Genomic DNA, 72,089 nt, shown 5'->3' on the forward strand with positions numbered 1-72,089 from the left:
TGTGCTCCTCCCAGGTGAGGCAGTGGGTCGCCAGTGGTCGGTCAACCGCTCACGACAGCTCAGGACAGCTCACCGCAGCCTTCTGGCTGCTCACTGCAGCCCAGCTCCAGGGAGACCTGTTGTTCACAATCTTAGCTATAGAGGGTGCAGTTCACTGGCCCATGTGGGAATCGAACCAGCGACCTCAGCGTTAGGAGCATGGCATTCCAACCACCTGAGCCACAGGGCAGGCCCCAGAGATCTTTATTATAATTATCTTTTCTTATTTATGAATATGGTTTATTTCTCCATTAATATAATTTCATCTATAGAGGTCTTGCACATCTTTTGTTAGTTTTATTCTTAGGTACTTAGTAGTTTTCTTTCTAATTGTTAATGGATGCTTCTTTAAAAGTACATACTTGTGCATTTCTTGAAATTTTTTTATAATTTGCTATTAAACCATTTTGTAATTCAAAAATTTTAAAATTCTTAAAATGTCAACTGTTTACATACAATGTATACAAAAATACAAGAGATATTATCTGAAATGTTAAAGTATTAGCATAGTATTTCTCCCCAGCTTGGAAGGAACCCGTAATCTAGTATTTCTTGTAGTACACAATTTAAACAAAATATATGCCTGAGTCTGGAAAAGGCTGAATCAACTTCCTTGCTGTATTATAAAACTTTATTTTCTTTTTCTTCTTTTCTGTCCCATTTACTGTTACCCATAGTGAGCTATTTATTTTGTGATTTAGAAAGATAAGTAGTTTCTTTCTGAGCAATCAGAATGTAAAGTCATGCTAATGAGGTAATTAAACATTTTGAATGTTAATTAAGCTGAATCCAGTCAGTGATTTAATTTACTACTAACCTCTATTCACCATGTACTAAGTGCTACAGGGAAGACAGATTGAGGTCAAATCTCAGCTTATTTTCCTCAATCATAAGGAAAATTAGGAGCTACCAATAAATTATTTAGGTTTTAGCTCCAGTATTTTTAGTCCACTGAGGGATACCTTGAAACAGGCATCCAACCAGTCTAGTGTTGAATCTGGAAACTGTTTTCCTTCCATTCCATGGTCATCCCAGACTATGTTTTCTTTTGTTCGTTTGTTTGTTGTTTTTATATTGCTTATTATAGCAAGTTTTTTCCTGCTCTGAATAATTCTCAGTATGGTCAAACACTTGACCTTAAAAATAAATCTGGAAGTGCTGTCCTTGTCTTAACGGATTATCTTAACTGTTTGTTCCATATACCATGATCTCAGTATACATCTCATAAGAACTTAGTTGTCAATCCAACTGTGGGGTCCCCAGTACACAGCAGCTCCCAGATCAAAGCGACCCAATTAATCTTGTCCAGCCTCAGGCCAAATTCAGAGGCTGATCTGTTGGTTATTTCAGGATGCGTCCCAGCTTCCCAGAAAAACTCATCCCTACCTCAAACCCAGACCCCAAGACCCTCATGATCAGGTGAGCTAAAGCTTCAATGCCTTTCGGGTGTTGGCAGGGCTCGGGTTCATTCCGGAGGGGGGAGGTCTGCGTTTTTCAGACCAGCAGCACGCAGGGTAGACTGATAATGGCAGGGGAATCTAGCTCCAGACAGCTGGCCCATTGTGCTAACGGCTGGAAAGTCCGCCTCCGCTCTGACGCCAGGAGAGGCTCCGCCCCGCGCGTGACGCCATCGTCAGGCCAGTCCCGGCATGCTCCGCGGTCACCGGCGGTCGAACGCAGATGAGAGGAATTTTTCGCGTGAACAACCACTGCTCAGTTCAGCCGGTGTCCAGACTTGGGTCGGCAGGAGTGCCGCCTCCAATCGTTCTCCTACCGCTCGCCCGTCAGTCTGAGCGCCCCCAGCCCTCACGCGAGGGCGCCCCGGGACGGAAGGATCCACCAGCCTGTCGGCGCCCGCCGCTCTCGTGGTCGCCGTCGCGGTCGTCGTCGTGGTAGTCTCTGCCGTCGCCTGGGCCATGGCCAATTACATACACGTCCCTCCCGGCTCCCCGGAGGTCCCCAAGCTGGACGTCACGGTTCAGGATCAGGAGGAGCAGCGCTGCCGGGAGGGGGCCCTGAGACTCCTGCAACACCTGCGGCCGCACTGGGACCCTCAGGAGGTGACCCTGCAGGTAACGCCCACACCTCAGCCCTGGGTCTTTCACGACCCTAACGAAGCCCTGGGTGGTCTCACAGTCCCTTCTGTTCCCGGATAACCGGAGAGAGCTGACGGGAATGTCTTCTCCCTCAGTCCTTTGATATGTGACCGTGTATTTCCTCGTCACGCCGAGGAAGGTCACTCCCCCTTCTTTCACAGTTGCTTGATTAAGGTAGTTCTGGGGGCATATTTTCTCGGTAAAAGCGGCTACGTAAGTGACGCACCCATTCCACGCCGGGAGGATTCTTGTTGATAGTTGCCCCTCCTCCCACTCCCCTGTCCATTTTAAATGCAAAATGAACATTTTCCGCCCCTCCCCCCTTGCAAGGGGTCCTCGCCAATCGGCCCGAGCAACCTTTTCCACTCTTTTCGCAAATGATGCAGTAATTAATCCTCTCTGATCTTTTCCTTTCCCTTCTCTCCCCTCCCCCAACGGTTTACTCCCATTTATGCCTGACCCTGCGTTTTACCTTTTCAAGTCCTCGAATTGGCGAAAGTATTCGATTCAAAATAACCATGTCCGTGCATTACTAGATTGTGTTCTTAGGGAGCACTACACACATTGTTTTATTGGGATCCATATTAATGAATTTTTTCAGTCGTAGTAGTGAAAGTAACTATCTTATGTTAGAATGATCAGTGGCTTGTGAATATTTCTTTCTCTTGCCCACTGTATTCATAGACAAAAATTAGGAGAACAAATTCTTAAGAATCTAGGCGCTTTGTAATAACTTCTAATAAGTTATGATTTAGTATACTTGAAATTTATTTTGAATACTCATTTTTAAGTTTTGGAGTTTCAGGAACTATATGAAAATGAACCTTCTTTTCCGTTGCACACAAAACAAAATCATTTTAAAGGGTAGGATATTTGTGGTTTGTTTCAAATCTAAGCAATAATGTAAGACTATCACTTGAAGTAGCCAATTAATCTGCCTTGTTTTGTTGACTAAATTATTCTGCAGTGTTATGAACAGTATCTCAGATTCTTTGCTAAAGTAGCCACCTATATACAAAGATGAATAAAATATGAACAGTGTCCTAGGGCCCAGAACAGTTCCTGACACTCAAGCTTTCTTTCGTGTTAGTTTCAGTTCTTAATTCCTAGAAGAGTTTTGAGCATACGTTTTGAAAAAAATGTTAGACAAAATTCTTGAAATTTTAGGGGAGTGTTTATTAGCTAACTACATAGTACATAGTGAATACAAAATGATTTTCATTTGTAATTAAAAAATATATATCTAATGAAGGAAAATTAAATTAATCGAAACACCAGGCTTTTGTTCTTTATTCATTAACTAGTTTGCTATAGAAGATTTTTATGTTTATCAAAATGATTTGTATTCTGTCAGTCGGTTATTAATTAAACATACTAATTAAAGGCATGCTACTAACTGGTGCTTGCAAAGCAGTTACTTTTTAAGCAAAGATTTTAAAGTTTGAAGCTTTGACCATTGGAGTTTCTGTTGATGTATTTGTCTGTAGAACAGGAATAGCTACCATGAGGTACTATGTGCTAGGTTTGGATTAGGTGATCTATATTTTTTATCATTTAAGCTCCCAAACAATCGTTTAGGTAGGTACTTTCCCTTTTTTTTGTTTCCTTTCCTATGAAAGGGAAGTAAAGCCAGGATATAGGTTAAAAAAAGGGGGGGGGGGGGACAAAACTGTGGTAAACATCAAACTGTTTTTGATTGTTGGCAAGTACTTGAGATTGAATCTTCTGTCTATGTAGCATCTTCTGACTTTTAGACCTTTCAACTCATAAGCCAAACTTCTAATATACTTATTTGTAAGTGAAGGTAAATTCTAGCACTTAATTTTGCCTAAAGGATGATTATTAGTTAGAAATACAATCCCTCCATGTGTTAGCAAAGCTTTTGATTCAGAAGCTGGGACAACTACTAAGCTGAATAGGTGGTTATTCATCTCTCAACTTAGATTTGACTCCCACATTCTAGGTCCCTACAAACTCGGCTTTTATGATGCTTCAGGATTTACTTAATCTCAATGGGATTTTTTTTTTTTTATATTTGGTTTTAGTTTTTGAAGTGTAAAGATAAAAATCACACATTTCAGGAGTGGAAGTATGTATCATATAATCAACAGATTAAAACAGTTGGATCAGTAACACATATAACCCGTTTCTTTTCAAAAACATTTTTTCTAAAATTTTTATGTGATTTAAAATATGCCTTAAACATACCTTAGAAGCTTATTATGTTTCTTACCTGGCAATTACTCCTGCCAGCTGAACTATTCAGAGCATAACAATTTCCAAAAGCAAGCACAAAAGACTTTAATGCAGTCAAAATGGTAGAAGGCCCAGTCTACCTGAAGACTTAGACACGTGGAATAGAGAACCTCATTTTAGATAAGGTTTTAATAAATTTAATTACTTCGTTTTTCTATCTGTACAAGATTAAAAGAATAAGTATAAAAGGGGTGGTGAGCTTTTTGGTGTATAGTATCTTAGAATAGGCGGAGTAGGTATAAACAATACCATTTTGATTGCTTTGTATTTAATAATATTTTACTGTTTATGAAGCCCAACAACAGTGTTGTGAGGTAGATATAGACTTTTAACATGTATTTTATAGTTACTGAAACTGAACTTCCACTTTGTAAATGGCAGATCTGGAATGAGAACCCATCTTATGAATGGATCTTGATCAAGAAAAGTTTAAACTTAAATCAGGGAAGCCATGTTTGTGATAAATTAATTTCTTAAAAATAAAAGCTTTGGCTCATAAAAAGATTTTAAGTTCCCCTGAACATAAGTTTATATTACTTTTTACACATTTGACGTTATTTTAGAAAAGGGATTCACTTCAGCTTTCCTTTAAGATAGTTACTCCTTTTGTTACATAACAATTCCCTATCTCATTTGAAGATGTGGAATTTTAATTTGTCTCTATTTGGCTAGTGCTTGTATAAAGGAATAAAGAATCAGGTGAGATCTCTTAGGCCCAAAGAATAATTCTCAGGAGACTCTTAAAATTGTTTTTCCTTCTAAAAAAGTTGATGAATCAGTGTTTGGAATGTTCCAGTATGTTGTCTCTGGATCTTTCTCTCTGCAATGCTGGACAATGCTTTTTTCATTAACTTGTTATTATGTGAATTTTTTTTTTTTTTTAATGTGGGGCCTGTAGTAGATGTTGGAAAAGGTAGGATAGAAAGACCTTAATTATGATTTGTCGTTTTAAAACATTTATTCTTGTTACAGGATCTCAATGAGATCATTTGTATATGTTACCTTATAGTAACTTAGTTTTTCAATAAACAGTATACTATAGTGGTTAAGAGCATGGGGTTTGAACATAGTGCTGGTTTTGAGTCCCGGCTATGTACTTGTGACTAGATTTGTTATCCTGGTAAAGTTACTTAATGTTTCTAAGCTATAAAATGGATCCAAATACTTCTACCGCAAAAGGTTTATGTGAGAATGAAATAAACCCTATCTCTCATAATTATTATTGCTACTGAGCATCTACTATATATTGGATACCTGAATCAAAAAACGAACAACACATCTCTTCTTTGAAATTTCCAATTAATGTGCAATACAAATAAGAAAATAATTATAGTGTAGTGTTTTTGGAACGAGCGTTCAAATTTTATTCACAGGTAAAGATTACACAAGAACATTTAAAAAGCATACTGTTCTGCTGTTCCACAAGTTTTTGTATGTTTTTGAATGCATAGTTTTGAAACCTTAATATTATTTTTTTAAGTATACATACACTATCTTGGAAACCAATACTTGTGTTAGGTTGTGTAGCTATGTAGCAGTTTTTATATCCCCTTGAAGTAGTTACTGAAATATTCTATTAAAAATCTGTAACACCTTTTATTTTACTAGTGATATTTAATAGTGAATATTTTTTATTTTAAATGAATCAAAAGCCAAATATGTACAGTTGCTCTATTAAATTGCATTTCTTTTAGTGTTCTAATTTAATAATTAATTTTCCTTCCCATTTTTAAAAAGATGAGTTTGTTCCTTACTTTATATGATATAAGTTTCAGAAGAGTCTTAGATAAATTTAATATATTAAGGGTGCCAGAAGGGTACAATATTCATAGGAACCTTGAGTCCTATAGATACATATAAGGGGTCATAGTTTTTATTCGGCATAACTTTTAATATCAGTGGTTAGGTCCAGTTTTCTATTTCCTGTATCTTCTCTTTTTTTTCAGTGTTTTATAATAATGCATTTAAGTGGGTGGTAGGACCTAAGACTATATTGACTATGGCTAAGAGATGTATAATGTTTGATAGGCTCCTATCAAAGATATACAATGTTTGATAGGTTACCTTGTGTTTTAGTAAGACATGACTAAAAAGACAGGAGCCTAACCTTCTAGTTCATTTTCAGGTATTAACAGCTGTGTGACTTGGACTAAGCAAATCACTTTACCTCTCCTTGGGGCCTTAGCATATGTGGTGGAAAGGATGATTTTTGAATCCTGACGCCAGCCATTTGTAACCTTTGGCATGTTTTTAAATCTCTATAAAATGGGATTGCTGTCTGCCTTGGAAAATAGTAGAAAAGTAGAAAATAGTAGATTTTGCTACTGTACTACTACTTTACTATTATACTACTAATAGTAATTTTACCACGGATACGGATTTTATTACCTTACTACTAATAGTAGAATATCCTGAGAATTAAATGAAATATATAAAATGATGCATAGCACATTTTAGTGTTACATGCCTCCAGTCTGTCATCTCTCTTCCTTCCCAAACCCCTCCCCGTATTTATAAGTGGAAAACTTGATCTGAAAGAATTGTAAGCCCCTAAAATTTAATAATTCTGATGTATATTTTTTGTCCTAGATACGCTATTTCCAGCAGCATTTCTTTGTACAACTAACTGTACCAGAAGGTAGGCATAGGAGAATGTAGGAGGGAAGACTTCATAGAGGAGGGTACCTAGGCTGAGCTTTGAAGGAAAGTTATGATCAGATGGAATGGAGAAACATTTCTGGGCAAAGAAAACTACTTTCACAAAGCAAGACTGAGTATTTTGGGCAGAATGGAGTGTGACCAAAAACGAAGGGACTGATTTTTGAGAAAGGGAGTGGTGAGATATGAAGGTTTCGTACCTCAATTAGGAGGTTGTATTTTATTATCTAGGACATAATAGGAAACCATTGAATGTTTTTAAGTAGGTGAGGTATATATCATGTATGTTTTAGAGAAGTGGCAGGCTACGATGTAGGCAGTGGCATTGTTGGTTGAAGGAAATGTTTTGATTTGAGGAGTAAGTGGTCACTTAGGATATTTGTTTTGAAACTGGTGGTTACCACACACTAATAGGATGATAAATCAATATAGTGGGTTGAAACCACTACAATTTAAATAGATTAGTTAAAATGGCATGTGATAGGATAGATCATAGAGCCTTGCAAGTATTAAGGTGAGTATTGTTTTGTGAAGCTTGTTTTAGTTGTATATAAAAGTATCTGTCTAGTATGTACTGAAATTAGATGATAAATACTATATTTCTTGCTTTGTATTGTATTAAAAATGTTTGAGAAAGAATTAATCTAGGAGAGAGTGTTGTTAGTCCAGACAAGAGGTGCTGGGACCCAAATTACGACAGTAGCCTTGGAGAAGGGAATAAGGGACAGATTTGACATTTCAGAAAATAAATGTGCAGGACTTGTTAATTGCTTGTAGGTGAGGGAAGAGGGAATCTTACGGATTTTTGTTTTGTTTTTTGTTAGTGACAGAGATGAGGTAATAGAAGATGTGTAAGGAATCAGAGGTATTTCTAATGATTTTGTCTTATAAGGAGTTATTTTACTCTTTGATATAACAGATGGGCTATAAATAGATACTTTTCTGTCACTCTTTAAAAAATTGTGAGATACAACAAACATACAGAAAAATGTATGAAACATAAATTGTTGTAGAAAAAATAGCTGTGTAAGCCAAATACAGGGAAAGAGAAAATGTTACCAGCAACCCAGAATATCTTTTTCCTTCCCTTGTCCTAACCTCTCAGTCTTTCTAGTGGTATCACAATAACATTTAAAAAAAAAAATTAACAATAATTTGAATTACTCATGTTTTGCAAGTTAGTACTCTGAGAAAATAATATACTGATTAAGTACATGAATTTCCTTTACTACATGAACATGAAATAATTTGGTTTTACTAAAAAGATGTATTACAATGTTAAACTTTGAATAGAAAACAAATGTCCTACCCATATTTTATTTAAAAATTACCGGTGTTTTATTATCTTCTATTATACTTCTTCCGTTTTTATTTTACATAGTTGTAATCATACGATATGTACAGTTTTGTATTCTTTTTTAAATATAACCTTTCATAACCCCATGTTTGTATGGTATCGACTGTAATTTCTGATAGCTACAAACAGTATTTGGTCATGTTAAATATGTGACCTAATTTTTTAAATAAGGATTTTAAGTTCTGAAGAGTACAAAGAAGAAAATTAAAAAGGCTCATATTCTATCTAAACCTGTTGATTTTGTTTCAAATTAGTATAGGTAATACATTCCCTTAATAAAATATTTAAAACATATATAAGACTGTATATGAGATGTGAAAAGTCAAACTTCCTCTACTCCAAGTCATTCTCCCAACAGGTAATTTTGTGAACAGTTTCTTTTGAAATTATAAAAAATGAGCAGATTATGGAATTACCAGTGTGCATATCAACCTGTGTTTATAAATATCAGTAAATGTAATTATATTCATGTTGTATACGTAACTAAGTTATTCTGTATCTTGCTTTTTAAAATAACATATTTTAGACATCCTCCCTTGTCAGAATATGTAATCTGCCCTATATTTTTAAAGCAACATTGAATTGTTTTCTATTTTTTGGATATTAAAAACAGTATTGCAATAAACTGCTTTTATACATATATTTCGGAAGACTTCTAAGTAAATTCTTATTAATGGAATTAAAAGGTTAAAAATTGCATGTGTCAGAGTTGTCCAGAGAAACAATCTCATATATATAATTTACTTCAAGGAATTGTCTTACACAACTGTGGAGGCTGGTAAGTATGAAATTTATAGGGCAGGCTGGTGAGCTACAAACTCTAAGGCTGGAGTTGATGCTGTCTGTAGTCTTGAGGCAGAATTTCTTCAGGAAAACCTGTTTCGCTTTTAGATGTCCTTCAACTGATTGGATTAGGCTCTTTATGATTTTGGAGAAGAATCTTTACTTAAAGTCAACTGATTGTAGGTGTTAACTACATCTACAAGATACCATCACAGTTGCATCTAGATTAGTGTTTGATTGAATAAGTGGATACCATAGCCAAGCCAAGTCTGCATATAAAACTATCATGCTGTTTCACACCTTGATATTGCCAAATTCTTACAAAAGTTGTATCTATACTTCTCAAAACAGTGTTAGAGAGTATCTTTCTTTTATACCTTGTCCAATGCCTGATACCAAATTTAAAATATTTTGCCATGGATATGATATGATATGAATATGATATGATATTTTGTTAATTTTGTTATTTTGGAAGATGGTGGAATCCAATAGTTTATTCCACAAAACAGTTAATTGATGTGTATTAATTTCCATCTTTTAGGCTTGTTTATTAGGCATTATCTTAATAATCGAAACTTGTCTTTACTGTTTTATTGGCCTGAGGAAGCTCATTCATTTGAATTTGGTAGTTAATTGGTTGTTCTAGACCACGGGTGTCTAAACTGCAGCCCGTGGGCCAACTGCTGCTCGAGATCCATTGTTAATTGGCCCGCAGCAAATTCCAAAAATACATTTAGTTTACTTAAATAAACCAGGTGAGGCAATACGTACTTCACCTTGAGTGAGTGGCCTGGCTGTTGGTGTATTTTACCGCATGTGGCCCTTGGTGAAAACCGTTGAAAAAGTTTGGACACCCCTACGCTGGACCATAAATAAATACATATCTGCTTCCCTGTTTGGGATTTGTTTGGGGCCCTTGAATGCTGGGAGACCAGTAGTAGCTCCCATCAGTCCACCCAATCTCTGATAATGCTCTATTAAAAACTTTTGCCTCAACCCCATCAATGTCTGCTTTATTCATCCAGTTTTTCAGTAACCACTAAAAGCTTCCACTCTGTTGGGACAGATAGATTTGCCATCTCCCTTATCCTTTCTGCTTTTTTTTTTTGAACAATTCTAATTTTCTTAGTATCATCCCAAAGACCCATAAAAGGAAGCTTGAGATAGCAAATTGAATACAGCATTCTGAACAGTTTTTTGTGTGATGCTAACATTAAAGTTACACGGGGACCCATTTAGAAGGACCTTATCACAGTATTTACCAGGACCTGGGGGCAGGCGTATTAACTGGTTGGATATCCTGGTCCTTACATATAAAGCCAGTCTGGTATGGCCTGCATCTGCTGCATAGCAGTCAACTTTATCTGGAGTATTCATTCCACTTTGCATGTGGAGGGACAGGACATTTCTCCTTTTCAGGGTAAACAAACTTTCTAGCTCTTTTTTATCTATTGTGTAAGCTAGTAGTCTTGTTGGGATTAGGTTGCTCTATGTTTGGGTTTGTCACAGCCATTCAGGCCTGCTTAGCAGTGAGCTGTGGGTCTTTCATTAGGCCATATCATGCTGTGGTTTTCCAAACCATAGACTGCTCCTAACTTAACCATTTTACGAGCCATGTTAATAAAGGTTCTTTAGGGAGCTGGCTATATTGATCCAAAAGTGAGACGACGACTTTATACTATATCCCCTGGTTTTAGTAGTTGCCTGATTTTTGTCCCCTTGCCACCTGAATCATCTTGGTAAACAGAGGTGCTTATGCAGTTATCTGCTGCGCAGCATGATTCTCTCTTTTAAGATGGTTCTGAGGTTAGCAGCCTGATGTTGGATTAGACCGGCTGAAATCCGGGTCAGTGCAACAGTTTCCACCCTGAAACTGTTCTTACTTTTTTTTTTTTCGGGGGGGGGGGGCAGTTTGGCTAACAACAGTCAGGGAATTGTGCATTTAGACAATTTCACATTATTTTGAACTTTATTGTGGTGGAGTGACTCAACTTGTCTATGGTTAGAGCTCTCATTTCTAGTCATTTACTTTTACTTCTGTGACAGATGGCAACATGCCTGCTGTTTCATATTATGAGTGATTGGACAAACAGTGAGGCATCAGGGGTTTTATCATCCTATGCCTCTTATTCTTTCCCCAAATAATGTGTTAGCAATTAGTCTAGGGTCATGCTAGGGAACCCATAAAGTTGAGGGTGGTCTTGATCTCCCTGAAACAGGTTTTTAACCTGTCCTGTCACTGTAACTTTGAATAAATATTGAAACTTATTTAGGCCATAGTTTTCTTGTCCAACAACTTGATCATTTTCAAGTTACTTTATAATCTGTCTACATAAGCAAACGTTTATTGAATATCTCTATGTTGTATGTAAGCCAGTTTCTTTTTATAATTACTCTCTGAAAAGAAAGCTAAAAGTAGATTAATTAAAATTAAATTATGTTAATTTCTACATAACAGGAGAAATGGAATACTAAAGAATAGGATTTTGTTAAGTAGGGTTGAGCTTTGGATAGCCACAAACCTTGTAATATCTAAGTTTTTTTTTTCTCCCTCAAGAACCAATTTTTGACCCTTTGGTGATGATACCATCTCTGTTGAGAATGCATATAATAGACTTAAGAGATTTTATTTAATTTTCTGTAGTCATACTTTGTTTTATTATTCTTTGCTTTATTGAACTTCCCAGATAACTGCATTTTTTACAAATTGAAGGTTTGTGGCAACCCTGCATTGAGCAAATCTATTGGCACTATTTTCCAACAGCCTTTGCTTACTTCATGACTCTATCACTTTTAATAATTCTCACAGTATTTCACACTTTTTTATATATTTGTTTTGGCAATCTGTTATCAGTGATCTTTGATGTTACTATTGTAATTGTTTTGGGGAATCACAAACCATGCCCATATAAAGACGGTGAATTTAATAATGTTGTGTATGTTCTGACTGTTTCACTGACACGCCATTCCCATCTCTCTCCCTCTCCTTGGGCCTCCCTATTCCCTGAGACAGCAATATTGAAATTAGACCAATTAATACAATGACATCTAAGTGTTCAAGTGAAAGAGTCACACATCTCTCACTTTAAATCGAAAGCTAGAAATGATTAAGCTTAGTGAGGAAAGTATGTTGAAAGCTGAGATGGGCCAAAAGCTAGGCCTCTTGCGCCAGTTAGCCAAGCTGTGAATGCAAAGGAAAAGTTCTTGAAGAAAATTAAAAGTACTACTTCAGTGAACACACAAATGTTAAGAAAGCAAAACAGCCTTATTGCTGATAATAGAGAAAATTTTGGTGGTCTAGATAGATCAAACATTCCCTTAAAGCCAAAGCTTAATCCAGAGCAAGGCCCTGTCTTCAGTTCTGTGAAGGCTGAGAGACGTGAGGAAGCTACAGAAGAAAAGTTTGAAGTTAGGAGAGGTTGGTGCATGAGGTTTAAGGTAAGAAGCTATAACATAAAAGTGTAAGTTGTAGCAGTAGGTGCTGATACAGAAGCTGCAGCAAATTATCCAGAAGATCCAGCTAAGATAATTAATGAAAGTGGCTACACTAAACAGATTTTCAATGTAGATGAGACAATGTTCTATTGGAAGAGGATGCCATCTAGTATTTTCATAGCTAGAGAGGAGATGTCAATACCTGGCTTCAGAGCTTCAAAGGATAGGTTCACTCTCTTGTTAGATGCTAATGCAGCTGATGACATTAAGTTGAAGCCAGTGCTCGTCTACCATTTTGAAAATCCTTGGACCCTTAAGAATTATGCCAAATCTACTCTGCCTGTGTTCTATAAATGGAAACACAAAACCTGGATGACACAGCACATATGTTTATAACATGATCTACTGAATATTTTAAGCCCACTGTTGAGAACTGCTGTTCAACAAAAAAAGATTTCTTTCAAAATATTACTGCTTACCTCCATCAGAGCTCGGGTGACCAATTTTTCAATAATTTTCATTATGGGCAGCACGTTTAGTGTCTTGAGATCTATGCTGAAGTCATGAAGATATTCCTCAGTGTTTTCTTGAAGTTTTATTGTTTTGATACTTTACATTTTGATCTGGAGTCATTTATGGTGTGAGGTGGAGGGGATCATGATTCATTTTTTTACATATGGCTATCAGTTATTCATTTATTGAAAAGACCATCTTTCTCCATTATAGTGTCACCTTAGTGATAAATCAGGTTTCATTGTATGTGGATTTGATTGCAAATTCTGTTTTGTTCCTTTGGTCTGCTTTGTCTGTTGCACCATTACCACATTGTCTTGATTACTGTCAAATTTGCTATAGGTCTTATTACCTGGTATAGTTTCTATAGTCCTTGGTATAGAACTTTAGCTTTGTTCTTCTTTAAGATTGTCTTGACTATTCTTGACTTTTTAAATTGCCATGTAAATTAAAGACTCAGCTTTTTAATTTATACCAGATAAACAGATGGGATTTTGATTGATATTTTGTGGAATTTATAGATCTTCAAGAACTAAATTAACAATATTCAGTCTTGCAATCTATAAACATGGTATGTCCCATTTATTTAAATCCTTAATTTCTCTCAAACTTGAAGTTTTTAATATAGAGATTTTTCGTTTCATTTGATTTTTTTTCCCTCTAGGAATTGGATGCTTTTTGATATTAATGTAAAGGGTATCATTTAAAAATGGTTTGTTGGTATGCAGATATTCATTTGATTGTTATATGAGGTGTGATGAAACAATGCGGTAAATCTTTAAATAAATAAGAAAATTATTACAGTGAGAGACACATTGCCATTAATTCCCCTCAGAATACTCCCCTTCTCTTCAAACACACTTATGCCATCTTTCTTGCCACTTTCTGAATCAGTTCTGAAAGTCCTCTTTTGTGAGTGTCTTTAGTTGTGTTGTCCTGGCTGCCTTGATGTCCTGAATCGATTCAAAACGCTTATCTTTCATGGTCATTTTGACTTTGGGGAAGAGCCAGAAGTCGCACAGTGCCAGATCTGGTGAATAAGGTGGATGAGGGCACACAGTAATGTTTTTATTTGACAGAAATTGCTGTACAGAAGCGATGTGGGACACAATGTTGTCATGATGGGGGATGAATTGCTCATTTCTCAGGCTGTTTTTGATGTTGAAGGACATCCAGATCTCTCCTTATCTTCAATCAATTCACAATCATTACAAAATTGCTAGTACCACTTGTAAACCATCTTCATGGTCACTGCAGCATCACCATAAACAAATTTTACCATTTCGTGTGTTTCTTTAGCTCTTTTTTGCAGTTTGAAACAAAATTTCATGTTAATGTGTTGTTCGTGATCCATGATTTACGGCACACTTCAACACACACTTTCTCTCAACTGTAGCTCACACCCGACTGCACCAAACAAGTTGAAACTTGTCACACACAGTTACTAAGGTTCGACGTGCCACTTGCTGTATTGAAGATCCCTGCCTTTCCATTGGATGGCACTCAGCAGCAGCATTCACCATATTTTTTGATCACAACGGAAATGCTCCACGTCACACATCCCCGATAAAGCCTCATGCAGTATACAAGTTGGGTGAGGCAGGGTCTCAGGAAATCACTAGAGTGGAAGAGTTGTGTTTACCACGTTAATGTAGATTGTGGCTTGGTGCCAGTCCTGGGCCTGGAACTACTCGGCAAAAGTCTCAGCACATGGAGTCACGCGGACCCAGTAGTTTTCCAAGAAAGTGCAATGTGGACGGGGCTGGCTGCTCCCTGAGAAAATACTTCCGAGCTGGGGGAGTTGCGTAGGTTTGGGCCCCCAGGAGTTAGCGCGGTGGAGCAGTGGAACCCACCAGACCACTTCAGATTCAGATTTGGCCATGTTGGGGGGAAGGGCTCAACACAGGAAAGATAGCGCCTGTCTGTTGGCTGCGCGGCAGGATGACCCCCTATACAGGGAAAATGGATAGTCCCTCCAGTCCTTTCCCCGAAACCACACAACTCGGTCTCTCCCGGTATGTCTCTGACCCCTTTGAGTCACTGTACCTCCACCAGATCCCAGGGTGAGTATCTGTGTGCAAGTGAGGCTGTGCGTGTGTCCTTTAAGATGATGTCTGGGTTTCCCCCAGCCTTCCATCCCACTTGGTTGGATGGAATTCCCACTGTTTTCTATAGGCAGATGTTGTTGGGTCTCCTCTTCCTGGCACCAGTACTCTGGGCAGGAGAATCCATTGCGAGGCTGAGGTCCCTCGTTTCTCTAGGGGGACCTTTGCTGCCAGGATATCCCTCCTGATTGTCATCTATCACATGGAGGTTTGGGGCTTGCCCTTCTGCATCTCTGCCTCTCCTACTTATCTCAACATGACTTCTTTATATCCTTAGTTATAAAACTGTTCAGCTAGACTTCAGATGGTTTTCCAGGTTGATGGTTGTATAATTTAGTTGTGATTATAATGTATTCACAGAAGTAGGGAGGCACAGTATTTATCTACTCCACCATCTGGGATGTCTTACCTGCTTTTTAAATTTTTAATATTTGTACTTACATGTTCCTATAAGCACCCACAGATTTTGATATGTCTTTTTTATCATTCAGTTCAGAATGTTTTCTAATTACCATTGTAGTTATTTTCTTTATCCTGTGGATTTTCATGTTCATTGCTTCATTTCAAATAAGTGGGAGAATTTTTTTTTCTTTATTTTGGCAAAAAGCAAATACAAAATTTACTATCTTAACCATTTTTATTTGATGTGTGTGTGTGGTGTGTTACTGATGTCTAGCTCACATCCATTGTAGTTTGAGAAAATATCTGAATGATTTTAATCATTTGGTATTTATTGACGCTTGCTTTATAAACAAGCCTATAGTTAATTTTGGTAATATTTCATGTAGACTTGAAAAGGATGCATATTCGGTTCTTGGGTACAGTGTTGTATGTCATTTATGTAGGATTTTAAATTGTGTTCAGATCTTTTGTACACGTAGTGATTTTTTCCTGTTTTAAAAAAATCAGCTATTTAAAGATGTGCTCAAGTTTTGAACAATTACTGTGGAATGTATTTAGTATGTCAGTTTTTGCCATGTATATTTTGAAGTTGTGTTATTGGATGCATACACATTTAAAACAGTTATCTCTTGTTGGATCAATCCTTTTATCATTATACAATGTCCCTATTTATCCTCAGGACTATATCCTTAAGCTCTATTTTGTTTGATATGATGTAACTACATCAGCTTTCTTTTGCATGTCTCTTGTGAAAGCCGCATTTATAGTTGTTTTTTTCCATAATTAGCCTTTAATTGGATTATTTAGTTCTTTTACATTTAATGTAACTATTTAGGTAGTTCAGATTTTCTTTCTACTATCTTAACTATTACCTTCTGTTCAATTCATCTGTTTTGCATTCCTATTTTATCGCCTTTACTTTTTTTTCCTTCTTTCGATATGTTCCAAGCCTCAGAAGAATTCACAGTATAATATGGAGTGACAAATATAATTAAGCAATTACAGTGCATTTTAGTAAATGCTATGTGTAGGGTACTAGCAAACACTGAGAAGTATTTATGCCTTACTTGAGTTTAGGGACTGTCTTCTAGAAGAGATAACTCCTGTATTGGAATTTTAAAGGAAGTTGGAAGTTAAGTGAAGGAATAGAAGGGTGAGTTTGTTAAGTAGATTACTAGATAACTTGAAGAGATATCAAGGAACTTGCATACCATAAGGATCTTGAACTTTATTTTCTGAGCAGTGTGGGACCATTTGAAGATTGCCAATCATCATATTCTTAAATGTTGTTTAGATATCTTATGCAGGTGGCAGTGAAGAAAGAGAATATTTTTAGAGGGCAGGAAGGTGGTTAAACTGGCCTAAGAGAGACCAGTGAGGCTATTGAAATCCTGCAGATAAGAAATTGACAAGATTTGACTGTTGGAAATAGGGATGGAGAAACAGAAGAAAGAATTACCTAGGAAGAAAACTTTATGTGGGGGATGAAGAGGGAGGGTTCAAGTGGTTACCATCAGCGTAATTTTACCATCACCGTGAATAGTTACATTATTCATATATTTATATTTTTACCCTTGGAATTTATTATGACTATCACTTCATTGCACGTGTGTCTGTTGTACAATAGAAAATATTGGGGTTAGTATCGTTGGAGTTGAGATTCTGTCATACTTACACATATCTATAATAGTGTTCAGTAATCTGTATTCAGTAATCTTATTACCTATCCCTATCCCTTTAAGTGCATATGTCTTACATGTATGGTTCTGTATGTACACATAAATATGTATACATTGTTTTGGCACCCTCTGTATGTAGTTATCCACATACTTGTTGTTAAGAGCTTAGTGTGTGCCAGGTACTCTAAGTGCTTTTATGTATATTAACTCATTGATCCACATAACAATGCTATAAAGTAGATTCTAATATGCTGATGTTATACATGAGGAAAATGAAGCACAAAGAGGTTTAGTGACTTGCCTAAGATTATTCAACTTGTAGAAAACTCAGCTAGAATTCAAGCTCAAACAGTCTTGCTTCGTAGCTCCTCATCCTCTGAAATAGTTCTATCCTAAGTACTTGACCAACAATGCAGGATAAACCCTGTGAAAAGGAACTTCATGAAATTTGTACTAGTCTGGTACCCCATCCATTGATGGGTAATTTTACATTTCTAGTATACATGTAGTGTTGTGTACTTAGTATATGGTGTAGTGTATTTTAATTGTATATTTGGAAAGGTCCAGCATATTGAATCACTTGCAAGTTTATATATGAGGTGGGAACTATCCAAGAGCAAAGAGCATTATCCATACATCCTTAAAGTCAGTGTTTTCCATGAGAAACCATCAAGAACACATCTATAGCCGAACAGCTTTGGACTGTTACTCACTGTAATAGGGAGAATTTCTACCATGGGGAATGGTGGTGATCTCAGGAACTGGCTGTGAGAAAGAAGTTATATAGGATTTGAGTTTGGTGATTTGGGGAAGTGTTCAAGGAAACAAACTTTCCTCAGTTGGGTGCTGTAAGGAAGGAAGTGGGGCAAGTCTATGACTGTGTGGGTATCTTTTTTTTTTTTTTTTTTAAATCAATTCATTTTTTTTTTTTTTTTCCAAGTCAAGTTGTTGTCCTTTCAGTCTTAGTTGTGGAGGGCGCAGCTCAGCTCCCGGTCCAGTTGCCGTTGCTAGTTGCAGGGGGCGCAGCCCACCATCCCTTGCGGGATTTGAGGAATTGAACCCACTGGCCTATGTGGGAATCAAACCAGCAGCCTTCGGAGTTAGGAGCACGGAGCTCCAACCGCCTGAGCCACTGGCTGTGCCAGCCCCCTGTGTGGATATCTTAATCTTACCTAGAGGCCTGGAGGAATGAAGCCTGCCAAAGCTGTGACTGGAAAAGGAACAGCAGTCACTCAAATTAGCCAGAATAGAGGGATGTTTGGTCATTTTTGTGGTTTAGGAAAATTTCATAATTTTATCTACGTTCAGACATGATTACAGTGATTTTGTTTTTGTCTTGATCCTTTATGGCCCCAGAGAGGCCTCATCTGACGTTGGTGTTCTGTGAAATTGTTTATGTTCAACAGAACCTCAAGGCCTTGCTGTGTGTGCCAAGTTGGTTCCTAGTTGTTGGGCTCCTTTTCATCTCACTAATTTTATTGTTTCACTTGTGAACTAGTTTCCTTGCAGAAAAAGAGTGAGAAAACATACATAAGCCAAAAGAAAAAATTTAAACTACTTGGAAACAAGGAACAAGATTTAAACTACCTCAGGTTTTTATTGAATATCTTTGCAGACATTTTATGCTTATTTATACATGAACTTTTTATAAATATGAAGTTATATTACTCATATTTATATTTTTACCCTAGGAATTTATTATGACAATCACTTCATTGCATGTGTGTGCCTGTTGTACAATATAGGGTGTTAGGGTTAGTATAATTGGAGTTGAGATTCTGTCATACTTATAAATATCTATAATAGTGTTCAGTAATCTGTATTCAGTAATCTTATTACCTATCCCTGGCCCTTTAAGTGCATATGTCTTACTTGTATGTTTCTGTATGTATACACATAAATGCACAATACAGCATGCACATTTTATAGGCAAGAGAGAATGCGTTTGTTAAAAACTAGGTAAAGAACACAATTTTGATAACTATATGGGGAAGTGTTAAGTATCTACTATTTGCTATGAAAATACAGAAAACAGATTCAAGCCCTGGTATTTGAGTATAAAGTGTCATTTATAAGCATTTCGGACTGTTTCTCAATCTTTATTATAGTAATTGAAATATTTTCTCTCCACATGATATCTGAAGAAGTTACAGAATAACATGAAATGATATGGCATTGTAATAAGAAACATGATCTTTTGTTTTTTAACATGATTTTCAACACAGGTTTTAATAAAATGATTGGCATTTAGTTTCAGTGCATATGCTTCTTGTCAATTTCTTACTGCATACAATCTTTTTGAAATCTAGGAGAGTGATAGTTTATGTCTCTAACATACCTAAAAAATATGGATATTAAAAAATAAGTCTCTTTATATTACTTCATATGTGAATAAGGGTAGTAGTCCATCCTTGTATGTAATAAAAATCCATTCTATAAAAACTCGTCAAATGTATATTAACTTTAGTAAATAGTTCCTTTCAAAATTTCATGTGAAGATCTAAAGCCTTTTCAGGTATCATTACAACAATCTAATTGAAATGGAAACATTTGCCCTCTTTCTCAGGTATTAGTTATAGTATATACATTTAAATTATTCTCTGTCCTTTTTTTCCTTTTCTTTCCAGTTGTCTTAGAAGAAAATATTCTTAACTCTTATTTTCACTTGTACCTCTTGTCCTTTTATTTCACTTTAGAGCCTCCAAAATCTCTGAATTATAACTGGGTAAATAGAAGAGTTAGTTTTCCTGTCAAATTAGTATAGAAAAAAATGAAAGATAGAATTTTTGAATAGAATTAGAGAACTTGTATCTGTTTACTTCTTAATGTGCCATTTGTGCTTAGATCTAAAAAAAAAGGCCTTGAAGTATTGACTTAATGCTCTTAAAAAATCCCAGAGGCGGGCAGCGGGTAGCTGTGGCGGCGGCCGGGGGGGAAGCTTCGCTGCCGCAGCGGACGCCAGTGGCCCTGCAGCGGCTCTCTCAGGCCGTGGGTCGTCGCTGCAGCCGTAGAGAAAGGAGGAAGCGACGACGCAGCGGGCCAACTTGACAGAGCTGGGAGGAGATGCATGGTCATGGAGGTTATGACTCTGATTTTAGTGATGATGAACACTGCGGAGAATCTAGCAAAAGGAAAAAAAGGACAGTTGAAGACGATTTACTGCTCAAAAAGCCATTTCAGAAAGAAAACCATGGAAAGGTGGCTCATAAACAAGTTGCAGCAGAATTGCTGGATAGGGAAGAAGCAAGAAATAGAAGGTTTCATCTCATAGCAATGGATGCTTATCAAAGGCACACAAAGTTTGTAAATGACTATATTTTGTACTATGGTGGCAAAAAAGAAGATTTCAGGAGATTAGGGGAAAATGACAAGACAGACATGGATGTTGTACGAGAAAATCATAGATTCCTATGGAATGAGGAGGATGAAATGGACATGAATTGGGAGAAGAGACTTGCAAAGAAATACTATGATAAATTATTCAAGGAATACTGCATAGCAGATCTCAGTAGATACAAAGAAAATAAGTTTGGATTTAGGTGGCGAGTAGAAAAAGAAGTAATTTCAGGAAAAGGTCAGTTTTCCTGTGGAAATAAATATTGTGATAAAAAAGAAGGTTTAAAGAGTTGGGAAGTTAATTTTGGCTATATTGAGCATGGTGAAAAGAGAAATGCACTTGTTAAATTAAGATTATGCCAAGAATGTTCCTTTAAATTAAATTTCCATCACAGGAGAAAAGAAGTCAAGTCAAAAAAAACAAAGAATAAAATCAAAAAAGACTGTGAAGAGTCATCCCACAAAAAATCCAGATTATCTTCTGCAGAAGAGACCTCTAAGAAAAAGGATAAAGGACATTCATCCTCAAAGAAATCAGAAAACTCTGTAAACAGAAACTCTGATGAGGAAGAAAGTACTTCAGAATCTGAACTTTGGAAAGGCCCAGTACCAGAGACCGATGAAAAATCACAGGAAGAAGAATTTGATGAGTATTTTCAAGATTTATTTTTGTGACATGGAAGAAAGGAGTCTATATTCCTTAATATGCAAGTACACTTTGAAACTTCAAAAAGTTTTATCTACAAGTTGCAGCTTGAGTGGTTTGTCTTTGGAAATAAAAATTCAGCTACTCTGAAGACATCAAAAAAAAAAAAAAAAATCCCAAAAGTCTCTTCTAGAAAATATAGAAATCTCTACTTACCTGTCTACCTCTAATTAAGCTTGCACTTCTTTTTTTAGCTTAGTATTCAAGTTTAAATTACCATAACCTGAATACTTATTTAACGCATGTTATGTTAAGTAACTTTTAAAATTCAGATTTTATAAGTTGGAGATTTACATTGTAAATTATGGTAGATGATGTTTGTGTATTTAAACTTGTGAACATTATTACAAACCGTTTTTTATGTCATATACCAAGCTAGGAAGAGGGCAGTGTCCCTGTCTTCAGCCTTTTCGCGCGTGTGCGCGTGCGCGCACGCGCATATATACACACACACACACACACACACATTTGCAATGATTGCAGTACAAGGTAGACTGATATACAGTAGGTAACAAACTATGGACATACTAGAGGTGGAATAATTAACACTTTTGAATCAAAAAAGACAATGTTATAGGAATTAAGGACGAGATAATAAACAGTAGAATTCCTTTTTTTTAATCTAGAATTAAAATTATAGACATGTTAAAATTCAAAAGTTTATGTTAAGATATTTTAATTAGTATTAATTACAAATTATCTCATATTCAATTCCTTAAAAGTATATAATTGCTTTCCTCCCCATTTTTTCTTTTTTTTTGGGCAGCTTTTCACAGATGGAATCACAAATAAACTTATTGGCTGTTATGTGGGTAATACAATGGAAGATGTAGTCCTGGTGCGAATTTATGGCAATAAGACTGAGTTGTTAGTCGATCGAGATGAGGAAGTGAAGAGTTTCCGAGTGTTACAGGCTCATGGCTGCGCGCCACAACTCTACTGTACCTTCAATAATGGACTGTGCTATGAATTTATACAGGGAGAAGCGTTGGATCCAAAGCATGTCTGCAACCCTGCCATTTTCAGGTACATTTCTTTTTCTAAATGATTTTTCCTTTTGAAAAATAAAGAGTATGAAGTGCACTAGGAAATATATTTTAAAACTGCCTGTTTTTTTCTTTGAGCAACTATTTGGTTAACTTAGAAACTTAACTAAAGAGTTAGGGTTTTGTTTTTGCTAAAGGAAAACATTTTTATCTACCATTCTAATTGTTGACTCTATTAAAAAAGGGACTACAAGAGGTTTTGGATGAGTCTACTGCAGGAGAACAAGGCTTGCCCTTAATTTTTTTTTAAAGTAGTGCTTGACTCAGTATCACGTCTTTCTAATTATTAAGTTTATTTACTCAGTTCATATTTTCAGAGTTCTTGCTTATTATGATTCTTTTAATTGTGTTAATACATCTTTGTACTCTTTAAACTTTTTATTTAATGTATTACTTTTTTTATAAGCATGTCTTGCATTTGCTTGATCATTTTTCCAAAATTGCTATCTTTTATAATTCTCTTTCTACTCTTAAAAACTAGCAAATGAGCTTGATTTGAAAACAGCAAACTCATTCGTAATTTAAACCAATAGTTCTCAAACATTTTGGTCTCAAGACCCCTTTATAATTCTTAAAGGTTATTGAGGACCCAAAGAACTTTTGTTTATGTGAGTTATGTTTATCAATATTTACCATGTTAGAAATTAAAACACAGTTTTGAATACAGAAATACCAAGTGCACATTCTGTTAGCTTGTAAGCCAACAGACATCATCACTCCACTTCATGTAGCTTATCAAACTACACTGTACACTCATGAGAGAATGAGAGTGGAAAGGGTAAATAATAGCTTGTGAAAAGAGTTTTAACCTCACAGACCTGTAAGGGTCTTGGGTCTCCAGGGATTCTGAATCATATTTTAAGAATTGCTAAGTAAACACTGGTAAAAAATTGAATGGACCAGTATCATTTACTTATTTTAAAACTGTTTCAAATAATATTTTGGCATAGAAATCTATTAAAACTGTAATTTTAACCATCAGATATAGTCTCTTCCCTTACATGAGTATACTGTCTAGAATGTGTTGAAGGATCCTGATTAATAGGTTTATGTTTGTTCTTTTGTGTAAAATTTATTTGTGGTTTGAGGCATGTATATACATATATGTGTATATTATACACATATGCATATATATTCATAATATAAATATTCATATTCCTCAATCTTGTTCGCAGTGGTTTAGAAATATTTATATAACAGGATTAAAAATGAATAGTTGCATAAATTAGGCCAAAGGAAAAGCTGGAGTTAGAGTAATATACAAAAAATATTGTATAAGGTTGTTAGAGAAGAGCCATATGAGCTTTCTAACTAAAGCAGGGAGTAAGATATTAGTTTTAAGAGTCACTGTCCAAAAAGTTTAAGAAAGAAGTTGCTTAAGGCTAATACCATTTTTACTGGTGTAGCAGTCTTAAATGCCTTTGTAAAACCCACACTTTCGTAGATTTACATTGTATTCCTAAACTGTCTTTAATACACCAAATTGAAACTTTCATTTGAACTGCTGGCATTCCGTACTATCTTCTGGTAGAAGTTCATATTCAGGAAATTCTTACCTCCCTTTACTCTGTGGTCACATGATGGAAACTGGACACCCCTCTCAGTTTTTTTTGGTTTCTTTCAGTGATAGTGGAAAGCATGGAATCAGAAGCTATGTGAAATCCTATATTAGGCAGTATAACTGTGTCCCTGTACACTTTGATGCTTTAGCTTTGTGAGCTGTGTAAATTTGGGCACAGTACTTTCGTGCCTCAATTTCCTCATCTAAAAGATGGAAATAATAGTACCTAGCTTTAGGATTGTAAGGATTAAAGTTGTTAATATATGTAAAATAAGCTAATTGAGGGAAAGGCATATTAAATTAATAAAATAGCTGAATTATGAATGCTTTAAAAAGAAATATGGTTTTATTGTTTTCAAATATGTACAGTGAAATATTTTTTAAAAACATCAAGTAAGCAGTTGGATAAATGATTGTGGAGCTCCAAGTTGAGGTTAGGGGTGTAAATTTGGAATGGTGTGCTTTTTTAGCGTTTCTTTTTAAAAAATGAGTTCTGTATATTCATGATAAAACGGGATCATTGATTTATTAATTAGTAAGGACTTATGCCAATGTGGGCTTAGTTAGATGTCACATTTTGAGCCATTGTTACTAGGTTAGCCTAATATGCAGCCCACAATTTGGACTGATTAATCACAGCTTCAGTAAATACTGATTGAGCTTTAGATCAAAGTCAACAGTACTCTGTTACTTTGGCTCATTCAGACATATCTGCTTGTCTGTATTAAGTTTATAATAAAGAATATCTACTTTAAATATAAAAGGCATTGGGATACATGTTTATGTTTGATCTAGTCCAGAGAAGGAAATATAATTCAAACTGCTATCCTATAGTCTGTGGCAGACAATAATCTTGGTAGAAACATAAGTGAAATGATACACATGGAAGAAGAGAAAAGCTTTTAAAAAAAGTATAGATAGTTTCCTGTGGTATGCTTGGGAGATTAGGCAGTGTTTCACTGAGATCACACTTGAACTGGGTACTTTAAAGGATGAAGCAGAGCATGGAGAAGTCTGAGGGATTATAGGTAAAGACAAATTGTACCAAATCAATGCTTAACTAGTAATTTAGCTTACAGAAACTTACCATGATCTGTTTTATTTGAACTCTTCTGTAGCAATCAAGTATTGCAGAGACCTTCAGAAAATTTTTTAAAATTCAAAGGTGTTTAGGAATTTTCTCATCAGGTATTTTTTAAAACTTGAGTCTTTCACCTCCTTAGTTAAGTTCATTTGTCTACATGTAGGTACTTGTTTTTTTGTATTATAAAGGAATTTTAGCATTTATTTTTTTAAGATTTTATTGGGGAAGGGGAACAGGACTTTATTGGGGAACATTGTGCACTTCCAGGACTTTTTTCTCCAAGTCAAGTTGTTGTCCTTTTAATCTTAGTTGTGGAGGGTTCTGTTCAGCTTCAAGTTGTTCTTTCAGTCTTAGTTGTGGAGGGCGCAGCTCAGCTCCAGGTCCAGTTGCCGTTGCTAGTTGCAGGGGGCACAGCCCACCATCCCTTGGGGGAGTCGAACCGGCAGCCTTGTGGTTGAGAGGACACGCTCCAACCAACTGAGCCATCCGGGAGCTCAGCGGCAGCTCAGCTCAAGGTGCCGTGTTCAATTTTTTAGTTGCAGGGGGCGCTGCCCACCATCCCTTGCTGGAGTCAAGGAATTGAACTGGCAACCTTGTGGTCGAGAGCCCGCGCTCCAACCAACAACTGAGCCATCCGGGAGGCAGCTCAGCTCAAGGTGCCGTGTTCAATCTTAGTTGCAGGGGGCAGAACCCACCATCCCTTGCGGGACTTGAGGAATTGAACTGGCAACCTTGTGGTTGAGAGCCCACTCGCCCATGTCGGAATTGAACCGGCAGCCTTCGGAGTTAGGAGCACAGAGCTCTAACCGCCTGAGCCACCGGGCCGGCCCTAGCATTTATTTTTTAACGTATTATGGTACAAGAAATTTTATGTACTGGTAACAAATTTATGATGTTTACGCATCAGAGAAGGCCAAGAACACTTCGTAGTTGTAAGTTCAACAAAACCGATTATCGTGTTCCAGGGTATTTTGCATATGGATATCGTTATTGATTTCTAGAGTAACACTTTTAACTCATAAGCATAAATAAAAACATTTATATAGATATGGAATTAGTACTATGCATGTATAATGTACATCCTTATTTTTATCTCACAAATTTGGGCAAAAAAGTGCATTATATGTGGCAAAATATGGTAATTTTAGGTTTGAAGGAGAACTTAAAGATTATGTAATAGGCCAGTAGTTTTGTTTTCCTTGTAAGGAAGGTGAGACTCAGAGAAATTAAATAATTTGCTTAAGTTAAGACTGAAAATACAATGGCAAAGTCAGAATAAAAACTCATCTAATTCTGTGCAGTGTTACTGCATCATATAATCAGTTCAAATTCTGGCTCAATTATCCACCTTTCTGCCAGAAAAGTCAAGGCTCTCAAAACTCCTATGTGCTTTCTCTCCTAGCACCTAGTTGTGTGTAACAGATTCCATTAGTCTATAAAAGATCCTTGGAGTTGTGGTCATATAATTCATTTTTGAAATATTTACCGTAGAATTGTCATTTCAGTCATTCCCAGCTGAATAACTTTTAATCAGACAACTTCTGAGACTACATTTTATATTTTGTAAATCATAATTTCATACAGACTGGGGTAAAACTATAAAAAAATGACATTATTTTTTCAAATCAAAGCAAATTAAATTTGTTGGTGTTAAATACCTGTTCTAATATGTGAACCATCTACTGAATACCAGTCTCATTTGTTCAGTAAACATTTCTAGAACATAATGTTCTGTTGACATAGATTGCCCCTTTTGTTTTATGTAACATGGATCATACCTTTCTTCAAGCCTCTTATCCCAACTCTTTCTGTAAAGTTTTAAACTTGTCCTTACTAGCTTAAAATACATGTTTCTCTCATACACGTATAATACATGTATACAAGATCTGACAATTAAGTTTGCGAACTTGTCGCGACGATGTTACTAACCTTTTTTGATATCAGGGATTACTCATTATGAATTTATACCAACTGGACAAACAATTACCCAGGTTTACTATTTGGAAGTGCTGAAAAGGCTGTGTGAAAAAGTTAGACAACCTGAACTTTTCGCCAACAATTCATGGCTCTTGCATCATGACAGCGCACCAGCTCACACGGCACTGTCTGTGAGGGAGTTTTTCTTTACCCGAAGATAAAGGAAATGTTGAAAGGAAGACATTTTGACATTCAGGACATCAAGGGTAATACGACGACAGCTCTGATGGCCATTCCAGAAAAAGTGTTCCAAAATTGCTTTGAAGGGTGGACTAGGCTCTGGCATCGGTGCGTAGTTTCCCAAGGGGAATACTTCGAAGGTGACTGTAGTGATATTCAGCAATGAGGTATGTAGCACTCTTTTAGGATGAGTTCGCAAACTTAATGGTCAGACCTCGTATGGACGCATGTGTGTGTATTTGTACACTCCTTTGTTTTGGCTTTGTTATCACCTGGCTTTTTTCTGCAGTTTCCTGCTGCTGAAAGTATCATATTCATTTGGGCCTATGTGTATATGAGAGATTGGCATAAAAATATATTTCTTCTTTTTAGACATGAGTATGTGGTCTTGGGGAAGGTCAGTCAAGTAGCAGTTACTTAATTTATATAAAGAAATGTTTATTTGCCAATTTGAGAGGTATGAACCAAAGCACACATACCTAAAAAGGTTATATAGATTTTGATAATTTTGGTTGTGCATTAGGACTCTTGATTGAGGATGATAATTTGAAAATTCAAACTGACTTAAAGAGGAACAAATTTATTGGTACATGTAACTGAGAGAAGAGTGAGACAAGAGTGGCAATTAAATAATAAGCAGTTGCAGGCTCATCTGATCAGTATTTCCACCCCTGGTTGGGGCCGGGGTGGAATTGTGTGTGTGTGTGTGGGGTGTCCTCTTTTTCTAATAGCTTCAACCAAAGTCAGTAGTAGCTTCAAGAAAAGTTCTGGGATCAAATCCTTTTGGCCTAGCTTGTGTAATATGCCCGGAACCAATTATTGTGGCCTGAAGGATGGAATGCTCTGGGCAAGTCTGTATCATATCTTCACTGCTGAAGTTAGTGTGCAGATGGGGTGGGGAGTTAGGATTGAGGTAAACTCTGTATGAACCACATGAACTAAAAATGAGGGGGATGAAAGTTTCACCAAAGGAAAATCATGACTCTTTCGTTACTTGAAACTAGGTAGATAAGAATATTCACTATAGTATAAAAATATAATAAAAGTTCTTTAATCTCAGGTCGGTGAAGGAATACCACAATGTTTGATTTCCTGTGTGCCTTAGTTGAGTGGTTCTCAAAAGTTTTTGCATATTAAAATTATCTGGGAAGCCTGTAAATATCTTGATGCCCTGGCTGCACTCCAGACCAATTAAATCACAGTTTCTGGGAGATTAGTACCCAGGCCTCTGAGTTTTTTTTTAGTTTTTTTTTTTAAGCTTCTAAATTTGATTTCAGTGCATAGCAGAGCTGCAGAGCATTATGTTAGCACTCTTCTTTACAGTGGGTTAGGATCACCTGGAGGTCTTGTTTAAAATACAGTTTGCTAGGGCCAACCCCCAGAAATTGTGGTTGAGTAGATCTGAGGTGGGACCTCAGGCGTTCCTAGATGGTGCTGTGTGGGAGGTCCTAGAACTGTTCTTTGAGGAGCATTACATTAGCTTGTTAGCATCTTGAAATTGTAACAGTTTTAAGTTCATTAATTTATGGATTACTATTAAGTCATTTGTCCACCTATTAGTCTATAGGTTGTTTGGTAACTTATTTCTTATTTCTGTTTGGTATGTTCATTTGCTGTACCATGTTCTGTAGATACAAAGATAGCATGGACACAGGTATACATAGCTTCAAATTATTTTGTGGTTGCATCAAGAAGATTGATTCTGACATCATAAAATCCTAATGTTTGTTCAGAGAATTTGTCTTTAACACAGTTTTAGAAATTAACTCATAGACCCCTTTTTGTCTCCCCAATAACCTTTTTACTTTAGTCCCTTTTTGCCCTTTACCCTCAGTATTTCAAAGGCTCAAAATTAAAATGACTCAGTGCAATTTTAATGTATCTCTAATTCATGTTTAATATGTGCTTTGAAATCATTTGTAATTGTGTATTATTCTGCTGGTCCCAAACATTGTCTGTGTAACCAGAATAGGCCACCTACTTCCAGACACTCAACCGCTTTGGGACTCAATATTGAATTGATGAATTGATTGTACGTTTCTTCATTCTGGTACTTTAAGCATTTGTTTGACTCTCCTTGTGAGAGTTGACTTGCCTAATTATTTTGAATGTTACATATATATGATAAAAACAAAATCATGTTATAAAAAGATGTACGCTAGTTGTTTTAGTTTACCTGTGGGTAGACATGAACTGTATGATGCTTAACTTTTATGCTGTTTTGTTTTTAAACAGGCTAATAGCACGTCAGCTTGCTAAAATCCATGCTATCCATGCACATAATGGCTGGATTCCCAAATCTAATCTTTGGCTAAAGATGGGAAAATATTTCTCTCTCATTCCTACAGGATTTGCAGATGAAGACCTTAATAAAAGGTAAAATTACTTTTATATTTGAAATGATGTTTTGCATTGTTTTGATCTCTATATTGGATTTCAAAGATAACTATGAGGTTTCTGTGTATAAAATATGCTTTAGTTTATCTCTTTGCATGTAAATAAAATAAGCGTTGATTCATTTGACTCAGATGGCACTATAGAAATAACAGCTTCTCCGGCCTACTCAAAAAAAAAAAAATAAAAAAATAAAATCCCCTGCAAAAGCAGGGTGTGTGGGAGTGGGTAGAGGTGAGGAGCCAAGAAGTAAATATAGAACATTTATTTGGAAATAAATGAAATACAACGTGACTGTGAAAGGGTGCATTTTTGCATAGTATGAGTTGGCCATAGAGACCTTCTTTTAAAAAAAATTTTGTTCAAAACTGTTTTATATAGGTCTAAAGATCTACATTGGGGCAGTGGAGTAGTATTGGAGCATGAAAAAGTTTGTTGTCTTAGTTTACTATGACTAATGAAGTCCCATACAATGAGGTTAGAAATTCATTTGCTAGAGTCTTACTCAGATTTTTTATGACTGACTCCCCAGGTTCTAACTGACTATGATATTTCAGTATTTTGTGTGTAAAACAATTTGTAAATCCATATTTAGAATCTAAATTATTTGAACATATTTTTACATAGTGTGATTAATACTAGTACAAAAATTGGAAATTTAATTTTGTTTTTTATATCTAAACCATACACAAACACTTCAGCTTTGTATTCAGGAAGTCTGTTTTCAGCACAACAGTCATGTAGGAACTATAGATTTTTTTCTTGTTTCTTTATGTTTTATAATTCATTAGGGAAAAATAGTTGTATTGTTCCATTAAGTTTGATTATTTCAAAGATTAGTTTGAGTCACTCTGTGTATCTGTTTGTGTTTGCAGGTAGTTTGTTAAACCTTGAATTTGATAGGGATATTATACCCCATTAACTGGAATAAGCAAGTGTCTAGAAGTGTGTTCAGTGTGCTGGATGTTTAGGAAGTGACAGCATGAAAACAAAAATTTCTCTTTTGAAATAGCTATTTTATTGAAAGATTTTAGGGAAAACCATTTAAAAATAATGAAGTAGATGACAATGGTAAATGTAAGGCTTTCTTGACTTTTTAATATAACACAGAGTTGAGAGACAACATGGCACTGTATGGTTTCAGAGCGCAAGACTCTGGAACCAGATTACCTGGGATCAAATCTCAGTTCTGCCAATTAACAGTTCTACTTTTTACCTTGGGCAAGTTACTTGTTTCCTCGTGTATAAAACGGAAATAACAAGAGTAGCACAAAATCTTCAAAAAAATAAAAAATACACCAGAAAACAAAATAAAATGACTATTGGAAATCTTCAGAAAAAAAGGGGTGAGGGGTGTAGTACACCCCTTTTAAAGTTTTTGTGAGGATTGAGTTTTTATGTATGTGTGTATGTGTAGTGTGTATGTGTATGTGGTAATCAGAACAATGCCTGGCCATTTAAGTGCTAAATAAATATTAGCTGCCATTTGAAAAAGTATTTGATTCATAGAAGGTTTTTTGGGTAGGTTTTGGGTTACATTTCATACACTCTCCTAGTTTTAATTTAAATTCTTGATGTCGGTGAAACTTTGGAAAAGCTGCAGATGCATAGTGACTAATAACAGGGCGAAAGCCTCCTGTCCCGATAGAAAATATATAGCTAGAACATCAAAAATTATTAAAATATTAAAAAATTTTCTTCCATTCCTTGTTTGTACATGATTGTAATCATCATGTTCATAATCCTTTGAATCCTATTATTTCTATTCAACTCTGTACTTTTAAAATAGATTCTTGAACAGTTACACCATTTTGAAAAGAACATACGTACGAGGATTACTTTTGGAGGCTGTGTGTAGAGAAGAATGCAGTAGTGGAAAAAATACAGGTAGCAAACACCCAAATTGGCACATTCATTAAAGTAAATTCAGTGTACAGAATCTTAATTATATTGTAAAATGGAAAAGTAAGGGGTAATTTGAGAGACTTGAGAAAGAATGGAGAATTTGGCTTAAAGTGTAAAGGGAAGAAGCGAAAGAGTAAAGTAATAGCAATTTGGTAAGCCTGACAGTGCTATTGAAGGGATTCATGGTATCACCCTATGTTTTTAATCAAAATTAATACAAATATAGCATAATAAATAGTGCAGAAGAATGTAGGGTGAAAAAGTCATAATCTCTACCGTGTTTCCCTGAAAATAAGATCTAGCTGGACAATCGGCTCTAATGCGTCTTTTGGAGCAAAAATTAAAAGACCCGGTCTTATTGTATTATAAGACCAGGTCTTGTATAACATAACATCGCATCGCATCCCAGTGCAACACAACACAACATAACGTAACAACACCGGGTCTTATATTAATTTTTGCACCAAAAGATGCATTAAAGCTGATTAATTTTTGCACCAAAAGATGCATTAAAGCTGATTGTCCAGCGAGGTCTTATTTTCGGGGAAACACAGTAGTACAGCTTGCCATACTACCTCCCACCCTTCCCAGTCTTTACTACTGTGAGACAATTTCTTTAATAAATAATGAGAATTCTATTATTTGATCATCATATGATATTTTAATGATTATATGATTATCATATAATGAGTCGATTTATCAATAGTAGATAATATCTGTTGACTTTGAAATGTGAATTTAGCTTATTTAGACTGCAGTCACCCTTCCAAACTTTTAGTTCTTTATTGAACTGTCTTTGTAACTTTAAATAGTATGCTTAAACTTCATTTTATTTAACTCTTTGTGTCTTGATTTTTTTTATCTATAATATGGAGATTAAATGTAAAACATTTAGAATACTGCTTAGTAAACATTAACTGTCAGCTATACATATTACTTTTCCCTTCAATTTTGTAGTGGTATATTTTTTACTTTTCTGCCCTGCATTTTAACTGTTGCTCAAGTTTCTTTTTATTCATGTTTAAGTTCATTGTAAAGGTTTTTTTTTATTCCAGCTTTTGGAATAATTGGCTTATTTTAATTCAGGAGTCTACAATTAAGTGGAAAGAATTTATTAAAATAGATATTCATCCTTTAAACAAACTTGAAAAAAATGTCATTAATATAAACAAGATATAATCTTTTTTTAAAACTAAAAGGTTCCTAAGTGATATCCCAAGCTCTCAGATTCTTCAGGAAGAGATGACTTGGATGAAGGAGATTCTTTCCAACCTGGGCTCACCTGTTGTGCTTTGCCATAATGACCTATTGTGTAAGAATATAATCTACAATGAGAAACAAGGTAGGTATTTGACTTTAGCAGTAAGTAGAGATGATTTCTTTGATGTTCTTGATGGTTCTTTGATATTTGTATCAAATTTAATTCAAATGCAAGGATGGAAAACATATGTGAAGTCTTTAAAGATTTTCTTTTAGGTTATAAAATGATGATAACCGCTAAATTAGGAATATAAGTTCTCTTTATATTTGTATAAGGTATGTTTCTTAGAATTGGTTTAATAGAAACAGTTTTGTTCCTGTTAAGTGAGTTTTAAATGAAAAATGACTTTTATAAATTTAACTGTAAAACCTATATGGTAATTTTTGGTTTGAAACTACCTGCTTGTAATGGGGGTTATTGAAAAACCAATTAACATTGAACTGCTTTATAAATATAGAAATTTTGTCAGCGTTAAAAAGTAGTACTAAAACCAAATATGTCTTCAGGTTTTCTATTACCTGTTTATTATGTTGATTTGTTAGATATTTTGATGCTAAGGAGAGAACCACGGATGGAAGAAATGTTATTGGTAGTTGCTGACATTTACATATACTATAAAGTAATAATCACTTAGCTATGGTAGATAGTTCTAACATTTTTTTGAGGTAGACAGTGATACTTTTTGTTAAAATGTTTTCTGTGATCATATCTTTCTGTATTCAAATTCTGTTTTCATATTTAAACACTTAGCTGTATTATATTATTAGATAAAGTGGTTTGAGGTTTGGTTGCTAGACAGTAGATGCCCTTAAATTTATTTAAAACTATAGTTTTGGTTGAAGGATTAATATTAATTTAAAAAGTCTGTTTGAAACTATGAAGCTATTGCATTTTATAGGAAATCAGTTTTGAAGATAGTCATTATAGTTGGAAGATTATTTTGAATCAAAAATATGCTGTTGTAAAAGTACTAAAGCCAAAGAGTTCTCATTAAATGGTTATCATTATATTAAATTACTATTTATGACAATTTTTATTAGATTGTAAGTCAAGACTATTCTAATGCAAAAGTTAAATTTTAACTTGCTGTAAATTGAAGAAAACCAACCAAAGAACACTGTCAAGGGTGGTATACTGAAGCACCTATTTTTCAAAAACATGTTTGTACTTTTTGTATTTGATATTTTAATGTGGATTAGAGAGTCCAGTATTTACAAATATAATGAGGTAACATCTTTATTTTGAATGTTTTGAAGTTTTGTGTGGAATCATTTTTTTAAAACTTCAGGTGTACCCTAAAACGTGAGGTACTTGACAGTGTCCTTTAATTTTTTATTGTCCATTTATTATATATATATATCTCTCTATCTCATAGTATATATGTACTACATTGTATACTGGTAACCAAATCTCAATGCCATTTGTGAGAGAAGAGTATTAGTTATGCATTAAAGCAGTGTATTAGCTTTTAAGTTCAGTGCAAGACCTAATAACACATTATTTTGTATAATGGAATTTCCAGTTAGGGACTTCATCTTACGTTTGAAGTGGACACTCAGCTTTATTTTTAACTGCAAGTTAATCAAAGAGTCTATTTCCTTTGGAATATAATTTTAACTTTTCATACTTTTATGTTTCTTTTACATACTCATGTCATGGAACAAACTTGTTTATAAAACTAAAATAGAAGGGACCAAAAAAATCAGATTACTTTGTCTTAGGTATAAAAAAGTACATTTTTACATTTTAATTTAACCAGTTGCCTATCTAAACTACTAATCAGTGATGTGAAAAGTTTGCATACTTTAAAAATCTTTATGCTTTAGTTTGGCTTTAAGAATTCAAGGTTGTCATTGTTCATATTACTGAGAGTTACCTAATTAATACTTTTGCGTCTAATTTTTTTCCCTACAGAGAAGAATGAATTTCACAATTCAACAAATATAATTATTTTGGTATATATCTTAAGAATTTGCCCTTCTTCATAGAAGTCTATTATGTACCATGTGTTTGTTGTCTTTGTAGTTATGTTTGTGTGTTAGCTATGGAGATGTTCTGTTATTTTTCCTTACCATTGCTTTTATAGTGCCCAGTAGGAAGGTTATTTTGGACTCCATGGCATCGACTTAAAAAAGGAAATCTGGGGGCGGCTGGATAGCTCAGTTGGTTACAGCGTGGTGCTCTTAACAGCAAGGTTGCCAGTTCAGTCCTCACATGGGCTACTGTGAGCTGTGCCCTCCACAACTAGATTGAAACAACTACTTGACTTGGAGCTGATGGGTCCTGGAAAAACACACTTAAATAGATAAAAGTTTAAAAAAAAAAAGAAAATAGAAAATCTGTTCTTATGTGACTAGTTAATAATACATGATCATTAAGAAAATACGGTTGGAATTTTGTTCAAGTAAAATCTAAAACTCATGAAGGTGTGGCAAGAAGCTTGTTCTGTTTATTATCTTATGCCATTTCAAATTAGGAGCTAATGGTTTTGAAGTAATAACTATATGAAATATTTGTTTTTAATTATAAGGAGAAGATACCATGTTTCAGACTTTAAAAAATGTAAGTTCTATAAATTGAGTAAATTTTAATAAACAAAAAAACAGACTGTAGCATAGCAATTGTATTTGTAGTTGCAATCTCAAGGACTATAATAATTAAAATTAGAAATATGTACTACTAAATTCTTTACATTCTTAACTGGTTACCTTGTATAGTATCTAAAAGCCAAGTGTTAAGTCTTGGGGTTAAAGTAATTTATACATATAAATGATTAAGCTGAATATTCACAAATGTGTTTGATTTGTTAATCACTTTCTGAGTCATGTGATTTGAGCTCAGGGCTTCACCATTTTGTACCTACCTATGAGATTATAAATATGTAAAAATAATAAGATGAAAGCCAAGAAACTGGCCTTGACATCATCAAGCCCAGTATCTGTGTAGTAGTATATTTCAGACCCTTAATTTCTCAGAATTACACATTTCAGTTAAACTTCATGAATTTATACAGGATCATCTTGAAGTCCCTCCATGTATTTTTCAACCATAATAACTTTGTCAACAGATTTAAAACTATTTGTAAACTATTGTAAACAGATTTAAAAAAAAATTTGTAAGTTAACTCTTAAAAGCAGATGCATTAAAGCTTAGTTACAAACAAGAGAGGTCAGGAAGAGCATAGATTTTGGAACCAGGCACACTTGGGTTCATCTCCCTGCTAAATCACATATGGAAGCAGCATTATACAAGTCATTTTATCTCTTAATATTAAGTGTTTCTGTTTGATCCATGACTATCTGTGTCAGAATCACCTGGGTTATTTGGGAAAAATGCAGGTTTCTAGGTCCCATCCAAGACCAACTGAAAAAGAATTTCTATAGATGGGCTTGGGTATCTAAATGTTTAATAGATTTCCATACTGTGCTTATATTGTTGCTAGTCTACAACTTTAGTTTGCTTTATTTTTAACTTGGATAATATCTATTATACTTCAGATGATCCCTGACAAGATTTTAGATGATGCATATAAACTGTACACTGGATGAGGTTAGCAGCTCTCAGTTACAGCTATTTATACTTTGGTACGGGGTGGTAAAACTTTTTCTGCAGGGGACAAGATAATACATATTTTAGGCTTTGCATACCATGTTATAGTCTCTGTTGTAACTATTCTATTCTGTTGTCTTGTAAACACAGCACAGCCATAGATAATACATACGCGTAAGTAAATATATGTAGCTGTGTTCCAGTAAAACTATTTACAAAATCTGTGGACTGGCTGGATTTGTCCTGTGCATACATAGTTTGCCAATCCCTATGTTTTGTTTATAGGATGCATTTTATAAAATGTATCTGGTTCTGAGAAAGTGAAATAGTTACTATAAGCCAGAAGGTTAACTGTCCTGTAATTAGAGGAATTATGGCTCATAGGTATGAGATGACAATTCAGTTTCTTTAAGTGCAGTTCACAGATTGTATCTAAACTGTACCTTGAGTGATTAATTTAAAGTTTAAAAATGTACATATGTATGCATATATGTATACAAGAGTACATATTCATATAGACATACACGAAGACTATGAGTACCCTGCAGTTTATAGGCATTTTCACCTGTGGATGTTACCAGAATGGTAGGCATCACAGGAAGAAATCCTGCTACTACCTCTTCTCACCATGTCAGTTGACAGGACTCAGGAATATGGGAGTGAACTTCCTTTCTGAAGTTGATGATAGCTGTCAAGAGTTTTGAAAAGTTAGTCCCAGAAGTTAGGGGGTTGGTAAACAGCGGCCCATTCACAGCCTTCAGTGAAATAACATCTTAAAAAGGTAAGAAAAGAATACTTAATGATATGATGATAGGATTTGTTACATAAGAAAACCAAAAGCAGTGGTTCTTGCCCCTGAACTGTAAGACTTAACCAGTTGTCTTTTAAATTAATAATTAAAAAAATAATTTATACTAAGTACATCATATTGTAATATTTCTTATTGCCTATCTGACTTCAAGTCTAATATTTTAATTTCAACTAATCCCTTTAGCTGCTGAAATGTTAGGAGTAACTGCTAAAACTTGAGTTTGTTGTCTCATGTCTTGATGCTGTCATGTTTATTGGTGGATGTTTTGATTCCCCCATCCTTCCATTTCTTCATAAAAGCTCATATAAAGGTCTAATATATAACTTTAACTTTAAGTAATGGTTATTTTGATTATTTTCTATGTCAGCAAAATACAAGAAGCTGAGTTACTATAACTATTTAAGGAAATACAAATGAGCAGAAGAAAAATATAGCTTTTTCTGAGAATTACAGTGAAAACCAGATTTTTTAGAGTTTTGCACAATATATGTAAATAGAAAACGGGTGAGTCACCATTCTTAGTCACCTGTTTGGCTCTAAATCATATTACCCACTCTATTATTATTCATGAAAAGGCATTGTTGTGGTTGTTTTTTTTGACATTTTAATGGGTTTAGGAGAGTTTTTGTAGTTGATGGTTTTATTTTAAAATTTAAGTAAATACAAATTTATTGTTGTATTTGGTAACCTATTATTTTCTAGGGTGGAATTTTTATGAAGGATAGTCTTAACATTGTTTTAACTATATTCTAGATCATATTTAACATAAAATAAAATATCCTAAAATCAAGTAATACAAAACTTAAATGGACTGTAAAAATCTGAACTATTAGGGAGAAGCTATGTAAAATAGTTACTAGTTTAATGTTTTTCCTTTACTCACACATTCAGTCCCACTGTATGTTCAATCATATACTTGAATAAAAATGTCAAAAATTCCACCCTTTGTTCTTCAGTATTTCATGCTTATTCCCTCCAATCCCCATTTAAACGTGTTATTGTCTCAGCATTCTCTGAAAAACCTTCGTGTGTTCCACTAGCATTTTAATATTTTCTGTGTGCTAGAGATTACTCTGTGGATTGCATGATGAAAAATAAAAGGGACCTACTGCCCTTTCAGGAAGCCATATGCTGTGTACTGGAGGAGTCAGATCATGGAACAGATATTTACATTCAGAATGAGGACTGCTATGGTGAAGGTGTACACAGGGTACTACTGGATTCCAGAGTGAGGGATGAAAGGAAAGTTTCCCAGAACAAAATACTCCTTTTTTTCTGTATAAGAGAGAAAGCATTTTGCTAACATTAGTGTAGTCATGATTGTACTTTCTCTCTGTTCTCTTTTCTGCCTTACCTAACACTACAGAGAAAATGAGTTGGAAAGATTTCAGGTTTTCATATTGGCTATTTTGCTTTTTATCTTTATCCCGTTCTCCTTAAAAACAGCACAATAAAGGAATCCAAAAGAATGTGTCATACGAATTAAGTAGCCTTAGTTATTAATAAACTAATTTTTTGGTTTTAAAGTACTTTAAAAGTTGGCCAATTTTTTTCAGCTATACTGAGATTTGAACAATTTATTTAACTCAGTGGTGTGTGGATTTTATTACTGTGAAGATATGCAAGAAATAACAATAATAAGAAAAAATGTAGCTTTTGAAAATTCAGATTATAGTTTTATTCATTTACCTTATGCTTTACGCATTATATGCTAGACAGTGTGCTAATTATATAAAGATAAATAATATATAGTCTTAGCTCTTAAAGCACGGCTTCTTAACTCTTTAGAGGTCAAGGATCCTTTGAGAATTTGGAGAAGAGAATCCCTGCGGAAAATGCATATACACGCAAAATTTTATATAAAACTTCATGGAGTATTCCATTTTCTTCTACCCTTGAAACCCCAACTCAAATTCAAGTCTTAAAGAATTGAGAAGATAAGCATGCCATATGAGCTGTTATTAGTTATTAATAGTGATGTGAACGTTCCTCTAAATAATTGGAAATTTTAGAAGTCAGAAGTTAAATTTGTAGAAAAAGAATTCGGTACACTTTCTGTGGGTAGGAAAGCATTTTCCTGTAATTTGATTTTTCTGGCACCCAAAATAAGGGAAGTAGGCATCTTTAATTTTACTTCGTTGCAGACGATTAAATTTAAGGTTGAGTTCCACTTTGCAATAGTTTTAAAAAGAACAGTTAATGCAGATTTTTTTTTAATTTTTTCCTTTTAAGCTTTGTGTCTTGTAAAATGTGAGTTTGCCAAATTTTCTTCATCTGCTACAGATTAGGTATGCCATTGTTGCTGCCATGTGGCGGCGCCCCCCGTGCTTCTTAAACGCACTGACTGGAGGTTTATCGCATCACTTGTTCACATGCACGGAGCCTGGTAACAGCCTCATCTGTATCTTGTTAGCTTCATTTTCTTATTTTTTAAATTTCATTATTTATAAGCTCAACATAGCATATAAAAGTAAAGGCTAGTTTTAATGAATTAATGCTACTACAAAAAGTCATTGCTAAAATTTTCATATTGAAACGGATTTTAACTTTTGTTAAAATGAATGATCTATGCTTTATTTAAATTGTATTTACAAGCAGTCATGTTTTACCTGCCATTTTAACTATATATTTGCCAAAATGTAAATATAATTTTGAAAATGGAAGCTTTTATTTATGTGGCAAAAGTAAGCTTCAGGACTGGGCTGTGTATTTTTATTGGCATGTAAGTTAATATGAGCTCTACAAGAATTTGTATTTAGAGAGCTAAAACAATCAACAGCTGCGATTTAAAAAAATCACATACTAAAACAGGTTCATTTGTGCAACTTGGTAAATCTTGAATCCTGATTCCTTGAAGGCCTGGTAGATAGATATCTCCCAGATTGTTGTGTTTAGCCTCTTATCTATTGACAGCTTTGTTTAGAGAATTAATCTTAAATTTAAAAAATAATTTTAATCTTTTTAAACTGTCTTTTTCCCCCTCCTGAAAGTAATGTTGATTGTGTAAAGAATTTAAAATATAAGGAAAAAAAGGTCACTTTGTCTAACACCTGTAATGAAACCAGTTGAAACATTTTATTTTGGTTTATTTCCATTCATCTTCTTATCCCTATGCATTTATTTATTTTTTCTCTCTTCAGGCATAATGTTTTCATAACTTGGATTACTATCTTTACTATTTTAGATTTTTTTCATATAACATTTGTAATTCTTGTCGTTAAAACATTTTTTAAAATGAAATATTTTTTCATGGCTGCAAACTGTTTTATCATGATGGTGTTCTTCACCCTCTCATTCCCAGTGGTACCTTGAAAAAAATTAAAAACATGTTCTGACTTCCTATTCTGCAATTTAGTAAAGTGATTTGGTAAAACACTTTCCATCTACCCATTCTACACTTGTAAAATGATTTGGTTAACTTTTAAGACTTTTGTGGGATTTTTTTTTTTTTTTTTTGGTGAATTCAAGAATATGATACTTGTCATGTTTGAATTGCAGTGATTTATTATAGTCACCAACATTTATAACCTTACATTTTGTCAATATGCATATAGATTTTGATATCTGGGCTTTACTACATTGATTCTCACTTATTTTACTGATGATTCTCACTTATTTGACTTACTTACACAAGTTTAGAATTAGATATTAAATATAATTACATTAAAATATGCTTTTAAGTAAAATACATTGTTTGCTGTGGCATTTTTTTGTCATAAAATTGTTTTTCTGAGTTTGAATATGATCAATATACATCCCCAAATTAAACATACATATCTATATCAAGACATTATAGTTCCAGAGCTCTTTTTTGGGGAAATGCCAATCTGTATAGATTAAACAATTTGTTTTGTTACCTTAGTGTGATTTTTAAGATAGTGTAACTCGGCATATGCTATTCACTTTCACAATATGAGCAGCTTAGAAACTATTCTTACAGCCATCTCTGTTTATGTATCCATTTTAACTGTTTAGCCTTGTAAGCCTTTTAGTTTGTGATCCGTGGTGTAGACAGTGACCCGTTTTAATTTCTCTCTCTCTCAACTTTTTCTTTTGTCTCTTTTAAAAAATAGAACATATATCTTTGTTGAGCCAAATCCCCTACAATACTCAATATACCTTTGCTTTTTTAAAAAATAAAATAACCACCATAATGCTGCTCAGGTATGTTAAGGGAAACCTTAACTATGTAGCATTCCAGGAAAATATGTTTAATTGCAACTAAATTCTTAAATTAGAGATATTGTTAAATTGATCAAATGTTATAACTGCAGAGTTCACAGAATTCAAGTCTTTCGAAGTTTATATTTGATTCATATCAAATATATCAAATATATTCATATCGAATATATCAATATATGATCAAATATATTGATCAAATATATTGATATGATTCATATCAAATATATCAGCGTGTCAGTTCACTGTTGGAGTATTGTAGATTAATTTTTTTGTTAAAAGCTTAGATTATTAACAGTTTCCAAAGATTGTGTTCATTTCTGATTAAATTTGCATTTTTAAGTAACTGGTGCCCCCATGTGGTGAAAGACATATTTTGCTTTTGTTGAAACTTGGAGAATGGACTATACAATATTGTGATTTTTCTTTAATATAATGGACATTATTAATGTTCGCAAAGGAGCTGTTGACCAAGATACGTAATTTGAATTTTGTAAAGCTCATTGCCATAAAATTCACAGCCTTACCCTGTATTGTCTCAGAAGTGCATGTTAACCAAGCACGTACAATGAGACAAAATATTGGAAGCTATTTCATTACAAATAGCATAGGGATTTTCAGATCTCATACATGATTTCTTATGTCTTTTTTTGTGTGTCTCACATAGGTGATGTACAGTTCATTGATTATGAATATTCTGGATACAACTACCTGGCATATGATATCGGAAATCATTTCAATGAATTTGCAGGTAAAATTCAGGGCTTAACTAATGGAGTAAATAGGATATATAACTTTGAAATGACACTTTTGGAATTTTTTTTTCTCTCTAAAGAAGATAAACTGGAATCAGCAACATTTTTTTTAACTTCTTCCTGATCTTCGTTCTTTGTTCCTGGAGGACAGAGGAGATGACTTCCTTTAAAATAATGATTGTGGCTTTTATTAAGACCTGACATGGCACAAGGTGCTTTATAAATCTCTTCTCACCTTATGTTTTTCTCCACAACAATTCTGTAAGTTAGGTAATATTCCTACTATACAGATGAGGAAAGTAATTCACCATGGTCACAAAGATTTGAAGCCAGTTTTTAAAAGCTTTTGCTATTTCCATTTTGTATTTAGGCTTTTGGAATGTTTGTTAACTAAACTGAAGAATTTGTTTTTTGGTCTGGCTATGACTAATAAAAAGCTGGTCATTTTTGCCCCTGAAAATTAATCTATTATCACTGTTAAGTATAAAAGTTTTAGTTTTCTTAATGTAGGTGGAATTAATTTAAAATACATTTTATTCTGTATTTAGAAACATGAAATAAAATACATTTTATTCTATATTTAGAAACATGAAATGCTCTAAAACTAAAGATTAGGAATTCCCCTGGTTTATACCTAGTAGGAATTTTTCATTGCTGAATTTGTATTTGTATACATTTATGTATTCATGGATTTTCTCATATAACTAGATTGGAGAAAAGTTTGGGGAAAAGTTTTAATTTACATGTTTTCTGTTATTTCCCTCCACCAAGCTTATATATATGCCATATCCTTACATATGTACTGTACATATTTCCATATATTTGTAGGAAAGGTAAGCAGGTGTTCATATAATGAGCTATCACTGTGTTAGTATTAAGGATAGTTGAGGATATGAAAGAGGAAACTCCACTTAATACAATTTCATGTAGGAAAAACCCAAACATGAAAGGTAGTATAGACAAAATAAAGCTAAAACTTGAAAGGTAGCATTTGGATATCCAGTTAGAAGACAAAGGAGGGTTCTGCAGGAAGGAGGAAGAAAACTTCAGGGTGAGTGTACTTATTTTTGTTGGATATAGAATTCATGAAGGAGAATAGAATGTTATAAGACCGGAGAAGTAAGATTGGACCAATTTAAGAACCTTGAATGCTAGGCAAAGTAATATGAACTTGATCATCTAGGTTGAGTTTTTCAAACTGCAGATTATGAAATCAAATTTGTGGGGTAATTATTTTAAAGCAAGGAATGGAAAAGAAAAGAAGTAGAAAATGTCAGAATTAGAAGGTATAGTTAGGGTAAATATTGTTTGTGAAACTTAATATCAGCTGTGTATATAAGGTTTCAATATAAAATGTATTTCTTACTCCGAGTAATGGCCAAAAAAGTTTTAGAGCCACAGTTCTAGGAAATGCTCTAAATATTAGTGTGCATAAGAATCTCCTGGGGTGCTTATTAAAATGAAGATTTGACGCTTCTGATGCAGATAGTTCAAGCTTCATGCTTTGAGGAAAAATTGAAGCAGTCAGAATTGATTATGGTGATGAACTGTATTGTGCATTAAATTTAAGTTGGAATACATTATGATTGGTTTATTTTAATAAATGCTATGTAACATCTAGTATTTCAGCCAAATGTCTTATAATTCTTTTTCTGAAAAATTATGTACGTGGTAAGGATTATTAAAGTATGCAGAAGAGAATGTGCTTTCAAAATCTTTAGTGTCTTTTTTCCATTTTAGGTGTGAGTGATGTAGACTATAGTCTCTATCCAGATAGAGAGCTTCAGGGCCAGTGGCTGCGTTCCTATCTTGAAGCCTACAAAGAATTTAAGGGCTTTGGGACAGAAGTTACTGAAAAGGAGGTAGAAGTACTCTTCATTCAAGTCAATCAGTTTGCGTTGGTAAGTTTAAATATAAATGAAAAATTGTTAATATGATTTAAAAAGCTTTTAAATTTTTATTCTCTTATAAACGAATTTCCCATTTTGAGTTTTGTTGAAGTTTTGTTCAAAATGACAAAATATAATTGTTTACAATTCTCCCATTGTAATGCTTTTGAGGACAAATATTTGTTTCATTCACAACTATCATCTTACCCCCAGAACAACAGTGCCTGTCCAGATGCTTAGTAATTATTCGTTTAATGAATGGATTCTAGTTAGAGTTAGGATTAATTGTGAAGCAGTTTTTTATATTTGTATTCTCATTACGAAACACATAATCAAGAAAAGATTTATGGGAAATGAAGTTTTCCACAATATATTTAATTATCACATCTTAATGTTAACATGACAGAAATATATTGGAAGAACAAGTACAATTATTATTATGTTTTCAAAACTGGTTATCCAGTATTTTGTCTTCTTGACCTTCTTTTGATAAGCCATTATTTCCAGCTTTGTTGACGTGCTAATGCCTTCTTATTATGAAGACCCATTTTCTGTAGTCTAAATACTTTTTTTATTAACCAGTTAATTTAAATTATCTTTTGAGAATTATGTGATACTTTAGAATGAGCTTTTCAGCTAGGGTGTTAACACAATTAAATTGAATACTAGGTTGAAATTATTTTAGCTACTTCTTTTTAGTTTTAATATAATTCTGTACAATTGACATGGAGAACATTTGTTGTCGTCTTTACAAATAGATGCCCTTGGTGGCTCACAGGTGTACTGTTTCCATAGTCTTAAACAGGTCACTGCTATTCTGATACCTACCTTTTTCTCTGAAAATAAGACTGGGTCTTACATTAATTTTTGCTCCAAAAGACACACTAGGGCTTATTTTCAGGGGATGTCATCCTGAAAAATCATGCTGGGGCTGATTTTCCAGTTAAAGTCTTATTTTCGGGAAAACACAGTATTTTCAGTATAATTGTTGGTTAAATTAATGGCATGCTCTCCAGCCGGTTGTAGGATGCCTGCTGTTTCTATTTATTTAAGCATCTTCTTTAAGTGGAGAATGCAGGGGTTTCTTTCTCATGAGGTCGTTGAATGAACTTCAGAATCAACCTAGTATTTCTTTTTAGCCAATTTCTATGTTAACATGAGGAGTATTATGGGTATAATTTGTATTTTTTCCATGTAACCATTTAAAGAAATTGCTAAGGCAATGAATTTATTAATTTCCACGTAAAGTCCACATACCTTATAAATTCTTAGCATCCCCACTGTTTACTATTAGAATGCTAACTTGGGTTCCCTTGTAAACTTTTGATGTTTAACATGTTTGGATACTGTGCATATAAATGTGTGTGTGTGTTTGTGTATATGTACATACACACACATTAATTTTTGCTCCAAAAGATGCACTAGGGCACTAGGACGCACTAGACGCACTATATGTATATGTGTATTATATATATTTGATATTGAAAAACACTTATGGTTTGAGCACCAGGTTATTTATAAATATTCATCCATCAGATATCAAGTATTTATTGTTATTCTAGGTATGCTAGATTGGAGTCTTCAAAAGGAATAAAAGTGCATTCCTTCAAAGTGCTTATAATTTAGAAGGGCCAATAAAATGCACAAAACACCTCTTTTTGGATGAAATTTAATACACATCCCTATTTAAAATTCTTAGCAAATTACAATTGGAAGGAAACTTACTGAACCTGATTTTTTTTTAAAAGGGAATATATACCCATAAAATATTCAGCAAACATATTCATGAAATGTCATATGAGCTCTGACAATTAAGTTCGTGAACTCATCCTAGAAAAAGTGTTACATACCTCATGGCTGAATATCACTACAGTTACCTTCAAAGTACTCTGTTGGGAAGTTAAGCTCCAATGCCAGTACCTAGTCAAAGGTTCAAAGCACTTTTGGAACTCTTTCTGGAATGGCCATCAGAGCTGTCATCCTATTAACCTTGATGTCCTGAATGTCATCAAAATGTCTTCCTTTCAATATTCCCTTTATCTTGGGGTAAAGAAAAGGAGTCATTGGGGCCAGATCAGGTGAGTAAGGAGGATGTTCCAATACAGTTATTTGTTTACTGGCTAACAATTCCCTCACAGACAGTGCTGTGTGAGCTGGTGCTTTGTCGTGATGCAAGAGCCATGAATTGTTGGTGAAAAGTTCAGGTTGTCTAACTTTTTCACGCAGGCTTTTTAGCACTTCCAAATAATAAACTTGGTTAACTATTTGTCCAGTTGGTACAAATTCATATTGAATAACCCCTCTGATATAAAAAAAAGGTTACCAACATTGTTGCTGCAAGTTCGCGAATTTCATTGTCAGACCTCATTTGTTCAGTAGAAGTTCTTGAAGAAAAAGGATAAAGATCAGTTGATAGAGACATAAAACTTCAATACCTTTTTAATATTTATTTCTCATTCAATATGTCCTCAGAATTTATGTACTCTTATAGTTTTAACATAAGCTTTACATAGTCTATTAATGTTCTGAGTTTCCTCTCACTAAAAAATCATTGAAAACCATTTTTTAACTCAGTTTTGGTTTGAATTCCTCTTTTTATTTAAATTGTACTGAATCTCTGTCACAAACTTTCCTTGCTCATTCTTTTCTTGAACTTTTTCTTCTGAGGTGGGTTACTTTCTCTGTTGTGTTTGAATGGATAAATATTAGGTTGGTGCAAAAGTAATTGCGGTTTTTGCAATCATTTTTAATCTTTTAAAGCACAATTACTTTTGCACCAACCTAATAATTGGAAAGGTAGGGTGAAATAAAAGCAAACCCTCAATCTTTCTCTTTTATCATCTTTCGTGCACTCTTCAGACCACTGCAATCTGTCTTCTCCCTTATTATATAAAAAAAAATAATTCAGGTCAAGTTTACCAATAATGACATAATTGTGAAGTCTGGTTTTTATCAAGTCTGGTCAGTCTTTATCTTACTTGATCTGTCCATAACATTTGACAGTATTTACCATTGATTTTTAGAATTTTGTCTTTCATTAACTTTTGTAATACCATTCTTCCTTGGTTCTCTTTTGTGCTTTCCCGTTCAGTCTCCTTCTCTGGCTCTATTTTTCCTCCTCTTCTCCCAACCCTCTTACATGTTAGTGTTCCCTGGTGTTCTGATTTTGGGCTCTCCCCCCTTCTTTCACTTATATACATACTTTCACAGGGTGATCTAGTCCCATGGCTTTTATTGCTCTTTTTGTTAATGATCCCAAGTTGACTTTCTTCCCTCTGTCCAGATCAGTACTGGCTATCTCTGTCCCAGGCCCAGTTCGTATTTGACCACAGTATGCTTAAACTTGAATTCTGTTTTATGCCTTCTCTCCTTTATCTCAGTATTCTTTATTCTGCTATCTTGATTTAATTAAAATGCTATCTATTCAGTTGCTCTTTTTTGAAACTAGGAAAGGAATTTTTTTTCACGTGTTCCTCTTCTTCATTCTCACATTTTTTCTATTTCCAAGTTCTTGGTTCCTAAAATTCTCTCAGTTCTAACCCCTTTTCCCTAATTATATGACCTTTGATTAAGGTGTTAGTGTCTCACCTGTACTTCACTTAGCCTTTACTCGTTTTTTTGCCTCCAGGTTTTTTCTGTAATTTGTGTCTATTTAAAAAGCGATCTGTCTAATAACTAGAATCTAATGAACTCATGTCACTTTGCTACTTTATGACTCCTTGTTACCGACAGAATGAAATCCAAACAATAGCACCCAAATTTTGTCTTATTACTCGCTATTTCTCACATCTCACCTCTGCTGGACAGAGTCATCTTGTTTTCTGCACACTCCATGATGTTTTAAGCCTGTATCCTTTTGTATAGGCTGTTTCTGTCTACCCAGAATGCCCTTAACCTTGGATCCTCTGGCAAGTTCCTCTTTTTCCCTTAAGTATTGTTTCTTCTTTTGGGATGACTCTTAATCACTTGTCACGAAGAAGCTTACATGTACATATATTATAAAGCTGCTTTAATAAGGGGGAAAAAGATTTGAATAAGACCAGGGTGTAGATGTTTTTAAATAAATGCTTGGTGGTAAGTGCTTGTTGCTCCAGGCACAATCAGACTTCTAAAAATCAAGACTTCACTTATTATTGGTTGTTTATTATAATTAATGTTGAAGAGATAGATAGATATTTGCATTATAAGTAGATATTTGCATTATAAGACCAAATAGAGTACACATAGGGTTTTTTTAAGCTTTGAGGAGTTTTTAGACACATTGTTTATAGACTTTGGATTCTTTCTAAATGAAACATTAGACGTATGTAGGGGTATTTCAGAAAACAGTTTAAAGACTCATTTTAATTATTTGTTCACCATATAAAGCTTTGAGTTTTTCTTTGTAACAGAGTTGGGTAGCCTAGAAATTAAAATGCCCTTTGATAGAGAGAATTACATACTTATAACTTCCAAATCTGAGGGAGCCGGTATAAGTAAATCATGGAATCACAGAATGTTATTTTCTTTGGACTTAAGTGTTCTCTCGTCGCCATTTTTGGGAAAGCAAATGAATGGGCTATTTCCTACATTTATACTATATATATTTACTACATGAATGAAAATTGATTTGACAAATACAGTTATCAACAGTGCTTAAAATGGTGGTAAGAGTTTATTTGATGTCATTTTTATGTATAGAATGTCCCCTGATTTCAATCTTTTCTACTACAAAACGAACCTAAGTAGGAAGAAATTATGATACCATCCACCGATGACTTTATATCACTTAAAATATGCTAAGGTTATTATCATGCTGGAGACTGCTTGTTGTGCCATGTGTCATGCAGGGTGTCATGCAGGGTCTCTGGTCCCACTCCTCACATAAAAACGCAGGGTATGGTGAGTCCAAAAAGGAACACCCATGGAGCCGTAGATAGGGGAGTCATACCACTATATTCTCGCTGGCGGCTGGGTTGGAGACACAGGAAGCAGGAACCACACTGTCCGCAACCTGCCATCCTAACTGCAATCCGCACTTGCCAGCCACCATCTTCTTGCTAGCCCCCATTTTTTATTAGCGTAGCCACGGCAGTTATATTAGTGGCCAATGGCTCACTGGTTACAGCTGACGGCCAACTAGCCACAGCTGATGGCCATCCAATCACAGTTGATGGCCATTTACTACCTGAGCTAGCACCTTGCCATGAGAGGCCGAGAGCCTGGAAACTGCATTCCTGGCTCTGTCCCCACAGTAATTTAGACTAGTGTTTCTCAAACTTTTTGGTCTCAGGACTCCCTCTTTATACTTTAGAAGTTGGTTGAAGCCCTACCGCTAATAAGCTATAAGGTTAATTATCAATATTTACCATACTGGAAATTAAAACACTCAATATTTATTAAATACGTATTTTTAAAAAAAATAAACCATATTAACAATCAGCATTTTTTAAATTAAAAATAACTTTTATTTAAAAAAATTTAGAGAGAAGAACGGCATTATTACATACTTTTATAAATCTTTGTAATGTCTGGCTTATAAACGCTGGAATTTCATATCTGCTTCTGCATTTCATCTATTGCAATATATTGTTTTGGTTGAAGTATATTAAGAAAGTCCTGTTTCACACACATTGTTGGAAAAGAGGAGTATTTTGCCTTTTCAGATAATTGTGGATATTTTTTTGATACTTCACCAAAACTCAACAAGTGATAGTTTCTTAAAGATTAATTGCAATGTGCAATCTGAATGCATCAGTTGACTTTTTGTACTCTAGTACATTAAAATCCATGGGTTTATCTCGCAGTTCAAATGCCTCTTTTACCAGTGGATGATTTTGTAATTTTAGCATCATTCATTAGTCATTAGAAAAATATCCATTGAGTTGTATAAGATCTTTCATATGTTGATAACATCTCACGTGATATCAAAAAATCACATTCATTAGTATCAGAAAAGTGTTAAGTACTGTGTTGAGAAGCTGTTAAGCACATGGAGTCAAATACAAATTTTACAAAGTTCGTATTTTAGGTTGAATACTTAAAGTCTGTCATTGGCAACAAATATTGTCAGTTCTTTCCATTGAAATGACAACTTTTCTTCTTTACATTTGAGAAATGTCTGCCAAACACCCAAGTCTAATAATTAGTTTGTATGTTTGTTGTTTTCTTAAATAAAAATAATAGCATTCCGTTATAAATGTGTAAGTTCAGTTCCTAACTCAGTCATATTGGTGTTTTTTCCTTGAGACAGTCTTCATGCTTTGGGTATGTAGTAAACGTGCTTTATGTGTACTTCTTTATCATTCCGCAGAATATTAGAATAACATGTACTCAAGGGTAGAGTTTAATAAAATTAATCGTTTTAAAGGCTTCATTAAAGACATTCTTTAGTGTGCCTGGCTTTTTACTGTGTGTGTGATGATGAAGAATAGGATACTATATTAATACAGTTTGATGCCATTGCCTTGACTTATGTTAAGGTACCAGTAGCTTCACCCACCATTGTTTTTGTACCATCAGTGCAAATGTTAACATAATCAAAAAGGCAAGTGTAACAAGTGTAACATATTAGTATCATGAAAAATAGTTTTGGCCCTCAGGAATCTCCGATGGATTCATGGACCACTTTGAGAACCACTGATTTAGACTTTCGAAAGGAAAAAGCATCTCATCTCTTAATTCACTTCTCAATACCTAAGACACTTCCTTAGATAGAAAGAAGACCAAAATCTTTGTCATTCTAATTTCATAGAATAATAAGTAACATTTTATTGAATGTTTGTTATGTGCCAGTTGTAGATACTATTATACTTTCTCTGATGTGTGTTTTTTCCACACCATCAAGCAATTTTCCAATTCTCAGCAGATAGTGACTTGGTGTCCTACAAATTTAACTCAATTCTGACAATATCTATCTACCTAGAGATAGTGTCAGATCGCATAGGTTAAGGGTTCAGTCCCACAAGACTGCCCCCCACTTCAGATGCCAGTTGCAAGACTGGGTTATTACCTGTACTTCTTCCCCACTCTCAATTCCACAATTGACTTGGGTTTGATTAATTTGTTAGAGTGGCTCACAGAACTCAGAGAAACATTTACATAGGCTTACCAGTTTATTATAAAGGACATTATAAAGGATACAGAAAAATAGTCAGATGAGGAGATATATGGGGCAAGGTCTAGAACAGTCCTGAGCACAGGAACTTCTGTTCCTCTGGAGTTTAGAGTACGTACTCTCCCAACACATCTGTGTGTTCACCAACCTGGAAGCTCTCCACACCCCCTCCTTTTGGGTTTCTATGGAGCTTCATACATAGGCAAGATTAAATCATTGGCCATTAATGATTGAACTCAATCTCCAGCCCCTCTCGCATCCCTGAAGGTTGGGAGGTCCTGGGGTTGAAAGTTTCAACCCTCTAATCAATCACTTGGTTGGTTCCCCTGGTAACCAGCCCCTATCCTTAAGGGCTTTCCAGAAGTGATGTCATTATCATAAATTTAGCTGTACTTGAAAAGGGGCTTGTTATGATTGATGGTGCTCCTGTTACTTCTGTGATTCCAGGATTATTCAGTAACCTATAATAAAACACCAAATATAACAAAAGATCACTCCCATTTTGCTTGTATTTAGGAGATTCCAAGAATATTGGGAGCTGTGATCCAGGAACAGTAGATGAAGACCGAATATATATTATTGTAAAGCATAATGTCACACTTGCATCTTATAGGTGAGACAGCGGTACAGAGAAGTTAAATTGCTCAAAGCCACATAGCTAGTAATTGTTACAGTTTGACTCTAGAGCCCAACCTTTAGAATAGATTTCACATGCATGTGACTTTAGCTATTTACTCTTTACTACAGTCTTTATTCTTTTTTAAATCTGTATTTGAGGAAGAAAACAGTGCAATAGTATATTTTAAATAGAGATTTGTATTAGCAACATACTTTTTAAATCTTAGAGTGAAAGTTTTCTTTTTAATAGTATTTCTAGTTAGAGTATTTCTTGGACAGTGAAGTCTTATTAGCGTTATCAGAATCTTTAAAAATATCATCATGTTTAACTTGTAAAGTACACACACACAATTATTCTACAGTTCCTAATTACACAGTCATGTGTTTTCCCCATTAAGTCCTACGACCCACTTTTCTGTGACATGAGCGTAAAGTTGTGTTACTTTTGTGTTGTGGTTGGTGATGCATAATTGTTGTGTCACTAAAATTTTTTTTAGGTGTTTATCACACCTGGAACATTCTTCACATTTAAATATATATTTTTGTTTTTGAGATTTGGATATTCTATTTGGTTTATACTTTTATGTCAAGAAACTAAGTCCTTTGGTGATGTATTTTATAGGAGAGCCTGTTAGCAATTAATACTATGAAAGACCCTTAGCCAATATCTGTCAGTGCTGACGCTGAACACTCTGCCTACACAAAGCAGGTTACAGGAATTGGATACTGTTTTTTAAATGACTGTGATTTCTTTTAACCTCTTTTGGTATGGACAAAATGATTTATAGTCATCTAGGAAACTACACATAAAGAATACCTGTGTTTTAGATATTTAAAAAAGCATTAGGAAAGTATTTTTTATGGAACTCATGAAAAAGGAAAAATTAACAATTTGATACTTGTTTTACAAAGAAATGCGTTATTATAATTCTTGATTTTTCTTCCTTCCTTTTTAGGCTTCTCATTTCTTTTGGGGACTGTGGGCTTTGATTCAAGCCAAATATTCCACTATTGAATTTGATTTCCTTGGGTAAGTTTAATTTTACTTATGCATTACATTTGTCTCTGCTGTCTTTGAATTAACATTTAGAACTTGCAGGGCACATTGCAATTATTTTAAGTCGAGTGTTACAAAGGTTGGATATATTTAATAGTTGGTCTGAGAGGAAATCTAGTATAATGTTAAGTGTACTCAGTATCAGAAAAGTGTCCAGTAGGTGGTGCAATAAACTAAAAATATGTTCTTTGAAAATCTTAAAACTTAAAAAAAAAATCAGTTTAGATGGGTAAGTAGAAATAAAGGATTAAGTTTTTCAGCTTTGACTAATTCTGTCATTTTTCTCTTTTTTCACTAGGTATGCAGTTGTTCGTTTTAACCAATATTTTAAAATGAAGCCTGAGGTTACTGCATTAAAAATGCCTGAATAAAGAAGAGATTTAATTATTCTCAAGTAGCTGAACAATGCTTGCGAATCTTTTCTTAAGAAATTCAGAAAAGCCAATACTTGTTAAAATTCTGTTATTTAATTTGGTTATCTTGCTTTATAAATTATGCCTCTAAACAGTCACAGTCTATTTTTTAAATAGACTGAATGATGTAAAAAAAATATACCTACTGCTCTCAGTATGTGGTGGATTAGAAATTTGTTAAATCTGCAAAAAAGTATAAGATTCAGTTTAACCTTTGATAATTTAATCTATGTTATATGTGAATTATTTATTATAGTTGTAACATGATTCTGTGACTGCTTTCATCTATTTCATCTGTTTAAATGTAATCAGTGAAAATGGTCCAGAGAAAAACTTTTTTTGTTTTGCTTTAATAAGATTAATTTTAGTAAACATTCTAGGTGTTCAGTGTAACCTTTTTATCTTGATGCACTGCAGTAAAATGGATCATTTACTTTTGAAATGCCAGACACTGATCTAGATAACTTAGGATGTTCATTGAAAAATACCTGTTTAGGAAGGTGAAATATTAATAAATTCACTGTCTATGCTAGTGGTACATCTTATTGAGTTGAATATTGGAAAGTTTCTTTTTTGGGGAATATATCTTAGAATTAAATTCCCTTCTCCCTATATAGTCTGGCAGTATACATATTAATATTTAATGTATAATCCAGGAATAGATATGAATGATTTTGTTACCAAAATCTGTATTCAGTAATGTTCTCATATACTAAATGTGGTTATTTACATTACTAGTTTAAGATTTTAGTATATCAAATTGTTTCTAACCAAAAGTTTTGTTATACATATTGGGATGTTTTATGTATTTGTTTACTAAATAGTAGCTAGTAGAACAGTTGCTAATTTTGGAAACAAGGATAGAATGTTTATCACACTTGGGAACAAAAAAATATCATTTCAATTAATTCTTTTTACCCCTCCACCTTTATTTCTTACATTTTGGTTTCATGTTTTAGTTTGGCTCCATGTCTTTAGAATGGTAGCAAATGATTACTTGATTCATATAGCTCAGAGAAATAAGTTGAGGTGGTTAAAAGAATTAAATAAGGAACATTCAAGGCATTGATCTTATACACTTAAAATCTGGTAAAACAAAATGTGAATTAAGGAGAAATACTCAAGGTAGGAAGTCTCTTATTTTGATTTCTCTTGATTTTGTTTAATTGTGTTTTTTATTTTGTCTAGGAGTGTGAGGATGGTGATTATCATATGGAAGGAAGTTAGATCTTTGGGTTGTTAAGTAGGCTTCAAGTTTTGAAGACTGTTGCATAGTCATGGTTGTCTTTACTTAGAAAATTTATCTGACAAGCTTTGCACTTTGGTCACATAAGTGCCCATGTACAAAGTTGGCTTAATGGATCTGCATATTCAGAATATGCAACTACAAATTAATCCTCTGAGAAATCTTCTGGGGAGTCTGATGTATTACTCCAAATGACTTAATATGCTCAGATAAATGCTTTAAAATACTTGGATTATCTCAAGATGTTTAAAGCTAATAAGGTAAATAGAAACACTTAAAGGCCATTTTAAATGGTAAATTCTAGTTACATAAATAGAACCATAAAATCTGTTTGTGTCTATAACAGTGTTAGACCAAGATTTGTTTTCTACCTCCCCGATGTTATAAATGTTCCCTTCTGTTTTATAAACCATATTATTATACTGTAGAAGCAATAGAATTTTACCTAATTGACAAAATGAATGGAACCAATTAAACAATTAATAGTTTTTTATATAATTTAAAGTGAACTTGAAAATTTGTTTTTTGGGGAACTTTTCATCTGTGGTTGGCATATTTTCTTATAATGATGAAGAATATGTAATACTTTTGATTTTTTTTGTTTTGTTTTTCAACTTCTTAAAGTGCAACAGTATGTATTTTGGAGAACTGGGAGGAGAGATCATTTTTCTACCTTACTCCATATTCTTCAAACTATTTTGAATAGAGATTCACTGAGCCATTGTTGGTAGACTGTGATAGCTGCTAACTGTGACACTATTATAAGCATTTCAGAGAGATTCATAAAGAAGTAAATGTAAAGGGGAATAAAGACTCTCACTTTAGCCCTGTGAGTATGCAGTGGGTCTTGGGAACAAAATCAGATATTTAAGGTATTTCCTCCACTCTTTGGCTAGATTTTGGGTGTTGTGATGCTCCCACTTCTGTATTGGTTTTTGGGATCATGCTGCAGGCTAATAATAGGGTTCAAAGTTGCTTCCCTTTTTATTGACCATTTAAGGGATTCTCAAGGAAAAACATCTCTAAAATTTATCCTGTGGCTTGTAGAGATGTCTGTTGCCTTTTTATGTTAAGCTAAAGAACTTGAATGCCTTACCTAATAACTCAACTTGTAAGCTCATTTTGTAAATATGAAAATGGTTGTTAGAGAAGTGGCATTCATGTGTACTCATTGTTAGTCAATAGACCATAGTGGCCTGGACGCTTTAACAAGCAAAATTCCCCAACTTTTCTTTTTTGTTCCTTACATACTTGTAAGATCTTACCTGACCAGTAATATTTGATTTTTTCCCCTGCCTGACCCCATACTACCACCATTTTCTGGAAATCAAAGAAAAGTGGTAGTAAGTCATACTGTTCACATGATCATTTGAGATCAATATGAGCACAAAACTCATAAACTAGGTTTGCCTGGAATGTATATAAAACTGTAAATAAAAATTTGTAAATTAGTGTGAGTTGTATCTTACATATGAGATTGTGTATTGTTTGTCATTCTTTTTTTCTTTTGTAGAATTTTTTCTGTAAGGAAATGATCCAGTTCTTTGGTTTTAGACTGCAGAGAGTCAACAGTTCTAGCTGCATAGTGGGATAACAAGAGGAACTGGAAATAGGGTCTATCAGTTTTTGTTAATGTCAGTACTTATTTATTTAGCCTCTCAGTGCCTAATATGACTTTTTGTCATTCTTTAGTTGTCCATTGGTTTTTGTGAGGTTAGATACCTGCAAGCAGTTAATTATTACACTGTTAGAGCTCCATTCTTTGAGTCATGATTCTAAGGTAAAGCAAATTAAAAATATAATTTAATGATTGCAAACTGAAGTATTATCCTTTTCCATCTTAAAGGTTTTAACCCTTTTCTACAAAAAAACTTTGAAATATTAGCTATCTCAATTCAAATCTCATATATGCAAGAGATCTGATAAATAGTAGCTCTTCATCTTAAGCATATCTCTAAATATAAAGTTGTTCAATAGGGATTGTAAAAGATAGAAAAGACGTAAGTAATCTTTTAATGACTGCTATTTCCATTTTTGCTGGACTAAAAATATTTTAACTTCATAAATATGTTACTGAAGTTTCCAGATTTAAAGAAAAAAAGTTCCTGCAGACACTTTAAATTACAAGTTAAAAACCCCTCACTTTACTAATTATATAGTTATTTCTTTTGTACATGACACAAAGCCTTCTGTACCATTTTTAATTCTTTTGTAATATAAATGAGAATACTATGAGTTTGATTTCTGCTTTAAATTGCCTTTAATAAGCATTTTATACTGCATTCCAAAGTGATAGACTTAAGGTTTTAGTATTAATTAGTCATTCAGTTGATAGACCAAGTTAACAATGCTTTATGCTAGAAGCAGAGTTGTTATTGGCAGCAACTTGCACTTACTTTACACAAAAGGCAAACTCAATTATTATGCACAGAGGAAAATGGAATTCTGAGTATGTGGTAAAGCAACTTTCTCTTCATTTCAAAATTGATTTGCTCTGATTTTTTCTTTAGTTCATTAGATTTGAGAATGTCCTTTGACTGGAAACTTAGTTACATGTTAAGGCAGTTTGTTTTGTTTTTGTCTCTTCTCTTTTTTTTTAAAGAAATACATTAGTTTTATTGAACTGCCTTTTTTTCCTTCTTACCACCTGTGGGATTTCAGTGTTATGTCTTGGGTTTAGTGTCTTCAGACAGAAAAGCGTATTGGTTATTTTAAATGAATTTTTCCCGTCTTTAAAGCTTAGTCTGTAAAATGCGTTACTATAAAAGAATACTTGCATTTGCATCACTTAAGTACTTGAAAACTGAAATTAATAAAATACGTTACATAATAAGACTTTCCTGAACAGTTTTTTTACACTAAATTTTTAAATTTCTAGATCATAATTTGAAATGGACAGAGGATTTTGAACTATTTGAATGGAAAAAATAATAGTGCTTATAGAAAATACCCTTTTGTGTTGGAGACATCCAAAATTAAAGTTTTTGTTAGGTTTCTGTCCTGAAATCTTTTTTTTTTTGGTTCCCTGTGTGCTTACTATGCTACTGATGTTACCAGCAGGTTACAATAAAATCTGTGTTAATTATGAATCCGGTAGCTTTTCTAGTTATGAAAAATTTGTGTAAAGTACTCTAACCTTGTGTAGGCATATTTTTGTTTACTTCTTACCCATTAATGGTATAAATGCCATTAATCATTTTAACAAAACACTTAAAAGAACTTTATAAAAATTGAAAACATTACATCTTGTGTCTGGACTAGTTAGTGAACGTTAAGAAAAAGCTGACTGATTTAAATTGTTTCATTATTTAAATTTAAAAACTCTTAAACTTTCAGAGGTAGGTTGAGACCTGATGGTATCCATGTAAATTAGCTCCTGTGACCTAGAAAAGACTCCCCAAAAGCAGTGGAAGAGATGAGAGTATTTACTGGCCATGGCTGTAGTGTGCTGCTACTTCAATTTAGGTAGTGTCACTCTGAAATTTTTATTGTCCATTAATTTGAAGTTTTCTGTTATTTGTACTAAAGTAACTATAAATTGGTAGAATCTGCAAAGAGGAAAAATGTTAACTACTGTATTTAGGAGCTTTTGTACAGCTGGGTGAAGTTTCCATGCTATAAAGTATTTGAATTTTAAAATATACTATTATAAGAAGGAAGACATGATATTATTCCATGTGCTTAAATGATAATTTTCTTACGCAGTTTCAGAAGGAAGAAAACAAAATGAATTAATTGTCATTGCGTTAGTTGTATGTTGAATTGGGGAATTGTGGCATAAAGCTTAAATTTGTGTTTATCAAATGTGAACCATAGTAGTATAATGCTGCTTTGTATATACTGTAAGTGCTACAAATAGTCTCAGCACTGAAAATGTATTGATACCTCTCAAATGAATGCAACTTTTGACGTAGTTGTTTTGATATGCCTCAGAAAGTGTCTGAGTGTCTTGAGAACTTGTTAATCTGTTTGGTAATGAAGATACTTCCTGTTTTTTGTTGCATATTTTCATGTTTAAAATTTAATTTTTACATTTTTACTACTGTTAATTTAAGTAAAATTTGTTCTGTGGATAAAATGGGGTTGCCAGTAAAGAAAATTAAAAAACAGCCTCATTCATGTAACTGCTTAAGTAAAAGTACATTTTTCTTTACGTTCATAAACTTTTAATGAAACTATTTCTGTTTAAACATAAGTGATGTTTAGGCTTTATTTTTGTTTAATAAGGCCATTTACCATTGATTAGATGAAGGAATGTATCTTTTTGAAGAGATTTATATTCTGTAAATAAAAAATTGGTTGTAACAATAAAGTTGGTTCTAACTGCAGTGTATCCATAAATCTTGTTATTTCGATTTTTGTGGTTTTCTTTTTTGTGGAAAAGCAAGACTTTTCAAAGTTAGTGTATAACTTTATATTATTTGAAGTGATTCTTTAATTTCTAATTCTCTGGTTTTATAATACAGTGTTAAAAAGTTTTGAAAAAAGTTTACTTTCAAAAATTTGGTTTGATGAATGGAATATCACATAATTTAGTAACAAATTCTGTTTACCTAGTTTAAAAATCCATTGTTTTTCTAAGTAGTATACTTTGTGTTTTCACTGTGCTTGGAGCTGAAAACATGAATACAAGACACTGGGACTTAGCATCCACGGTGTAGGCAGGGAGTATCTATTCAACTAGCTTTTATTAAGCTCTTTCTAATCAGGTGATGTGATAGGTGATGGAGATACAAAGATAAAATACACTCTCTACCTTCAGGTAATGTTTATCATAAGAATTCTCCATAACAAAATGTGTGTGTGTGTGTGTGTGTGTGTGTGTGTGTGTGTGTGTTTCATAAAAAGTGTTTTCCAGTTTGCGTTTATGTGGTGGTTTCTAATGATTAGATTGAGGTTACATTTATGTATTTCCAGCCAAAAGACTATGAAAGTGATGTGTCTTTGCTAGGGTATCATATCCAAGGAACTCAATGTTGATGTTGATTTTGGACACCTGATTAAAGTATTCTGTGTCTTCATTGAATGTTTATTTTCCCTCCTTGTAAATAATAATCTACGGGGAGATACTTTAAGATTATCATTTTGCTGCTTTTCCAATGTCCCTTCTCCCTCCCCTGATTTAGCAACACTTGATAACTGTCTATACCAATCGTTATTACCGTATTTCCCCGAAAATAAGACCGGGTCTTAAATTAATTTTTGCTCCAAAGGATGCATTAGGGCTTAAGTTAAGGGGATGTCATCCTGAAAAATCATGCTAGGGCTTATTTCCAGTTAGGCCTTATTTTTGGGGAAACTCGGTATGAAGGCTGCAAAAGACTCATTTTTCAATTCTGCTACAGGCTCCATGTCTGTCGACCATCTATCTACATCCATGTGGGTGTATTTTAAGTATAAACTCTTAGGTTTCTGATTTATTCGGGAATTATAATCTGTCACTATACTTACTTACATCAATGTTAAAATTGTCTAAGATTTGGCTTGGGGAGCCTCATCAAATCTGGTGTGTGTGTGTCAATCTGATAGGCCCTTAACATTTTTTGAACACTTCCTTGCTTTCTAGTAAAATAAGATGATCCAGACTAATTTTGTACCTTCCCTTTCTGAGCCCTGGAATCAGCCATTTTTCCAAGGAGCCTGGTTCCTTTTAGGAGGAATGGTTCTTCGAAACGTATCTGGGAACTACGTATGCTCATTGCTTCTGGGATATCACTGATCCTAGACCCTTGCAGCTGGCACAGCAAGGAAACACACACACACACACACACACACACACACACACACACACACACAGAGAGATAAATAATATGTTTCAGAAATTGGGAGTCCATACTGACACCTCCAATTTCTAATCCAACTTCACAAAGTTTTTCTTTAACTCTCCCGTTTATATTTGTGTTTCCCATTTTCCTTGCTCTGATAAGGTTTGTATTTTTGTTAAGGATACCATAGAACTGATGTGCCCTTTGCAGTGTATCACACAGGATATATGATGTTAATATATATGTTACCAGTGATTCTAACCTTGAACATTCACTTGATTAAAGTGTCTGCCATGTTTCTCCCAATTTTCTTTTAATTAAAATCTTGGCACTTTGAAACTATGAGAATTTTTGTGTGTGTGTGTGTGGCTATTTTAACATCATGGGCAGTTTTGCCTCAACAATTGTGACATTTGCCGGATGTTGATTTTTGTGTTACCCTCTTTCCTTCTACATTCATAAATTGGAATTTTACTGTAAGGCAGAGCTTTACCTTATGTCTATTCAACTATTTGTATCAGTAAGGAAAAAGATATTCTATGGTCTGTAATCCGTTACAATCCTTTTGTCGCTCAGTTTGCTGCAGTTTGGTGATTGAGAGCACCTTCAAACTGGATGCGATATCCTTTCAACATGCTTGTGTCATTTTTTCAGCATTTCCTTTTCTGGCAACATAAGACATTCCAGGTTAGGCTTGTACCTTTCCTGCTCCAACACGCCTCAGCTCAGCTATTTCTTCAAGGAGCCCTGACACATTTATAATATTTTTGAGAATGATATTTAGAGACTAAGATCTGGGTGCCAGGTGTATTCATTGTTACTGGGGTGTTAACTTGTAAATTACGTCAGTTGACAAAATCAGGAAATTACAACAAAAAATAACATGCATCTCTACTTCTTGATCCGTCTGTTTTTGTAACTTTATTTTGGTCATTTCAGACTTAACAGAAAAGTCATGAGAAAAGTGCACTTCCATATATCCTTTGTTCCAAAGTCCCCCAATTTAATATTTTACTTCCTTTATCGTTTTCTGTCTGTATTATTTCATTTTGTGAATTATTTGCACACATTTCTTTACCCATCGATACTTGTATTTCCTAAGAACACTTCTGGCCTCCATTGTTTCTGACGAGTTGGTGATCATTCAAATGAATGTTCCTCTGTGTGTGGTGTGTGATTTTTTTCTAGCTGCTTTCAAGATTTTAAATTGATTTTCAGCAATTTGATTATGATGTGTTTAGGTGTAATTTCCTTTGTGTTTTTTACCGTGTTTGAGTTTTGGCTTTTCTGATTCTGTAAATTAAGGCCTTTGACCAAATTTTGGGGAAATTTCAGCCATTATTTTTTCAAGTATATACATAAGACCCATTCTTTCATCTGAGTCTCCAATTAGACATAGACTGTTTGATACTGTACAACAGGTCACTGTTGTGCAGGGGACCCTGCTTGCTGCGCCATTTGTCATGCAGGTCCCCAACCAGCATTGGCTGGAGAAAGCGAAGGTCATTGTTGCCCTGTGGGCTGGGAAGTTCTTGCTGAGGCAGCCCAGATGCAGGACTTGTAGTCCCAGGAGGAAACACTTGCTGAGTCCTTGGGAGATGAGGGTGAGGTCAAGGTTGTCCCTCAGGCCCAGGACAGTCCTGGCGAATGACTATGAACTATGGGGAATGGGCTCCATCCCTAATTTAATGGACTGCTTGACTGTTTGCTTGGGAACATACCACCATGTAGTGGAACTGGCAGATGTTTGCTTTTGTGTCTCGACCGGCCGCCATAGAGAATATGTGAGAAACCCTGGCTGTGCCCAGGAAGACTGGCTGCCCAGAAAGAGTGGCAGTGCCCTGAGAGGCCCTGGCTGTGCCCGGGGAGACTGGTGGTACCCTAAGAAGCCCAGGAAGTCTGGCTGTACCCAGAAGAACTGGTGTTGCCCTGAGAAACCCTGGCTGTGCCAGAGAGCCTAGCTGTGTCCAGGATATTGCATTCACCTCCAGGCTCCTCGCACAGGGCCCCTCGCGGAAGACGTCGCGTAGATTGTGAGGCGAGACCCTGTAGGGGTGGGGTGTGGGGACAGAGCCAGGAATGCAGTTTCCAGGCTCTCAGCCTCACGTGGAAAGGTGCTGGCTCAGGTAGTAAATGGCCATCAACTGTGATTGGATGGCCATCAGCTGTGGCTAGTTGGCCGTCAGCTGTGGCTAGTTGGCCGTCAGCTGTAACCAGTGAACCATTGGCCACTAATATAACTGCCGTGGCTACGCTAGCAAGAAGATGGTGGCTGAGCTAGCAAGAGTGGATTGCAGTTAGTATGGTGGACTGCAGATCATGTGGACCCTGCCTCCTGTGTCTCCATCCTAGCCGCCAGCGAGACTATAGTGGTATGACTCCCCTATCTATGGCTCCGTGGGTGTTCCTTTTTGGCCTAGCCATATCCTGCGTTCTTATGTGGGGAGCGGGAGCTGAGACCCCACAGGCCGCCCTGCATGACAGTCACTAATATTCTGTTGGTTTTCCCAGTATCAGTTTTCAGACTGGATTATATCTATTGGTCTGTCTTCATATTTCAGTGACACCCTCTCCTTCCCATTCCAAGTTGTTATGCCTATCCAGTGACTGCTTTTCATTTTTGCTATTTCAGTTCTAGAATTTCCATTTCCATTAGATTATTTTTAGAGTATTTCTTTTTTGAGATTTTTAAATTTATTCATTATGAGCATAGTCTTCTTTACATCCTTGAGCATAGTTGTAATGGGTGCTTTAAAATCCTTGCCCCCTGATTTTAACAATTGGGTCATCTCGGGGATCATCTGTGAATTTGGTGTCTTTTAGAATATAGTTTTAATTTATATTTTCCTATTCCTTTGTATATATAGTAGTTTTGATTTGTATCCTGGACATTATGATTGACATATTATACAGATTCTTGATTCTGTCATGATCCTCTGAAAAATGCTGATTTCATTTGTTGTAGCAGGCATATAACTTGGCTATACTCAAACTTCAAACTCGCTTCTCTTTGGTGGATAGCAGCTAATAAAATTTTTTATCTCTTTTTGTTAGCTTTTGTTGCGCTGCTCGGAGCATGCCCCACACATGTGTAGTTCAGAGGTCAGCCAGAGATTTGGGCAGAGAATATATATGCAGATTTTAGTGCCATTTCTCTCTGTTTTTCTTGGAATTTATTTTTATACTTTCCAGCTATTGAGATTGCTTTGAACTCTCTCCTGGTTCTTCATGTAAGTTAAGACTGAAGGTTTTCTGAGTTTTAGCTGCTCAAGAAACCTCTGACTTGTAGCTTAATGTTAACAAAGTGGAAATTCAGAACTAGTCTCTTTTTCTAAGTGTAAATTCTGCTCTAGTTTCTTTTTTGCTATTGGTTGCTCTAGTACTTTCAGGTTGTTTTATATATTATATCCCAAGTTTATAGTCATCTATGGGAACATCGGTCCAATAGGAGCTATTCCTCCACTGAATGTAAAACCTTTTTACCATAGCTTTTTCAGTTGGGAATATATTAGGTTGGTGCAAAAATAATTGTGGTTTTAGCAATTATTTTTAACCTTTTAAACCACAATTACTTTTGCACCAACATAATAATCAGTAGTTTAAATTGTTATAGATGTTAAAGGCTCTGAAATTTTCTCTAAGTACTGCCTTCAACAAATACCATATCTAACTTGCAAAGTTTTAACTATTTTTTAGAAATTGGGTAATGTGTATTTCCCTTTTTACCCAAGAGTTAATTTAACAGAAAGTTGTTTAATTTCTAGGTGGAAGTCCTTTTTTGATTTTTGGTTTGTTCTTCATATCTTAATTTATTTAATTGTGATCAGAGAGTGTTTATAATATTTCTACTTTATGGAAATTATTGATGTTTTGACTTATATGATCCACTTTTGGGAATGTTTCATACGTTCTTCAGAAGAAGGTATATTCTCTCTCGTCAGGGTGTGGTGTTTTATACACACACAGTGCTTATTCATAGATTCCATATTTGTGAATTTGTCTACTTGATATAATTTATTTGTAGCCCCAAAGTTAATTCTTGGGGGGCACTTTGTGTTCATTTGCAGTCATGAGCATTTGCAGAGTGATGAAATATTTGAGTCGCCCAACGTGCATTCCCAGCTGGGCTTGAACAAGCTGACACTGCCGTTTTGTCTCACCTCTCATTCTGTAAACACATGTCCTTTTCTCCGTATATTTAGTGCCACATTTTTTTTCATTTTTGTGCTTTTTGTGGCATTTTCACTTTAAAATGACTCCCAAGCATAGTTCTGAAGACTTACTTGGTTTGGTCTCACCTCTTAAGCTTCAAATCTTCTCACTCCGTGCCCTATACCTTGGGATAGAGCAACACTCATCTGCTTATAGTTCTGACACATACCAGTCTTGTTCAGATCTCTTGCTTTTTTTCATGCTTCTTACCCTCTAGACTAGGTTAATTCTTACTTTGGTAAAATTTCTTAAAACTGTGTTCAAAATACTTTGAAAGTATCACTTCCAGAAATCCATCTCTGCTTGGTCAATTATTCCTCCTGGCCCTCTTCCCTTATCTTGCTGCAGTGCCCCAGGAACACCTCGTATGTATCAGTGAACTGACAATTCTGTTTATGAGTTTGCCTCCTTGAGTAGATTTTACGTTCCTTAAGGACGTGAGCTTTCTTTATAGTATCAACCTTACACAGTGCTAGCTACATAATGAGTCTTCACTTTATGTTTGTTAAATGAATGAAAAGATTGAATTAGTTAAGAATTCTTCCCAATCAAGCAAAAAATATGTAAAATAAGAGGCGGTTTTGGACCTTGGAGAGAGACAAACCCTGGAAATGGCTATACAGAATAACTTTTCTGAATTGATATGATAACCTGGAAAGCTACTTCACTGGAGAAGCTGTACTTCAGTACTTCGGGAGTTAGAAATTCATTTTATTTTTCACCATATGCTTCTGCATGGTTTGGTTTTAATTTATTAAGTTGACCTCCAATTTCAAGAAATATGTAGATACTTTGTTAGCTACCATTAACTTCCTAGAGGTGACCAGAATTTAGTGTTCTTAGAATCTACCATCCCAACAACTTTTCAAGCTCCGCCCACTGTATATTTTTTTTAAACAAGTGTCCATAACATTGAAACAGCAGTGAAAAATATTTTTCTTTCTAGGTGAGTTGTAGTCAAAATCTGTAATTGTTTTTCTCATAATATTGCACAAATGTCAATAAAACCCAAGCCAAGCATCACTGACTTACACCAGAAATTTCTATTTAAAGTGATCATCAATAATTCATTATGCAGGAAACAACCTACTTTTTTTCCTAAAGATTTGTCAGTTGCATTGGGTTATCTGCTCTGCTCTATTAACCCAATCAGAATATCACAAAAGAGAAATCAGCATAAAACTACTCTGACATATTAGGCATTTTTACTGTTATTTTAATTCAACACAAGATCATAAATCACAAATACTAATTTTTATGCCAATTTCTCTTAGTTTTTTTAAAACTTTACTGTGAGTCTTAATAGTTGAAAAATTAGTCTCATAAAAACACTAGTAATTAGTTGATAAAGGATTGCCTTTTTAATCTCACCACACTTCAAAAATCTAACTCAAACTGTACTCTTTTTTCCCCAGTTTTGTAAAACTTGGAGAAATTTTAAATTTTATTGTGCTTCTTACAGTTTTTTCTTTTTCTTTTTTCACATATAAGCAGAAGGCTGTGTAGGTGCCTTGTAAAAGGCTGTCTTGCTGACATCCCTAACAAGAACCTAAAGAATCCTGCTAAAAATGATTTCTGAGCTCCAGCTTTGAAATATGCTAAAAAGAAAAATCAACAAGAAAGAAATGTAACCACTTGACCACATTTACCAGTGAATTTTCTTCTGTGGTTAGAGGAGCAGAGTTCTCTGTTTTACTTTACCTGATACTGTGTTGACAACATTAGCTCATTTATCTTTTGCAATAAAAAAAAATGAAAGCTAACAAGTGGTGGGTTGCTAATAGCACCAGTTTTTGTAAAGGTGAATGGAATTTAATTTCTGCTCTTTTTCTTGTTAACTCAGAATATCTCTTTGGAGACCCCCATACACTAGAGATAAAATGTTGAATAGTGGAAAGACCCTGTTCAAGTGACAGGAACTGCCAGGGATGATCATGGGTTTTGTGGCCTTCATTTTCTCATTTGCAAAGTGATGAGATTAAATAAGATTACCTTTAGAGTGCCTTCTATTAGGTTGGTGCAAAAGTAATTGCGGTTTTTGCAATTTTTTTTTTTTTTTTTTTAACCTTTTAAATTGCAATTACTTTTGCACCAACCTAATAGTTTTAAAATGCTAGAACGCAGTAATCAAAATACTTGGAAAAGATTTCATATGAAAATTGGGACTCTGATAATATTCTGTCACTTTGGTACATCACTTAGTTTTTTCTTTGTTGTGCTCCCTACTTAAAATACCCACTCACTCAGAAGGTAGTGAGCTGACGATCCCTGTAGCTCTGCCGTATCTGAATACTAGCTACCACAGCGAGGTACCTTGTCTTTGGAGGTCTCAGGCTTTGAGTTTTACTTCTTCCTGTCTTTTATCTCTGAAATATTATGTAGGTTCTTCCTGAATGGGGCCATTTTCACCTAGGTTTTGGCTGTATGTTCCAAAATTCATTATGTTATAGCCCTAACCTCCAGTGTGGATGTATTTGGAGATAGGGCCTCAAAGGAAGTAATCAAGGTTAAATGAAATCATAAGGGTGGGGTCCTGATTCAATAGGACTAGGGTCCTTATAAAAAAAGACACTAGAGAGCTCTTTCTATGAGTGAACACTCACTGAGCAAAGGCCATGTGAGCACACAGCATTTATAATCGAGGAAGAGGGAACTCCATCAGAAACCTAGTCAACTGCCACCTTGAACATGGACTTCTAGCCTCTAGAACACTAAAAAAATAAATTTCTATTGTTTAAGCAACCAAGTCACCTGTTACTGCAGGTTTTCTAATTCTATTTTGGTTCATACTTGCCTGGTACATCTTTTTTCCCTTATTTATGTTCAACCTCTGAGCCTTTGCGCTGAGTGGCTATTGAAGACAACATAGAGTATATATATATATAGATAGATAGATAGATAGATAGATAGATAGATAGATAGAGAGATTTTATTGGGGAAGGGGAACAGGACTTGATTGGGGAACAGTGTGCATTTCCAGGACTTTTCTCCAAGTCAAGTTGTCCTTTAAATCTTAGTTGTGGAGGGTGCCGTTCAGCTTCAAGTTGTTGTCCCTTCAGTCTTAGTTGTGGGGGCGCAGCTCAGCTCCAGGTCCAGTTGCCTTTGCTAGTTGCAGGGGGCGCAGCCCATCATCCCTTGCGGGAGTCGAACCGGCAACCTTGTGGTTGAGAGGACACTCCAACCAACTGAGCCAATCGGGATGCAGCTCAGCTCAAGGTGCTGTGTTCAATCTTAGTTGCAGAGGAAGGAGCCCACCATCCCTTGTGGACTTGAGGAGTTGAACCGGCAACCTTGTGGTTGAGAGCCCACTGGCCAATGTGGGAATCGAACCAGCAGCCTTTGGAGTTAGGAGCATGGAGCTCTAATTGCCTGAGCCACTGGGCCGGCCCCCCATACAGTATATTTTTAAATTCAATCTGAGAGTAGTTGTCTTTTAATTGGTGAGTTAAAACATTAACTTTTAGTGCAGTTATATTAAAGCCAGTTCTATCTTAGTATTTCATTCTTTGTATTGTACACTGTTTCCTTTTACTCCCTACTTGCTATTGTATAAAATGTACCATTGATAAGTTAAAGGTTATGCATATTTTTATTCTTTTGGTGGTTGACCTTAATTTATAAACCATGTTCATATTGATTTATCTTAACTTATTGAACTTATCAGTATTGCATATCTATCAATATCCATGGCAAGTTTGGAAATGTGCTGCTCAGATCTCCAAATAAGAGCTTGGATGGGGTGGAGTGTGATTAGCTGACATGGCGGTTAGCTTTTTCCAGCTCTGCTTCATCATTCAAACTGACATCACATTCTTTTCATGGCAGCTCCCCATTGAAGGGTACAAAGACCTAGCCATTTTTGCCCCATGTGGGTCTTGTGGGGAGTCTTTGCCTTGCAGCTCCTCACTGATCGGGCAGAGACTTTGTAAGGTCTGCCTCATGGTCTGGAATTTCCCCCTGACAAATACTGCTTCTTCCCTTTCTCTTTCACAGGTGCTATTCCCCAATAAGCCTTTTACATTCCAAACCCTGATCTTGGCATCTGTTTGCTGGAAAACCCAACGTGCAACAATTGATGACAGGAGTGGTCCAAGAAAGCAGCGGTAAGATAGGAGCATTAGATTTGGAGCTGGTTCACTCACCACCCTCGTCGGTAGTGCACAGACAGATCCTGGCACTCCGTGGCTGAGTAATTGATAATGCTTCCACTGATCATGCGCTGGGATAGTGTGCTGATGAGTGGAGTGCATTGGTCAGTGTGATTATTCAAGATTTAAAATAACAAGAGGAATGATAAATATGAAGATAATAGAATTGGATTGTTGTAAGCAAATTGTATTTACACCCTGCAGTTTGATAATGAAAAACAGGTCAATTAATAGGTGAATGAAAACCAAGTAACAGAGCTAGTCACTTGAGGGTATTCTCTTGGGATATGCAATTTAACATCATCGTAAGGGCGGCAGGGGATGATGAAAACTTGCTACTAGGGTGGTTCCTAGAAGCTGGCAACTGGAGTGGCCCACATGGGTGAAGTTGATATGCCTATGATGTCATGACAGGTATTAGACAAAGAACTAAAGGGTCAGGGAAGTGGACATACAGAAATTGAATATTTGAGACCAGAAGACTCATCAGAGGATTGTTTCAAAGGTAGGCTTGGAGGATCCATGATTTACCATGAACATCAGGAATGAGCAGGTGAAAGGGGCACTAACATCACCAAGAAGTTCAATGATGGCTGTCAGCTGGAAGCCAGGGTTGATAGAAGCTACCAGAGAACTTGTCTCAGTGACAGCAAGCATGATGAGAGCACTCTGAAGTGCAGGGCCGAATGGTGGTGCTTAATTGCCAGAAATCGGGATCATGATCATCAAAGTAACCAACAAACAATTGGGTAGCAGCCAAGGGAGCCTGACCAGTTCAGAATTATGGGGATCCTTATCGTCATTAGATGTGAGCAAGCAGAGGCCTTGCCGTGGGCCCCAGGCTTTGGAGTACCTTCCTGCTAATGTTTTGAAGTCTCCCTCTGGTGCCTATGAGTAGCTGGGCTGTGACTGCCATCCAGGCAAGATACCCCACGACTAGACCAGGACCCTCTGGGTTCCAGTTCCCATTTCTCCCTTTTGAGAGCCCTTTGGTTCTATACCCTACATGTGGAGTGAACCAGATGCCCTAAGACATTTACTCAGAGCCCTGCACACCTAAGGATTGTCCCTGTCAGAGATGGTTAACCACCACAACCTTCAATTTCTTCATCTATTATGGTTTTAGTGCTGCTTTTTTTTTTTCAAAGTCAGAACAAAAAAGAGTTTTCAAAATGAATATTTGATATCCATTCTAATGAAAGCAGAGATTTTTAAAAATTAGTTTTCTTTGTAAATCAAGCTGTAATTTTTGATGAAACCTGAACTCAAATAAATTTCCAAGTATGTGGAAAGGATCAATCTGTCCACTGAACTCTGGTTAGGGGAGAGAACCCGAAGTTTAATGAAGCAGATCCATGTAGACTGAGCAATCATATGCCCTATATATTCTTGCACCACTTCCGCAGATACCTTTCCTGTACTCCATAAATGAAGTTTCTAGTATTCTCCAAGTTCCTGTAGTGAGGATGGAAGTATAGTGGAGGTGGGACAACGAGGGAAAGGGTTATGTGACTACTCCAATCCATCATACTGACAGATATCACCTCTTCCTAGTAGCTCCCTCCTCTGCAAATCATTTTCATTCACTGACACTGACCTCAAGTACGTATTGATCTGAGTACTTGACACTAAAGCACATATGACCAATTGGCTTAACCTTCTGTGAAATTCCATAGGACTTTCTGTCATTAAGATTCAGATGTTCTTTTAAATTCAGGCCAGCTACCTATGTTCTCCTTTTGATGGCCTCAGGGACTCAGCCTCCTTTCCTTTCTTGTTCCTTTTCTCTTAAAAAAACACACACAAAAAACTTTTATTTTTCCCCCTTATTACTATTATAAAGACAATACCTGTTCATTGGCGAAAAACCAGAAAACATAGGGAAGCCAACAATTAAAGTTTTATAAACTTATTTTCATTTTGGTATATATTTTTCAAGCTTTCATTATGCATGAGTATCTTACGTTTGTGTATAAGCAAATGTATGCACATAAGTCTATTGCATTAGTCTATGATAGAAATGAACACACACACATGTACACACACACACTAAAATTGACCACAGTTGTTTCATAACCAGCATTTGATTTTTTGCTTTTCAAAAGAATAATTTTCAATTTCATATGTCATTTTTAATGGCTGCCTAGAATTCCATTATATGTTTTTACAGTAGTCCCCCCTTAACCAGAGGGGACAAGTTCCAAGACCCCCAGTGGATGGATGGCTGAAGCCACGGATAATACCATACCCTATATATACCATGTTTTTTCCTACATAAAGTTTAATTTATAAACAAGGCACAGTATAAGGATTAACAACTAATAACAAAATAGAAACATTATTAACTAAACTGTAATAAAATTTATGTCAATGTGGTCTGTCTCAGCACACTAGCACACATTTTAAACTCAGTTAGTGTAGGTACACTATTCCCACAAATGCCTATAGGTGTGAAAAAACATCATGGTTTCAGTATTTAAGGGTAATACCCTAAAAGACCACAAGGTGGTAATGTCATTTCACAACTCTGTCACTGCTTGTTTCCTCTTTTTCTGTTTGCATTTATGCCCTTATTTTCCTGTGTTTCAGTCTTTTTAATTTTTCTGCCTTTTTTTTGACTTATGTATTCCCCCTTCAAATTTTTTTCCTCTCTTTCATTTCTCATCTTACCTCTTAACTGGCAACCATTAGAACTAATACAAAATTTTCCATTATTCACCGAATAGAATTTTGTTTTGTCACTAACTTAAAATTTATTGTAGAAAAATGAAACATATATGAAAGTACACAGAATAGTTTAATAAACCCCATGTACCTGTTTTCCCACTGTCAAGTTATCAATTCATGGCCAATCTTATTTTACCTATATCCCCACCCACTTCCCTGCTTCCCATTTTATTCTGAAGGAAGTTCCAATTCTGGAACATGTGTCTGTAAATATGTCTCATACATGGGGACTCTTAAAAATAACCACGACACCAACATTACTTTTAAAATGTTAACAATTCCTTAATATTACAAAATCTACTTAATGTTCAAATTTCCAATTGCCCCTTAATAGCAATTAAAAATTATTTTATAATTTGTGGAATCAGAATTCAAGTAATTCATGATTAGTTGTTTTTCTCTTCACATTTTTTACTATACAGATTCCTGCTTTCTTTCTCTGTTTTTCATCTTGCAATTTATGTTTTGAGAGAACTAAGTTATTTTTCCTGTAGTTTCCTTCAGTCTAGATTTTTGTGATTGCTGTTGATTTTTAAAATGGTTAGTGAAGCATTTTTGTAACCACCCTGTCCCCCGCAACCTCCAATTTAAGAAAAAGCTAACCACTTACTTTGTTTTTGGTGCTGAGCTTCTGAACACAGCTGGAAAGATATTACACACCTGTATAATTTGTGGCACCAGTATCCAAGCTCAGGTGAGCTCATCAATGCAGATCAGATCATCACTTTTCTGGCCTCTAATACGTTTTATTTATTTTCCTGTTTCAAGCCATTGCCTTGCTTTTTAAACTCTGAGGTGTATTCCTGCCATTTCCTGCACCATATTCATTTGCTCCCTTTCCCGCTTTATTT

General features: G+C 34.9%; 2 protein-coding genes across 2 annotated transcripts; both read left to right on the forward strand.

Annotated features, from left to right (window-relative positions):
- Nucleotides 1–1,674: 1,674 nt before the first annotated feature.
- ETNK1 (ethanolamine kinase 1) lies at nucleotides 1,675–58,719 on the forward strand. Its single transcript, XM_019737892.3, has 8 exons — nucleotides 1,675–2,111; nucleotides 22,132–22,391; nucleotides 29,449–29,589; nucleotides 32,712–32,854; nucleotides 41,980–42,063; nucleotides 43,808–43,968; nucleotides 52,627–52,700; nucleotides 53,026–58,719. Exons 1-8 carry the CDS (start codon nucleotides 1,956–1,958, stop codon nucleotides 53,096–53,098), a joined length of 1,092 nt encoding a protein of 363 aa, XP_019593451.1. The 5' UTR covers nucleotides 1,675–1,955; the 3' UTR covers nucleotides 53,099–58,719.
- Nucleotides 20,209–21,456, forward strand: LOC141570130 (protein FRA10AC1). The gene has a single exon (XM_088798388.1). The coding sequence runs from the start codon at nucleotides 20,387–20,389 to the stop codon at nucleotides 21,332–21,334; it is 948 nt and encodes a 315-aa protein (XP_088654514.1). The 5' UTR covers nucleotides 20,209–20,386; the 3' UTR covers nucleotides 21,335–21,456.
- Nucleotides 58,720–72,089: the final 13,370 nt, after the last annotated feature.

This window comes from Rhinolophus sinicus, chromosome 1 (genome assembly GCF_057876585.1).
Source record: "Rhinolophus sinicus isolate RSI-liver-muscle chromosome 1, RSI-T2T, whole genome shotgun sequence".
Lineage (NCBI taxonomy): Eukaryota > Metazoa > Chordata > Mammalia > Chiroptera > Rhinolophidae > Rhinolophus > Rhinolophus sinicus.

What these genes read in the sequence shown, in the direction of transcription:
- ETNK1 (XM_019737892.3), top strand. Translation starts at nt 1,956, where the DNA reads ATGGCCAATTACATACACGTCCCTCCCGGCTCCCCGGAGGTCCCCAAG. An exon ending in TGCAACCCTGCCATTTTCAG is followed by an intron (nt 22,392 to 29,448) that starts GTACATTTCTTT and finishes GTTTTTAAACAG; the next exon opens with GCTAATAGCACGTCAGCTTG. An exon ending in TCATTTCAATGAATTTGCAG is followed by an intron (nt 42,064 to 43,807) that starts GTAAAATTCAGG and finishes TTTCCATTTTAG; the next exon opens with GTGTGAGTGATGTAGACTAT.
- LOC141570130 (XM_088798388.1), top strand. Translation starts at nt 20,387, where the DNA reads ATGCATGGTCATGGAGGTTATGACTCTGATTTTAGTGATGATGAACAC.